The 70,927-nt window shown below is 48.7% G+C and overlaps 1 protein-coding gene across 1 annotated transcript; it reads left to right on the top strand.

Annotated features, from left to right (window-relative positions):
* The first annotated feature begins 16,766 nt into the window (after window positions 1-16,766).
* On the top strand, window positions 16,767-55,184 carry GLP1R (glucagon like peptide 1 receptor). The gene is made up of 13 exons (XM_025383596.1): window positions 16,767-16,898; window positions 24,453-24,549; window positions 25,531-25,638; window positions 33,440-33,558; window positions 33,922-34,028; window positions 40,241-40,394; window positions 40,997-41,156; window positions 45,733-45,793; window positions 46,362-46,431; window positions 46,516-46,604; window positions 46,969-47,107; window positions 48,150-48,191; window positions 53,373-55,184. The coding sequence occupies exons 1-13, from the start codon at window positions 16,821-16,823 to the stop codon at window positions 53,538-53,540; spliced, it is 1,392 nt and encodes a 463-aa protein (XP_025239381.1). The 5' UTR covers window positions 16,767-16,820; the 3' UTR covers window positions 53,541-55,184.
* The last annotated feature ends 15,743 nt before the right edge of the window (window positions 55,185-70,927 follow it).

Below are 70,927 nucleotides of genomic sequence, written 5' to 3' on the forward strand. Positions count from 1 at the left end.
CAGTTAAAGTCACACATGTGCTATTTCCTGGGAACTCTCTGCTGTTGCTGGTTACTTTGCACTATGTCAACATAGAAGAGAGAGATGGGCATTAAGGTCCAGCAAGGATGGGCACCAGGCACCCGGGCAGAGCCTCAAAATGGTCTTCTTTCTGGTCAATGCTTCTCAGCTATCCCTAGTTCTGCCAGGGTCTAGTTCTGCTTTCTTTCTCTAGGCCCAGTAAATGGTTTCCTTGGACATTTTAATTGACATTAATTGAAATTCCATAAGCACATAACCATTTTCTCTGCAAAATTGTTGCTCTTTCACTAATTACATAATTTGCCCCACTTGAGTCAGGGAGACCTGGTGCGCATAAAAGAGCAAAGGATAGAGGATGAAATGATTAAGCCAATGAAACTGGGAGAGAAGCAAAGTAATTGTTCTTCTTCCTTGGAATCAGTCCACATCTTCTCATTTTGCTCTTGGCAAAATGAGCAATGAGATTTATACCTTCCTTGATTCAAAATGTTCCTTTACTTTGGACTTTGCATAAAAATAAGACCAAAAGAAACGTGTAGAGAGATACATCTTCCTAAAGGGATTGGTTTTGTGGATGATGTTGCATGAACGAGCCACCATCTCTGCCACCAGAGACCTCAGATGAATAGGGGACTCACTGTAATTGGAGGCGCAAGGTGACTCAGGGCCATGGGTGAAGTTCGAAGGAATGGTGAAGGAAACTCAGGGTTGAGGATGAACTTGAAGACAAGGTAGCATTTCAATTGGGTCTTCAACTTTTCATAGATATTACCAACACAGTAGATGGGTATGTTCAAAGGAAGGGAGCAGCATGAGGGAGAGAACAGTCTAAAGGTGGGAAACCTCATGGAACGTCCAGAGACAGAAGATGGAGCCTTCGATGAGTTTCCATTGCCTGGAATGTGCTCTCTAAATACCCAAGCCCTCTAGGAGCTGGCCTCAAACAAAATTTCTGCTTTATCACCCATCCCATCTCTCAACCTGCTCAATTGCTTCTGCTACTCTGACTCTCTGATGTTCTTGATGTTCTCTGAAACATTTTCACCATCCTTTGATCACCTTATCAAAGAAAACCCTCTTGTGTGGAACAACTGGAAGTTTCATACATGGCTGTGGAGGCACTGTCAAATGGTACAACCATTTTGGAAAACAATGGTTGGGTAGTTTCTTAAGAGTAAAACATATGGTTACCATATGACCCAGACATTTCACTCTCAGGTATTACCCTAGAGAAATGAAAGTGTATGTCCATACAAAGACATACATACATTCCAGTGCTCATAGAAGCTTTATTGGAATAATCAACAATTGGAAACAATACAAATGCCCATCAACAGGTAAATGAATGAAAAAAATATGGTGTATACCTGCAATTGAATACTGCTCTGCAAGAAAAAGGAACAAACTATTGATGATGCACACTAAAGCTGGATGAATCTCAATTATGCTGAGTGAAAGAAGTCAGACCAAAAAAGGAGTACAACAGTGTATAATTTTGTTTATGTAAAATTCTAGAAAATGCAAATTAACCAACAGTGACAGAAAGCAGATTAGAGCTTGACTGGGAAGGAAGGGAGCAGGAGAAAGAGGTTACAAAGGGGCAGGAGAAAATGTTGGAAGGTGAGGGACAGATATGTTCATTTTCTTGATAGTGGTCATAGTTTCATGAGTGTCAAAACTTATCAACTTGTACACTTTAAATGTATGCAGTTTATTGTACTTCAATTGTACATCAATAAAGCTGTAAAGGAAAGCTCGTCCCATAGCACCTGATCCTTTCTTCACCTTCCTTGAGGATTTCCACGACCCCTCGCTCCTCTCCCAGGCAAGATTCATTGTGCTTTCTGCATTTTGGTTGCAACTGTGTTTAGTAATCTGGGTTGCAATCCTAGAATTTTAATGCAAGGAGTTAATTACGTGCGTCTACCTCCCCATTCTATCGTGAACTTTTGGAAAGCAGAATCTGGCTTTTGAACACCCTAGGAAGTGTTGACCGAATGACAGAATGAATGGACAGCAAGTAACCCCAATTTGACTGGTAAATGTAGGCAAATGATGGAGAAGGAGGGAACACCAGGTGCGAGCCATGTTGGGAGGGTCTAGAGTGCCACGAAGGACAGTAGGGAGTCACTGGTGGTTCTGGACTGCTAAATGAATGGAAGTGAGTAGGTCAGCAAGAAGGCTTCTAGACCAAAATCGAGAAAATGAGTGTTGGAACTACAGAGATGACAATTAGAATGGAAGCAAAGTAAGGCATTTGAAAGATGGTATGGAGGTAAAATTTGGGGACTCAGAAACTGAGCTGAGATGAAGAATAGTCAGAAAGGGTCTAAAGATAAGGCAGTTTACAGACTGGGGAGTCTAGCTGGATGTTTCCTGTATCATTAAAATTTGGGGAAAAGAGCTATTTTGCTAGCCCTGTGCTTATAAATAGCTGCCAGGGTCTCTGAAGAGAGACTTAAATATCTGTGTGCTCACCGTTGCTTCCAGTGAGGTCCGGGAGTTAGTAATAATGTAGTGTACCTGTTTGCCAGGCATTGGTCTAGGCACTTGATAGGAATTAATTTATGTAATCCTTGCACCAACCCCATGAAATTAATACTGATATTATTATCTCCGTTTCACAGATTAGGAAACTGAGGCACAGAGAAGCTAGACAACTTGCCCAAGTTTTCACAGCTAGTGAGTGACAGAGCTGGGATGAACATAGGCTTAGGGCTTCTGATGTACTTTGTAAGACAATACTGGGTTTTTAAAAAGCCACAGTCCAAAGGCATGAACCACTAAAATTCATAATTGTGTATAGAAAATAATATTATCTATGTTTCTCTGACTAGTTAATTTGAACAGCTTTCATTAACTAAATGGACAGAAAAAATGTGCATAGAAGAGAGATTATAGGCAAATATCAGCATTCGTGTGATATGCAAATAAATATATTTAAAATTCATGGATTTTGAAGAGAATTGGTTGGTTCATTTTAACATGCTTTTTCTGGGCTTTCTTGAAGATTCTATACCAGTAGCTCCATTGCATGGTAACCAGAAGGAGCATGGCTGGAGAATTTTTCCCTGAACTCCAAGTGAGAAGACATGGGGTTTAGTCCTGAGACACAGGGCCCGTGCAGGGCTGCTACCTTGTCCACATGAAAAGGAAGAAAAAATAACTAAAATGTTAATTTCAAGAACACAATTCAGCAAGGGATAAATGGGAGCAAAAGTGTAAAACATAATTCACTATCCTAAATGAAGAAAAAAACTTAAGGAACTATGGAGATTGTTTCCACTTAAAATGCCAAAAAAAAAAAAAAAAAATCATAGTTAAAGTAACTCAGTGACTTAATCCAGGGTATCTAATAGAATCTCCAATGCTGTCTTTTTTTAAGGTTTTAGAAAAATAATCCTACTTTAGATATAAAAAGATACCACATGACAACACTCTAGGTCTAGTTGGGATATATAGCATAAATCCAGAAATATGCACTAATATTGAATGAATGAAGATACCAAGGGTTTTCCAGGGCTGTGACAAACACTTTGGCTTATATGCCTTTTCTGTATTTGACAAAAAATTATCTATTCATTAAAAACACTAAAAGCTTTGTCCCCTCCCTCCTCCCTCTCTGTCTTAGGTGAGGTTCTCTGGAAAAAGCCTCTGAGATGGAGATCTATGTAGAAGAGGTTTCCTGGAAACGATTTTTAGCAACATTACTCTCGGGGGAGTGAAGGAGGCAGGACAGGGCAGAGGGAGAGGTTGGGCTGCGATGCAATCACAGCAAAGGCCTCGGCCAGCCCTGGAGTTATGGAGCAGGCATCTGCCCCATGGCGTGAGGGGGCACGGGGGCCGGGCCGAGGCGGCCAGGCAGCTGTGAGCCAGCACTTCCAGCAGCTGGGGAGGACAGCCTGGGACCTGAAGGCGTCTGTGTCCTGCCTTTCTTCCTCCACACTCTTCTCATCTTCTTTCCCCACCTCCTTTAATTTAAAAACAAATCATGAACATACTTTTCCTTGCTTCCTCTTTATGCTCTCCTCAGAGGATCTTAACAACTTAAATCAAGAGTGTTTTTGACACGTGCACACAGACTCCATATCCCTGAAATGTAGAGAGCTTTCCAGAATATCTGAAATAGTGGGCAAGACACCAGAGGGACATGTGGTTTCTGTCCTGTCTGAGAGGCTGGGAAAGAGGGGGTCCCTGGCTGAGGGAGTCCCCAGGCTGAGCACAGTGACCAGATATATTTTGAAGAGACTTCCAAGTGCAAAGACAACTGAAACCTGAAAGTCTCCTTTTACTTAACCACCGTTTTTCTCAGAGTCATGAACTTCCTCACAACTTTTGAGGGATAGAGCTGTATTTTGCCTTTGAAAAATTACTTTTGTGTCTTGAGCAGGTGGAAGAAAAGCTAGTCAACTCTGTTGTTTCTATCTTCCAGCATCTGGCTTTGACTGCAGATAGGAACCAAGGTTTTGAACACTCAAGTCTTGATTTATATCCAACCTTCTAAGATGAACATAAATACTTTGGAGTAATGCTTAAGAAATGAAGCTGTTCTGCCTACCCTGAATCAATACGAATTCCTTACAGAAGCTGTTGGCTTATAGATTACCCTAACCCATTCCATTCTCCCCAAAAACAAAGTGGAGAGGAGAGGCTCACAGTTAATTCCAGTCCTCCGGGGCTTGCAAGATCACCCTTCTTGGGAATGTGGGGTGTGACAGGGTGACAGTGTTACCGTTGTTTCTTTATAAGCTGCTTTGATCGAACAGGTGTCCTCAGGGAGGGTGGAAATTCCTCTTCACACATGTGCTGTGCCAGCAGCTCCCTGTTTCTCCTGACAGAGCCGCCTCTCATTCTCACCCAGGACGAGACCGGTTCGTTAAAGCACCTCCTCTCTATTTCCAGGCAGAATCCCCACCTGACCTGGTGCAGGGATTTGATGCTTGAGCCTCTAATTCCCCCGCATCTTCACAGCTGCTTCAAGATGGGGGGCTATGAATGCGAGGGCTCTGTCCCCATCTCCTAGATGACAAATCCATGGGCATTTCTGTCACTGGAACCTCAGCCTCCTCAGACATGTGAGTGGGGATGTCGACCTGTGTCTGGGGGATAAGGACACCCATCTGTCATTTGTGGTTTCCGTGTGGTCCTTCCTGATTATGCAAACCCTTTCCTTTCCATTGTTCCTCCTCTATTGTCCCCCTAAAGGACATCCGGTGTCCCTTCACGATAAGAACCTGAACGAGACAAATAGAAAATGCTCTTCGCCCTCCTCCTCCCTCTCCCCCTCTCCCTCTGTCTCTTTCTGTCTCTGTGTGTCTCCTGTGTGAGTGTGTGTGTCTGTCCCTCTCTCCCCAACCCCACTCCCTTCAGAGCTGATAACTAGCTCTTTGGCTTTTAGCTAGACTACGTCAGAAGCTTTGTCTATTATGTGTCATCCCCTCTCTTGGGGAAAGCAGTCACTTTTAGTTTTTTTCCATGTTTATGGAATTTTTTAGAGTAGACTTGCCCTTTCTGCCTGGTCTGCTTTCTCTGGAAGCCCACACAGCAGTCCTTGGCCACCAGCAGCCCACTGTGGAGTTCCCTGGTGGGCCCTGGATCCTGCATTCCCCTCAGGGCCCTCCTCTGCCCATGGAACACTTGGCTGTGGGACAGCTGGCCCAGAGGTTGACTTCTCGTCAGGCCCTGTCCCGCCCCTCATGCCCACCTTTCCACTCTGCCCTAGGGCTCCTGGGACTGATACCTGCAGGAGGGAGGAGGGAGGTTGTGCTCACGCTTCATTTGCTCACATCACTCACTCTGGGAGCCATGCCAGGCGAGAGCAGGGGGGCCCCACCAGCCCCAGAGGGCACCTCTCTCAGGGCCAATCTGTGATGTTTCTCCATTCTCTTCCTCCTGTCCTGGAGGAGGGACGTGCTCACTGGGGGAAGCAGAGGGCACACGTGGGAAAGGGCCAGGGGGCTGCCATGCCTTCTTCTCATGACATCCTTCTAACAGCCCTGGAAAGGCAAGATGGCACCAGCATTGCATGCCGTACCACATGTCCCCCTAAATGACGTGTGTGAGCGTTGCCCTTCTTCTCGAGGAATAGTCTGGGTTCTTCTAACACTCAGAGTTGCCTTTGCTTCCAACATCTTTTTGGGAAACTCTGACTTGACTGACACATAATGGGCAGCATCTGCCACAGCCAGCCACGCGGAGTTCAGCCCACTCCTCACTCCATTCTCATCAGGGCACCATTCGGTGGTGTATATGTCTCTGGTCAATTTATGTATTAACTTGCCACTTGGTGCATAATATTCAGCACTGAGATAAAAATGAATAAGCCATTCCTATGAGGAATTGATTTTCCCTTCCACATCTGTTCATGAAGATATAAATCTAAAGTTTTGGTACTTTAAAAGCCTCCAAATGCAAATATAATCTAAAATTACTAGGCTTTGAAATTGGGCCTCTATGTCAAAAAATGTTTATAGACATGGTCCCTGGAGCCTGACTGCTCATCTTCTGCCTCCAGGCCCCGAAGGCATTGGTCACCTCTCGAGGTCCTTTCCGATTCATTGCAACAAAATGGAATGGTGCTGCTTGCCTCCTGTGCACTGTCAGCTCTGTATGCACCCTTAGGAGAGATGCAAAAACCACCATGGCATGGACCCTGCCCCCAGACAGGCAAGACAGCAGAGAACATAAACTACACATGAACAGCCATCATGTAAGGCAGAAGGTGGTCACTGCCCTAAAGACGAAGTGACATGGCAACACAGAGGAGAGAGACTTGACTTTCTTTTGAAGGATCAAGAAAGGCCTTTGGAGAAAGTACAATTCAGGTGGAGCCATGAAGGATGGATGGGATTTGACCAAAGGAAATAAGGGAGCAGAGCATTCTAGGAGAGACAGCAGGAGCTGAGGCCAGAGGTGCGCAAAGGCAGGCAGAGCTTAAACCAGGAGAAAGTGTTTGGTGTGGCTGCAGCACAGGACACATATCACCGTGGAGGTGCATGAATGTTGTGGGCATGACCCTGATTTCCTTCTATCTAGATGGCATTTTGCAATTTCCTATGTTCTTTTATGCACATTATCACATTTGATTTTCACAACAATTGTGTAAGTAGGCACTAGATGGGATGATCATACAGATGAGAAAACTGAGACCCAGAAAGTTAAGGTGCTCTGCCTTAGGGGACAAAGGAGAATAGCAGAAGACCAGGATGAGAACTCAGGTTTTCCAACACCCTGACCAGGGCCTTTCCCCTAAACCAGGCAGTGGCAGGGAGCCTGCAAGAGAGCCTGCCCCACAGTTATTTCCCTTACTGTGTGTTTGTGGGTTTTTGTTTGTTGGCTTGCTTTCAGGTTTATTCACTGATTGTTCCCATGTAAAGGCACCATGTGGTGGCCATTCCTGGATGCTATGATGTAGGTCATTGTATTCACAATAGGGAGACTTGGGGAACAGTCTCTTTCCCAAAGTTAGCTCTGTAAGTCTTGGATGTGGCATCAAAGGCACAGAGCTGGCAGCACTGTGTCACCATGCAGAGCACTGTGTGGGGTTTGCTGATCTTGTCCCCTGGTAGTCACCCTACACCAGGCTGATGGAGAGCATGGCAGGATGATGGTCCTGCAGACAGCAATGAGTAACTCCTTGGGCCACTCAACTCCCAGACTGACATTATTGTTGCAGTACCTTATGGTGACAATCACTTTGAACCTGATCCACCGGCCAGCCTCGGGCTGCTTTTTCACAAACATGAGCTTCAGAACCTTGTCCTTGAGGGGCATCCCCAGGAGAAAGTCAGTGACCTCAAACTCCTTGATGGGCAGAGAGAAGAGATAGACCTTCAGGGATTTGATCTTCATGTCCTTGACCTGGCAAGGTGACTTGGTGATGGAGCCCCACTCCTTGTCCTAGACTTGCATCCACAAGATCTGGAGTCTCAGTCTTGATGTTGACCATAGCCAAGACCCCAGCCACAGCTGAGCTGCCAGAGTCTCCCCATTCCAGGGCCCCAGGGTTCTCTGGCATCATCAAAAAACTGTGCATTTTTGTATCACAAAACTGCCATGCTTGGAATTAATTCTGTGAGCCCACTTCCCTTAGGAGCCCCCCTCAGAGTGCCTGAAAGGTGGGGGATTAGACATCTGAGCTATTAGGTACTGGGTAGGCTCATCAGCTTTGTTTGCTATCCCGTTTGGCAAATGAGCCAGAAACCAGAGCGTCACCGAGTGCATTGGAGGCGAGGGCTTTCAGAACGGAGAAGGAAGTAACTCAAGCTGGTTTTGCAACTGGTTCCTTGGAAAATGACACCTGCTGGGCAAAGCTGCAAGTCCACCTGAGGCCAGGTCTAGAGGTCAGACCAGAACAACAGAGGGAAATTCCGAGCTTCCCTTAACCATAGGCCAGTTTTAAATTCTGATGTGTTGCCACATCACAAGTCCAAGGGACTGAGAGAAATGACCTGGGGCGGGAATGAAATCTTTTGGGCTGTGAGCCTATGGAGGGGTAGGAGACATCTGCAGGCTCAGTCCTAGGTGGCTGCACCTCCAGCTGGATCCTGGCTGTGACTCGTAAGGTCCAAGGTGGCTGGAGATGACCACTGAGCCCACACTCAGAAAACAAAGGCATGGTGCTGCTGGCTGCTAAGAGGAGTTGACCCAGAAACATTCAGATTTTCCATTTTCTGTTTGTTTTCTTTTATTTGGGAGAGGGGAATGAGTGGGTTATCAAATTCCCTTTATGTGGAACCAGGGGAGGTAATTTTGTCTAGCCTGAGTGTGGTGAGTGAAAGGGAGACCCAGAAGGCTCAGAAACAAGGGTGGGCCTGTTGCCTGGGAACCTGCCTGCCCTAGAGCTCCTCCTTCCTTGCCTGGGGGACTCTGAGGCAGCTTTACAGTGATCTTTACTCAGCGCTGGTGCTAATCCTTGTCCCTGAAAGCCAGCAGCAGCTTCCCCACTCCTGGCTCCAGGGCCATTCTTTTCAGAGAAAATTCGGGTGCCTGGCTGGCCTCTTTTCCTTCCTCCCCATGAAGGTCTGAGGGGGCAATGAGGGGAACAGCTGGGACAGTTTCTGGGAAGGAGGCTGCTTGGGCCAGTCAACATGTTAGTCTGAGGAAACCTTTTATTTCAGACAAGGGTTAACATTGGTTTAATTTCTCATTTTGGTCTCAGTGGGTTTCTCAGTCGTGCCAGAGGTGCTGAAAGGCGACAGTGAGAAGGCCTCGTGTGACACTTCTTTTTCATTTGATTTCCAAATGTGTGAAATTTGGTACTTTTCCTCCTTACCCACAAGAGCTTTAATTCTGTGAAGGGGCAGTGTGGGCTCTGTCATAACACCTCCTCCCCAGCTCCCCACCTTTCCTCCAGAGAAAAAGGCAGACAAGAGGGGGAAAGCTGGGGCCAGATGGACAAGAACAAATGAATCTACTCCCCTGGCCCAGAAGCCACGGCCACATGGACCCAGAATCCTTTTTCTGACCCTGTGATCCATTGAGTAAGGTGAAGGGAGTAGGAAAGGAGGAGATGGGCCCAGAGTGAGGAACCTCATTTACTTAATTGCCCCTACTTAGAGGGAACCTTCGGCAGCCCCTCTGCCTGGACTAACTGGCCCTGCCCCCAGATAAGCTCAGGGATACATGCCACTGGGCTTGTCTGGGTGGGCTGACTGCAATGACAAACAGCCCCAAATCTTGATGGCCTAACAAACTACAATCCAACATGAGTTGGCAGGAGGCTGTGCTCCACACAGTCATTCATGGATCCAGGCCCCTTCTGTCTTGAGGTTCCATCATCCCTTGGGGCTTTGGCATTCTCCACTGACTATGTGTGTCCAACATGGTAGATGCAGGAAGAGAGGGTGTGAAAGGTCTTACGGGCCCAGCCTGGAGGTGGCCTGTGTCACTTTTCTCCACATTACCTTGGCCACCCTAAACATCAAGGGAACCTGGGAATGTGGTCTTGATGTCTTATAGGTTGAGTTGTCACTCACCAGCAAAAGATATCTTGAAATTCTAACTTCCAGTACCTCAGAATATGACCTTATTTGGAAATATGGTCTTTACAGAACAATCAAGTTAAAATGAGATCATTAGATGGTCCCTAATCTGACTGGCATTTTTACACAAAAGAGAAATGTGGGCACAGAGGGATGACCATGTGAAGACAGGGAGAAGGCCACCCACAAGTCCAGGGATGTCTGAGGCTACCAGAAGCAGGGAGAGAGGCAGGCAGAGTCTCCCTCATGGTTCTCAGATGGAACCAACTTTGCCAACACTTTGATTCCAGACTTCTGGCCTTCAGAACGACGAGACAACAAATTTCTGTTGCTTAAGCCACGCAGTTTGTGAAACTTTGTTATGGTTGTCCCCAGGAAACTAAAATACACTGTATGGTAAGATTTGGGGAGCATCCAGCCAGCTGTGCTGTGCAATCTCCTTGTCTGAAAAAAAGAGAGCAGGTAGCTATTAGCACAATAGCCACCATCTTCGCTGATAGGTACTTTCTGGTTCTATGACTGTTGCCAAGCTTCTCCACCCATGACTCCCTCCCTCCCCTGGGTTTTCTCTCACCTTCTCCCCACTTCTGATACTAATCCTTCCCAGAAGAGAGCAAGGGAGCCCAGTCATTTCTGTCTAGAGTTCCCATGTGGAGAAGAGAGAGGAACTTTGCCATTCTCATCTCATTTTTTTTCTCTTCTTTGGTCCAGAGTTGTACAAACCCTTCCAGCACCTTCCTAAATGACCTTGAGTAAAACCCCGACTCTTGTGAGACTCAGTTTCCCTCCCAGTAAAGTAGGTGTGATCCCACTGAGTTCTTTTGCAACAGAAAAGTCAGTTATAAAAATGATACTGTAATGCTTCAGAAAAACAGCGTGCTGCATCCACCCACAAGAGCAGTAATCACTGTAGCTCAAGAGGTTGTAAATTCTCCACAGCTGACTGTTGGGAGCTGGACAGGACCCAGCACCTGGTGACCTTGGCTGACTTGGTAAATGGGGGGCAATGATGGTGCACCACAGAGGAAGGGACCCTTTGCCCTGGCAGACCTCCTCCCCATCTAGACTTGCGGTGGGGATCTGACTGTAGCCACCTGAGCCAGGAAGTGATGTTCTGCACCAGAGCCCCTGGGCATTAGCAGCTGTACTTGCTGCCTGGATGAGACCTGGCACAGCTGGTGCACCACAGCAAGGAAGACAGAGGGCTGTGGGGAATAACAGTGGTGTTAACACTGCCATTTACTAGGACTTATTTGTGCCAGGTTCTGGGCAAGTGTTGCTTCTGATAGTCAAACTATCCTGCAAGGTGATAAATGTGGGATGTGGAGTTAGTGTGTGGGTCTGTGGGGGTTTGCATCCAGGCTCTCCTGTGCTGTCTGAAGCCATCTCACGCTAGTTACCTAAGTGCACTGGGGATCAGCTTCCTTATTTGTAAAATAGGGGTAAAAATGATCCAGGCGCGGTGGCTCACCCCTGTAATTCTAGCACTTTGGGAGGCCGAGGTAGGCGAATCACGAGGTCAGGAGTTCGAGACCAGCCTGGCCAAAATGATGAAACCCCATCCCTACTAAAAACACAAAAATTATCCGGGCGTGGGGGCAGGCGCCTATAATCCCAGCTACTCGGGAGGCTGAGGCAGGAGAATCGCCTGAACCCAGGAGGTGGAGGTTGTAGTGAGCCGAGATCATGCCCTTGCACTTCGGCCTGGGCAACAAGAGCAAAACTCCATCAAAAAAAGAAAATCCCACTCTACAACTCAGGGTTGCTCCCAGGGCAGAGTCTGAGAAGAGAAGCAGGAGGTGGAGGGGTGGAGCCCTTACCTAAAGAGGCATCCTCTCATGACACCCTCCTTTGCCCCCAGGACTTGCTGGCAGCCAGGTTCTCCCGGCAGAAGGTGGATTCCTGGCCCACAGCTGAGTTCTCTGCCTTGTCTCAGCAGCAGATCTTCAGACTGTCTGGCAAGGGCCAGCCTGAGGGCGATGGTGAGCATTAGATGAAATAACACATATAACGCTCCTAAAACAGTGCCTGGCTCAAGGCAAGTGCTCGGTGAATATTGGTTCTTATTATTGGACCCATTTTATACCAAGGCTTAGTGCTACTAAGAATACACAGTAAGTGACTGAGATGGATTTGACTGTTAGACTCTAAAATCTGTGTTTAGGTATGTGTGTGCATGTGTGTTTATATCAGGCTGAAAAAATGCTGGCTCTTTCCTCCTCTCATCACTCAGAAGATGAATGTGGTCTTGAACTTTGGGAAGTAAATGAGTTTCTTAGGGACATGGAGCTTGGAAAGAAACATGAACTATGTGTGCAAGAGATGCCTGTCCTGGCAGGGCTCAGTGACTCATACCTGTAATCCCAGCACTTTGGGAGGCTGAGGTGGGCGGATCACTTGAGGCCAGGAGTTTGAGATCAGCCTGGCCAACATGGTGAAACCCTGTCTCTACTAAAAAATACAAACATTAGCTGGGCATGGTGGCATAAGCTTGTAATTCCAGCTTGGGAAGCTGAGGCACGAAAATCGCTTGAACCCGGGAGGCGGAGGTTGCAATGAGCTGAGATTGCGCCACTGCACTCCAGACTGGGCGACAGAGCAAGACTATGTCTAAAAAAAAAAAAAAAAAAGAGACACCTGTCTTTTCTAGCAATTCCCTCTCCTTCCCTGTCCTTCTCTCCACTCTACGACCTCCCTCTCTCTCTTTTCCTTCTCTCCCTCCTGTCTCCTCTCAAGTGAAAGATCTGTCCTGGGCCGGGCACGGTGGCTCACGCCTGTGATCCCAGCACTTTGGGAGGCCGAGGCGGGAGGATCACAAGGTCAGGAGTTCGAGACCAGCCTGGCCAACATGGCAAAATCCCATCTCTACTAAAAATACAAGAATTAGCCAGGCGTGGTGGCAGGTGCCTGTAATCCCAGCTATTCGGGGGGCTGAGGCAGGAGAATTGCTTGAACCTGGGAGGCGGAGGTTGCAGTGAGCCAAGATTGTGCCACTGCACTCCAGCCCCAGTGACAATGCAAGACTCTGTCTCAAAAAAAAAAAAAAAGGATCTGTCCTGCCTACTGGCCTGGTCTTCCTGCTACGGACAAGGCTTTCCTGTTGAAGACAAAAGAGGGTCGGATGGCCTGCTCTCAGGTCTGCCTCCTTGGTGAATGGGCCTTACAGCATCTTTTCCTTGGGAGCACACATCAGTTGCTCCCATTCCTATTTCTGAGGACAATCTCAACACCATGTTTTCTTAGTGGAAGCTGAGGGCACCCCACGCTAGGGTCACTGGAGAAGCCTTGGGCCTAAGGGTAAGGAGCAGGACCCAGAGCTCTGGGTTGTAGAGGGAGGTGCTCCCGGACAGGCTGGCTGAGCTGCAGCCTGCATCCTCTGTGCTGCCACAAATTCAGCTGCCTATCGGCAGCTTTGGCACCAGCTCTGGGGGCAGGTGGACCTGGGATGAATGCCCTGTTTGCTCTTATGGGCAACTCACTTTTCATCCCTGAGCCTCGGTCTCCTCATCCATAAAATGGGCACAATAACACTTGTGCATAATACTGGATGAGATCAGGGTACACCAAGCATTCAGCAGCTCCTGGCTCAGTAAGTAGTAGCTATTATCTTTGTTTTCAAGGGTTTTCGTTTGTTTGTTTGTTTGATATGCAGTCTTGCTCTGTCACCCAGGCTGGAGAGCAGTGGCATGACCTCTGCTCACTGCAGCCTCTGCCTCCTGGGTTCAAGCGATTCTTCTGTCTCAGCCTCCCGAGTAGCTGGGATTACAGGTGCTGACAGTTTAGCAAACAGTATGCCATCCATTCAAATATCTGCTCTTACGGAGCTCATCCTTTCCTCTGCTCTAAGGAGTCTGAGTGAGAGGCCCTGGTAACAGCAAGGAGAAAGAAGGAAACTATTCCCGAGTCCATACTCTGTCCTAGCATCACAGCAAACTCTGAGGTTTTTGGACCCCCAGATGTTAAGAGGAGGGACTGGCCCTAAGCTTCCCAAATACCCTCATATGCCCAGTGTCTTCAGCTGGGCTCTCCCAGAAGCAGATCCTGAGATGAGGATTTAAGGACAAATCATTTATTTATTTTTTATTTATTTTATTTTTTGAGACGGAGTTTCACTCTTGTTGCCCAGGCTGGAGTGCAATGGCGCGATCCTGGCTCACTGCAACCTCCACCTCCTAGGGTCAAGTGATTCTCCTACCTCAGCCTCCCGAGTAGCTGGGATTACAGGCATGTGCCACCACACCTGACTAATTTTGTATTTTTAGTAGAGACGGGGTTTCTCCGTGTTGGTCAGCCTGGTCTTGAACTCCTGACCTCAGGTGATCCACCCGCCTCAGCCTCCCAAAGTGCTGAGCTTACAGGCGGTGAGCCACCGCACCCAGCCAAATTGTTTATTTTTATGTGAGGTGTGACCCCAGAAGCACTGGCACCCTACTGTGGGAAAGTGGGACAAGTGAGGAAATGAAGCCAACACAGGGTGCATTCCTGAGCAGGTAACTGCAGTGGGAAGCTGGGCTCCATCACACAGGGGACCTCTGGGAGACTGTGGTACACACCTCTGGATGGGGTATTTATCCATCCACTCCTGTCCATCCATGGTTGACAGCTGCTCCTAGGGGTACCTACCCTGCACTGGCTGAATGCAAAAATGTTCCTGCATGTCAGAGAAAGCCCGCTGGCAGAGAAAACATGGCCTTATAAGTGCTGGGGGCATTTGCTTATCATTATAGTGCTTATCACAATTATAAATGACTCCAATAATTATTTGTTTAATGTTTCCCTCCTGTATTAGAATATAATCTCTCTGAAGATAGGGACGGCATCACCAGTTGTATCCCCAGGACCTAGAATGGTGTCTGGCACGTGGTAGGTTTTCAATAGATACTTGCTGAATCAGTGTAATCTGGAGGTTGATAAATTCATGATAAAGACCCCAGTTCTGTCTGAATAGCTTCTCTATCTCTTCCTTTCTCCTCTCTCCACCCCAAACCTGACATAGTAGTGCCTAAAACTCACTTCCAGTACCTTTTTCAAAATTTGACTTCTTCTAGAGTATAAAAGCCCAATATTTAACCTTGCCCGTGGTTGCCTGGAATAAAGGGTGCTTTTTCCAGCCTCCTTTGCAGCTAGGAGTGCCTACGTGACTAAGTTCTGACCAAGGGGTGTAGAATTGATGGCTGCCACTTTCAAGACATGTCTTTATGGGTGGAGGTGCACCCATCTCCTTCCCATTCCTCCTTCCTGCTGGTTGGAATTTGGATATCATGGCTGGAGTAGCCACCTTGGATCATTAGGTGGAAACCTTGGAGCAGAGGATGGTGGAAGCTAGAAGATCCAGGCACCCTGATGATCAGGGAGCCACCACTCCAACCTTGGGCTGAACCTCTGGCCTTGCTTTACATGAGAGAGCCCTTGGTTATGCCATTGTTATTTGGGGTGGGATTTTCTGTCACTCCCAGCTGAACAACCTAATCCTAAGTGATAGGTAGAAGGTCCCTGCTAGACCGACCTCTTGGGAGGGGAGGGAATAAATGAGTCTCAGGTGGTGGAACCAGAGCTTGCTGGAGAGGAGGGTCTCTCCTGCTGAATGGAAGCCAGGGGCCCCTCCCACAGGCTGTCTCCCTCCCTGGGCTCAGACAGGTCCAGCCTTCCTCAGGACTTTGAGAAGTTCAGTTCTCTCCCCAGGACTAGCTATTCTCACAAACTTCCTGTCCCTTTAGTCGACATGCCCCACGGCAGGTCCAAGGCTGGGCACCGCCACAACTCACCTTTCCTAAGAGTGGCATCAAGGTTCTTTGGTGGGGGATCCTCTTTTCCCATCCCCACTTCTCAAGAGCATTAGGGAAGATACAGTCAGTGCCCTCTTAGTGTTCTCTTTCCACTTGTTGGGTGTAAGAAGGGAACCTGAGGGCCCTGCAGTGTTTAGGGGTGGGAGTGGAAACAGAGGCAGGAAAAATCCAGAGTCCCCAAAAAGCGAAGCAGGGAGACAGATAAAGAAGGCAGGAACAACCATGGGCACACGTTATCACACATACACAGGTTACAAGAGCAGGAGGCTGGAGCGGCAAGAGGTGGCAGGGAAGCTTCCAGAAAGGCAGATTCCAGCCTCATACCTCCCTGCCCTGCAATGCTGAAGTTCCCAGGTAGAGGGGAACCTCTAGACCCTTCCGACTGTCAGGGCTCTGTGGTTCCATTTGTCCCCGTCTCCCCACCCCCAACCTTGACTATCCCGGGCCTGCCTTCAGGACAGAGCCTGAGAATGAGGAGAGGACCTGGGAAGGGGTAACCCTGGGGAAAAAAAGTTCTTATTAGTCACCCCTGGCTCTGGGGATACTTTCCAGGAGTGGCCTGCCAAGCCGTGTGACCTTGGACAAGTCCCGTCCACTCTTCGGGCCTCAGTTTCCTTTGACGGACCTTGAATGGGCGGGGGTTGCTGTGGCTTTCTTCAGCTGGGAGACCAGGGAGGAGGTCCGGGGTGCCAGGGTGGGAGGCGGGCCCGGCTTGTCGCTGAAAGCCGGCCAGGCGCACTGTCGGCGCTCAGAGCTGGTGGCCGCCTCCTGCGCTTCCTGATCCCCAGCCGCGCTCGCTTGGAGCGCAGTGCCCACTATCTCCTGGCCCGGGACCGGCCAAGGGGTGCGGCGGGGCGGGCCCAGGGGTCTCTGGCGGCCGGGACGGAAGAACCAGGACCCTACCAGGCCCCTCCCGCGGGCAGGGCGGCCCCTCGCCGGCTCCTCCCCCGCCGCCCGCCACCCGCCCGGAATCAGTCGCCGCACGCGGTTCCGCAGGTGGCAGCGATGGCCCAGTCCTGAACTCCCCGCCATGGCCGGCACCCCCGGCCCGCTGCGCCTCGCGCTCCTGCTGCTCGGAGTGGTGGGCAGGGCCGGCCCCCGCCCCCAGGTGAGACCCAGGGACCCCGACGACACCCGGGGAGGGGGTGGCGCTGCGGGCTGCAGGCGCAGTGTCCTGGCGGGGGGCCCCGGGACTTGAATGAAACTCCGAGACCGCTGGCGGGGGCATCCGAAAGCCTCGGGGGGAGTAGGGACTGGAGAGTTTGTGCCCTTGGGCTGGAAGGCCCAGGTGAGGGCTTGGACCACAGAGGATTCCCCCAACCCCAGCGAGACGCCCTCTTCCTGGCCGCCAGGGTCCCTCTGCCAGGGCACCCGCTGCCCCGCGGCCGCCCTGCGCTGACTTCTACCCCGCTTCCCCTTCCTCCCCGCCACTTTCCCAACTCCTTCTAAACCGTGTCAGCGGCCCTGGCACAGCCTGGCATCCTCCTAGACTCCCTCCGCCCCACAGTCTGCCCCAGGCCCCTCTCCCGCAGTGCCTCCCCAGGCAATCCACCTGCTCAAAGACCCTGAGAAGGCCCTATGAAGGCTGAGAGCGCCAGGGTGCGGAGACCGGGCTCCTCTCCCTTTCTCGTCAGCCCCCAGCACAGTCTTTGATTCATGGCCCCTGGGACCCTGCGGTGGCAGCTTGTCCTTCCCAGTGACCTCCCAGATGGAACCTACCCCCGTCCCCTTCCAGCCTCTGTAGCAAACAGGCAGAAGGCTCAGTGCCCCCTCTGGAAGCAGCTAACCCACCCCCCCACCCCACCCACTCTGCTGACCTCCCATTCTGACCCTACACTGACAACAGGCACCAAGAGAACGCATGCTGGGACACGCAGGAACACCTGGGCTCCTTGGTGCCACCAGAGAGCAGGCCACAGGTGGACATCTGTAGCCCCTCTCTCCTGTCTTTGCTGCCTTTCCTGCCCCAGGCTCCTGGGCTGGGGGCAGTGGTCAGCTGCTTTTGAAGAGGGGAGCTGTCCAAAGATGCTGGGACATGCTTGAACAGAGAGGAGACATAGACTTGGGTGGCCTGTCCTGGGTCAGGAAACAGGTTCTTCCCATCACCTCCCACTGCTACCGCCAGACCTAAAGAACTGAGATCCGTGGGGAGTGGACCTAGACGAACCTTGAAGTTTGTCCCAGAACCATTGCCTTGGTGAGGGCAGACTCCACCCCAGCTGAAACCCCAGATGTGGACAGAGGTGCCTCTCAGCTGAGGGGCCAGCACATTTTCAGCCCCCAGATTCTTTTCCAGATGCATCCTCTCCTTGCCCCTGTTCCCCAGCCCAGCTGCTGCCCTGAGCCCCAGGAGACACCCACTCCCTTCCAAGGCACCTTCCCCACAGCGCCCCCAGCCAGGCCTTGGTTTTCCTGGTGTGGTTGGGATCTTTCAGGGGCCAGGGCTGCAGACCCAAGACGTGGTTCTTGCCCATCGTTCCCTCCTCTTATGGACTGGGTTGGGGTAGGGGGGAGGCTCTGCTTCCTGGTCCCATCCTGCTCTAGGCCAGGTTTACAGATCTGGTTTGAATGAAGGGAAGAAAGCATAGGGAAGAGGAAAGTTTCTGTGAGCTGTCTGTCTTCCCAGAGGCCTTATTCCCAGAAGTGTCAGGCTCCTGAACCCGCACTTTCCTCTGATCCAATTTTACTCCTTAGCCCCAGGCCTAGGGCAAAAGCTGGGCATCCTGGGGGCATAACACGATTGGGGTGGTAGAGAAGAATAGGAGGGGACAGGTCCTAGCTGGGACGGGAGCCTTGAGGGGGTGCTCTTGTCATGGGAAACTGAGCTGCCACGGAGATCTGAGTTACAGGGGGTGTTAAGGATAGATGCAATAATTATGACACAACATCATGCATGCTTATAGGACTAAAAAATAGTGTATTTTGCATTTTGTTTTCTGTCTATGAAGTCAGCAGGGTTAGAGTTTCTCCCCTCGTGTTGCTGATGGGGGGATGAAAGCTCCGAAAAGAGGGTCCCTGTATAAAGTAGTCCGGCAGTTCAGGAGCAGGGAGGAGAAAGGGGTGAGGGGCTGGGCTCTTGATCTAACACCTCCTACTCAGATGGGACTGAAGGGAGAACTCGGAGAGTGAGCTGCTCACTGTCGGGTCTGCTGAGGCTGGAAGCAGCATCCCTGCAGGTAGGGGGATGTCTGAGTTGACTTCTGAAAAAGGTGCCCTAGGCCACTCTTTCATTGTTGCTGGGAAACCTCACTCCCCTACCCTGTCCAAGACCCCAGAGAGGGAGTGGGCCTACTGAGGAGACAGGCAAGCCTTTGGCACTCAAAGTTAAAATCAGAACTGGATTCAAATATAGAGACTGCTATTAGCTGGTGATCTTAAGTTGCATATTTGATTATCCCCAATCTGTGTCCTCATCTGTAAATAGGGATCATAAACTCTATCACACAGGGTTATGGAGGGGATGGACACTGGCACCCTGAAATGGCAGCTTTAGTCACTTTAGTCAAATGGGGGAACTGACCCATTTGTCCTTGGGGATCTGGAAGTGTTTTCCAGGGCTGCAGGATAGGACGGAGAGGGGCTCTTGGAGACCCTGGGTCTCTGTACTCTAGTGAATGGTGAATGGAGTCCAGGGCTGAGCGTTGGTCAGAGTGGACATTGTTCTAATCTGGGCTTCCTTCTGGACAGAACCCAGGCTGGGGGCTGGGGCAGGAGCAACCAAGAAACCACATCCTGCCCTCGAATGCCCTGCACCAAGGCAAAACAGGCTTCCTCGGCGGCAGCCTGCCCCTAGGAAAATTCCTGTGTGTGTGTTGGTGGTAGTGGTGGTGGGGACAGAGATAGAGACAGGTAGACTGAGACAGATCAGGGGGAGAAAGGAGTGGGCTATATGAGCCCCCATTTCCCAGGTATATGTGAGTGACCGTGTGTGTAACAGTCTGTGTGGGAATGAGTCCCTGTGTGTGCAACATCTCAGCATGCAGTTGTGCATCTGACGGTGTCTATGTGTTTGTGACCCTGCATGTCATACTGTGTCTGTGGGAGGGTCTGTGTGTGTCTGTGTGTGTGTGTGGCATCTTGGTGTGTGAATGGGTGTCAACTAGTGTGTGTCTATATGTGCAGGGGAGATAGTGTGCTTGCAAGAGTGTCTGTGCGTTCCTCTGTGTGTGTGTGTTGGGGACAGTGTCTCAGCATGTGAGTGTGTACCTGGCAGTCTGTGAGTGATTGTGTGTGGTGGGAGAGAATCTGTGTTAGTGTCTCAGCATTGGGAATGTGCATGGGGGCGTGTGTGCTGATGCGTGTGACAGTGTCCATGTGGGGGTTTTTGTGACTGTGAGAACATGTGTGTAGTATTCCTTTTCCTGTCCTTTCGTTCAGATATCTAAAGCCCTTAGGGAAAAAAATGGATTGTAAGCTCTGAGCTTTAAAAAAAAAAAAAAAAAAGAAGAAAGAAAGAAAAACAAGGGGCAGTCAAAGAGACAGGAGTCTGTTGATGGAAGGGATGATTTGACTTCTGGGAGGTAACATAGAGGAAGGAGGTTGGGGTCCTGGGAGGAGATGCCAGGGAACCTGAAGGGCTGGACCTGGTTGGGGGCCTCCAGAAATTTGAATTGGAATCCCTTCTTCCTCCTTCTGAGAGGCCCTCCTGCGCGTCTCCCACCTCATGGCACAGAGAGGCCAAGATCTCTGTCCTCCTTCCCGTCAAGCAAAATGGTCCCCAGAGAAGGAAAGAATCTGATACACTTACCCACGCTGAGAAATAGGAGGCGCCTTTCAGGTTGGCAGCCAGTGTTGGGAGAGGGAGCCCCCTCCCAGGGTGTTGGAAGGCCTGCCACCCCGGGGGCTTCCGCTCCACCTGCTTCCTTCTCTGCTATCTTTCCTTCCAACGCTGCCTGCTCATACAGGGCTTGAGAAGTCACAAAGATGTTCGCCTGCTTTATCTTGTTGGATCTGTACAGTCTCTGAGAAGAATGATATGCCCATTTTACAGGTGGCGGAACTGGCAACTGATGAGTAAACTGAGGTCCAAAAAGATAAAGTGTGTCCCACCGTCCTGCATGAACAGAGCTGGGATTTAGACCAAGGACTTGTAAATCGCTGACCAGAGCTCCTTCCTGTAGATCACACCGCTCCCTCCTGGTGTCCTCTCTCCTGTCTCCTGCTTCCTCCTGAAACTCCTGAATCTGAGGGATGCCCCTTCCTTCTTGTAACCTCCAACCAGGCGTCATCCCCATGTGCCTTCATCCACCTCAGAGAGATCCCATGAAGCCTGTCAAGTCTTGATTCTAGAAACTGCCATCCTGCCCTTACCATGGCCCCTTAGACCCCCACTGACCCCTGCCCTGCTCTCCTCATCAGCTCTGCTGCCTTGTGAGGGACAGGGACATCGGGATTGCATCCTGCCCGCTCCCCAGCACCCACAGCCCCACCACAGGCTTGCGGCAGGGACTTATGTTGTGGGAGGATGAAATGGAGGAGTGGGGGACCCTGCTGGGCAGGGCCTTGCCCGTCCTCACAGGGCATGGGGTCCCAAGCCTCCTCCCTGCTTCACTTTGCCATTGGCTGTGGTTACTGCTGGAAGATCTCACAAATTAAGCAGAATGATTGGTCATTGGATGTGAAAATATATTAATTTCCTCTTTCTGGGAATGTGTTGATCCTAGAAGTGAGGAAGGGGTGGGGCCCCAGTCCCCAGGAAGCCTGGTCACTCCCTCCCACTCTGCCCTTTCCTCTAAACAGCAGAAATCATGGGGATTGCTGCCATTGACTGAGCCTTCTCCATGTGCCCACCATCCTAAGCATTAACTCAGTCCTCACAGCCGTCTCATGGGGGAGGGGCTGCTGTTGCCATTTGCACAAGTTTAAGCTGTGGCTAAAACATACAACTCTTGCACTCAGTTGCAAACCTAATGTCTGGGTGAGCCAGGTCCAGGCCCAGATCTGAGCCCAAGCCCAGGGTTGTTCAGCCTCCACTATGTTACCTGGGCACCCAGGCAGGCCCCATGGCACTGGGTGACCCTAGCCTCATTTACCCAGCCTTTCTCCAGACCAGAACCTCCCATCTGTCCCAGGGCCTGCCACCACTCTCTCCCTGCCCCCCAAAATCCTCCTGATAACAGTCCACAGCTTTCCTCTGCTCTCCAGAGCACTGATGTCCCCACCTCTGTGCCTTTTCCCTGCTGTGCCCTCCTGCTGAAATGCCTACCCTCCTCCTTGCTAGCCCAGTCTACCCCCAACCCCCTTCACCCCAGCCCCACCTCACAGTCCCCAGTCCCTCAGCCTCTTGAATGTACACTGAGCCCTGCCCCAACCACTCCCTGAACACTTTCACCCACTGGCTTCCCTGTTATATCACTTGTCCTGTAAAGCATTGACCCCCACCCCCAAGTAGCCTGAGGACTCTCTCAAGCAGGACTCCTGCAGTCACCTTTATACTCCCTGCATTCCCCTCCACCCACAACCACCCAGAACCTGGCACCGTTACGGTTTCTGTAAATACGAGGTGTGGGAGAGGCCAGAAGTCTGGGTAGTTCATACTGTGTGTGTGCCTGCAGGGTTGGGATGGCTCCAGGGTATTTAGAAACCCTGAACTGGTGCAGGGAGAGGACAAGATATTCCTACTGTCAGGAATCCCTTACCTAAGGGGGAGCCACAGCCCCGTCCTCAGGGAGCCCCAGTCTGAGGGGGACACAGCCCTGACTCAGGGAGCCCCAGTCTGAGGAGACACAGCCCCGTCCTCAGGGAGCCCCAGTCTGAGGGAGACGCAGCCCCGTCCTCAGGGAGCCCCAGTCTGAAGATAGTTTTATGTCCACAGCTCTGCTCAGAGCAGGTGACAGCGCTGCCCTGGGGTGCCTGAGGCCAGATTGGCCTTCATGGCGTGGTCGTTAACCCCTCCCCCGCCTCTGGGGAGAACTGGCTTCCACAGCCTCTCTGCCTGCCCCAGACACACCTTCTGCCCCAGTTCCCAGCAGTGACCTTGTGCGTTGTCTGCTTTCATTCTAGAAACAGAAACCAAGGGGGATTTCTCTGTCTCTCTGCCCTCCACCCCCAGCAGCTGCTGCATTTTGGGGCCGCGTGGAAGAGCCCTTTACCGGGAGAAGAGGGAAGAAGGGAGAAGGGAAAGGGGTTAGGGCGGCGGGGTTGATCCACCAGGACTTGCTCTGATGAAAACTGTGCCACCTCCTCAGCTGTGGCTAATATCATGGACAACACCTTTGCAGCTGTTATGTTTGATTTCTTCTTCTTTTTTTCCCTAAGCAAATACAGTTGACCTTTGCCCTCAGACGAGCTCTGTCCTTCAGGGTAGCCCCTGCGGCCTTGGCACATTTATGCCAAGGACGCTGCTGGGGCTCAAAGTGAGCTGGGCCCTTCCGAGGGGCCTGCGAGGCAGCAGGGGGTGAGCAAGGCAACCCAAGTCTCTCAGGGAGGTGCGAGATAAGCCAGCTAGAATCCGAGACCAGATCCAGCGTGTGCCCAGCACGCTACAAGGCAAGGGGGCAAGCTTCTATAAAGAAGCTATTTTAATTTCAGCACACGTGGACATTTTTGTGATTTCAAAAAACAAAATGTTGTTTTAAATTATGTATAGGTCCTACATTTTATACATGGGGCTCTTGGGTCATTTCAGCATCTGCAGCCTCTAAAGGACGAATATTTATAATTTTTAAGGCTGTGCAGGAAAAAACTAAACAGAACCACAATCCCAAGACATAGCCAAAGGAAGTGCACAAAAACGCTGAGAAGGAACGGTGGATTCTCAGTGGGATGGGTCTGTTTGGGTCTGTGTGCTAAAAAGCCATTTCGGTGACCTTACTGGAAGTGGAGGCTCAGCTCTCCCTACTCACAGGTGAGGGAGATCCCTCCCATTGCAGGCGTGACTTCAGTGGTCTGCAACCTCCCTGACCCATTCACCTCATGTCCTCAGGACTCTTCCTTTGGGTGGATAGAGCTGGGTTGAATGTTAGATTTGGTGGTTGTGTCAGAGGGGAACACGGGGGCGCTGTGTTGAGTGCATTTGTAAGTGAGTGCATTTTGGAGGAGGAATGCTAATGGCAGACATCCGGGTTCTCTGTAGCCCTGAACGCTGCCCCGCTTGCCCCCGGACACCTTCCAATCTTCCACCATGGTCACTGATCTGAAGGACTCCAGATTCTAGCCTTAACTCTGCTTCCTGGGGGGGCCTGTGCACCCTTGATTCAGTTCCTCTCCCACTCTGGCCTGTGTGTCTCCTTCTAGAATGGTTGAAAGTGAAAGAAGCCCTCAGGCAGGCTGACTAGGCACCAGAAGGAGCTTAGAGTCCTGGGCCCTCAGAAAGTCTCTCTCCTAAGTGAGATCAGAGACCAGGAATGAGGCACACACTCTCCTTTCCTCCTTCATCCACCCACCTCCCCAAAAGCATCAATTTAGCAGACATTTGCTGGGTACTTGTGACACATCAAGCTGTGCACCAGTCCCCTGGGAGGAATGAAGATGTCGAACCATCCACCTGGAGCCCCTGGGTGGCAGTGACTTATTCCCACTCTCTTTCAGAGGTGGCTGATGCCTGGCAGAGTTTGGGGCTTTGAGGTTTCATGGAGATCGAGAAACCAAGTGTGTTAGGGGGTGAGGGGGCAGGAGAGGGGTGGGCTGAACCCACAGGCCTCCCATGTATGCCTCCCCTCAGGGTGCCACTGTGTCCCTCTGGGAGACGGTGCAGAAATGGCGAGAATACCGACGCCAGTGCCAGCGCTCCCTGACTGAGGACCCACCTCCCGCCACAGGTGAGTCCAGGTGAGCTCCCCACCTTTAGTGCTCCCCACCCAGTGAACTCCTGGAGGAATTTAATGAACCCAATGTCTGTGACTGGGACTCATTTGCCTCTGTAGGATGCCACCACCCCTGCCCTCTGCCTTCATCTCATTGTCCAAGCTACTCCTTTACCTGGATACCTTCCTTTCTATTGACCAAAACCTTCCTGTTCTTCAAAGTCCGCGGAAGCACTGCCTCCTCCAGAAAATCTTCCCCAGGACTTCTGCCATCATTTGGCTCTTACTTGTTTGCTGTAGTCTGCTTTGGGGTTGCTGTCTTACTTCTGTCTTAGCTGTCTTATCTGTGTGGCTTCCCTCATGCCCCCGGCCAGCCCCCCAGCTAGAGCCTCTCAGAGCAGACACCTGGCCTTTCCTTTTTTGTCCTCAGCACCCCCCAGCCTGTGCATGGACTGAGGGCTCCACAAACATATTTACAGGAAGAAATGTTTCAGGGAGTTCACCAGGTGGTTTAAAGAGCACAGGATTGGAGCCCGCTGGGCCTAGGTTGAAATCCTGACTGTAATTATAACACATGACCTAAAGAAGGTTATCTTAGGTGAGATCAGAGGGAAGGTGAGCTAACATTTCCCTCTGATCTGTGAAGTGCAATTTAAGAATAGGCCTGTAGTGATTGTTCGTTGAGCACGTACTATGTTTCATTATCTATGTAGCATACAGTCTCGATCCCACAAAGCCCTATGGGGCTGGAAATACTCCTGTTTTACAGATCAGGAAACAGACATTCAGTTACTTGCTCAAGATCCTGCCACTGATAAGTGGCAAGTGCCCCTGCTTGGCTCTTGCTGGGTGGGGAAAGTGCTTGGCATACAGTAAGTGTTCAGCAGAGGTTAGTGGCATGCAGCCTCTGAGGAGGGGAGGGGTCTTGGGGAAGGAAAGGAAAGTACCATGGCCAGTCACAAGCAGGGACTCAGAGACTGTTCTCTCTGCTCCCAGACTTGTTCTGCAACCGGACCTTCGATGAATATGCCTGCTGGCCAGATGGGGAGCCAGGCTCCTTCGTGAATGTCAGCTGCCCCTGGTACCTGCCCTGGGCCAGCAGTGGTGAGCCCCCTCCCCCACCTGGTACCTGCCCTGGGTCAGCAGTGGTGAGCCCCTCCCCCACCTTCCCCTATATCCAGGAGGCTGGGGTCGAGGCACTGCTTCCTTTCCTCTGAGACACAGCCCTCCCCACCCAGAATGTCTTTAGGCCTCCTAGTGAGTGGTCTGCCTGCCTTTCCTGGGGTGAGGGGAGTGGCCAGCAGTGATAAGTTTCACGATGGCCTGAGATGCCACCTGAGTCTGGGCGCGAGGCCAGTGCTGGCAGGTGTGTGGGGAAGGGAAAGTAAGTGTCTGAAGAAAAACGCGACCCCATCCAATCCAGTAGTCAGGAAAGGAGCTAGGTGGGGACAGACCCCTGCGGAGAGGGAAGCTATCCAAGGTGTCTGCTGTGTGTATACATGTATGTATGATATGTGTCTGCAGGTGGCCCATAGCTGTTAGGGACATTTAGCTATCTCCTCACTCTCTAGGGGTTCACTGGGAGGAGTGATCAGGGCATTGGTGGGGTAACCAACTCCATCAGACTCAGCCCTCCTCAGCTCACTCTTGCCTGCGAGGGGGACCCTGTACTGGGAAAGGTGTGACTGGGTAGGTGGGAAGGTCATTGGGGGTACAGAGATTTGCAGAGGCTGCAAGAGGATCCTTGACCGGAGGGTTAGTTAATGTGCCTCCCTATCTATCCCAGCCTCCCTTACTGAGCCCAGTTTCATCCAGGCACCATGGGAGATAACAGGAGACAAGCACCCTCGTGGCAAGGAGCTCCCAGTCTCCAAAAGGGGAGAAAAGATATTTCCCTGTCATCATCATCATCACCATCATCATCATCATCATCATCCTCGCCAATATTTATTGAGTACATACTGTGTGCCAAGTCCTGCCCTAAAAGCAGGGCTTTATAACTACCCTGTGGTTCTGCCTGCTGTACAGATGAAACTGAAGCACAAAAAGTTTAAGTGACTTGTTCCAAATGACATGGTCAATGGTAGAGCCAGGATTTGAATCCAATTCATGCTCTTATCATCACACCTTGAAGGGGCCGGAGCCCAAGCAGCAACAGAAGCAAGTGCGGGCATGAGGTTATGCTGTGGGGAAGCCAGGAGTCTTCCTGGAGGAGGTGGCCTGGTGGGGCCCAATGTAAACTTCACCTTGGCACGTAGGACTGAAGTCAGATGAGGCCCAGGCAGGTCTCCTAAAAGTGCTGTCTCCTTGTCCACCCTCACCTCTCCCCAAGGGGCAGGGAGAGCCTGGGCCTAGAAGGAGGCGGGAGCCTGGGCCCATCAGTGGCCTGCCTTCTCCAATACTGCCTGTTGGAAGCACTTTCCACGCTACACTCTTTCCATCCTCACAACCCTCTGAGGCAAGTACTCTGATTATCCTCCCATTTTCAGATGAGGAAACTAAGGCACAGAGGTGCTCAGTGACTTTTGCAAGCTCACACAGCCATTAGTGGGTGACCCAGAAGCTTGGTTTAGAGTCAGTGTGGCTAACTGCTGCACCAAAGGCTTCCCTGGTGGAGGGTTGGGGGGTGCCCTTGCATGTGGCTCTGGCCTGGAGACAGGTGAGTGGTCTGGATGCCCTCTGCTGTCTGGGCACACCTCTAGGGACAGGGATGAGCTGCCTGCCCTCTCCTATGAACTCTGCAATCTGGTGGTTCTGCTGACTAGCTGTGTGAGCAGGAGCAAGTTGCCAGACCTCTCTGTGCCTTGCTTGACTCATCTGGGAGATGGGATAGAGCCAAGTGGCATGGGTGTGGGGAGGACCACAGGGCCTTGAGAAATGGTAGCTGTTAATTTTTCCCACCTCCCTACATACCTCCCTGACTTCCTGCAATACACACGCTTTCTCTGCCTCCCATAGATTTGAGACTGGCAGCTTGGCCAGCGTCTGCCGGGCTTCTAGACCCCAGGGAGCCAGGCGTAGGACAGGGCCCATCACTCAGCACTAAGCCACCCCCAGCTCTGCCTGCCGCTTGCAGCTCCATCCATCACCTTTAATTTTATTTGAGCAGGAAATAGGTCCTGGTGGTGCCCATTTATGAGTGTACATGGTTTTATTGCTTTCTCCATGAAGATAACGGCCACGGCACAGGCCCCCTGCCAGCCTTTCCCCCACCCCCTCCCCCCGCCACTCGCCAGGCTAATTTACTCCCTTTTTTGACACTCGGAATCACTGACTCTGCCTCCCTCTCCCCACTCCCTGAGTTAGGGACGCACAGAGACACCTGCCACAGGCTCAAGCTGCATAATTGCTGTCTGTGGCCTCTCCTGGAGCTTTCCTTGGCAAAGGTTGGCAGCGGGGGCTTCCCTGACCCCCACCCAGGTGTGTGGGAGCAGTTCTGAAGAAGGGGACAGTTCTGGAGCTTTCTTGGGCTGATCAAGGGAGTAGCCTGTGGAGAAACGTCACAGTGTGCCCTGGTGTCAGGGAGAAGGAAGGGGGTCCTGGCAGAAAACATGCTCAGTTGGCAATTTGGAGAGAATTTAATGTGGGACAGGGTCCTTTTCAGAGGCTGGGCAAGGTAAAGGGACCAATAAGGCATATAAAGCACCAGGGACTACAACAATGGAAAGCTTGAGCACCCCTAGACCTGAGAAGTAAGGGACAAGAATGGGGCTGGGGGTCCCCATGACAGCTGGGCTACAATGGAGAAGCCACCAGCAGGGCTGTGGCCACAGAGGGGCAAAGTCACTGGCAGACCTCAAATCAAGGCAGGGAGGGAGCAGGGGAGAACACCCAGCATCTCTCTCCCCCCCACTGCCCTTCCATCTTCTGCCAATGCCTCCCACCGGCCCAACCCAGCAGAGGCCAGGGAAGCCGAGGGGTGCTGTCCCATGGCTCAGGCTTCTAGAGTTCAGAAGGGAGCAGAGCAGTGGGTGATCTGAGAAGAAGCAAAAGTCAAAACAATCACCAGATCCTTGAGCTGGGTCATGTTAGGAGCTAGGGATGCCACTGAGACCTTAGAGGTGTGTGAGTGTGTGCGCTGGGGAGAAGGGGTAACCCCCCTCCGTGGAGCTGAAGGTGGGCTCAGCAGCCCAAGCAGTGGTACTGAGGGAGGCCAGAGCCACCCCTTCTGCCAAGAGTGTGGCGGCATTAGGAAGTCTTCCGGGGACAGGTGGGACTGGGGCCAGACCTGAAAGAACAGGCAGATGCGGAAGGGAAAAGGAAGCTCCTCCAAGGAGCAAGGGTTCCAGGCAGCACCTCGGACATGGGGCCAGGCTACTGGCCTCGGAACTACACGGTGTCCTGGAGAAGCCAGCCAAGCCCTTGAATTCTGACCCCTCTAATTGAGAACTTGGGACTCAGGATCGTGCAGAGAGAGCAGGAGCAGATGAGTCAAAGACAGAAGATGTTCAAAGGAAATGACTGGCGCAAACGAGACCTGGAGGAGAAAGCTGAAGTGGCTTCAGAGAGCCTGTTGGCCGCCCGAGGACCCTTCAGCAGCCTCGCTTGCCCATAAATAGCTGATCTGCTGGTTACAAATCATTCCGGCCTCATTAGCTACACCCCCTCCTGATCCCTACCTGTTTGTTAGCTTAGTTCTAATTATATGAGAGTCATAAAATGCTTTAAAAATAACCTGTAACTCACAGTTCTTGGAAACTCTGGCAGGTGCCTCCCCTGAGTAATGTCGAGCCTGGGGGCTTTTACAACAGCCTGGGGTTGCCAAGCGGAGACTGGGCCCAAGCTTGTCCCCAGAGGAGTTCTGGCTGAAGTGGTGCCACAAGCTCCATCTCCAGTCTTAGTGAAGAAGTGCCCCCTTCAAGAAACCGGCGTCGGGGAGGATGTTTCAAAGGTCTACTATGTACTGGGCACTTCACATGTTTTATCTTCTGGGAAGTCATAATGCTTCCCATTTTACAGATAAAGAAACTGAGGCCTGAGGCTGTGAAGGGACATGCCCAACGTCCCACAGCTGGTTGAAGGCAGAACCAGGATTTGAACTTGGGTCTGTGTTGTTCAGAACCTGAGCTCCTTCTCCTAAGCCCTGATGCTCTACAGTACCCTTCACCCTGGCCCCGAGCTGATGCCTTCATTTCGAGCCTGGCCTTTGACCCTCATCTCACTCCCTTGGGGAGGCCCTGTGCCTGGCCTCTCTGAGTCTCAGCTTCTGCATCTGTAAAATGGGGCCCAGTAGTCCTTGCTGGCCACGTCGTTGCCAGGGTGCAGGAGCTAATGGATTCATGAGCAGCTCTCCATGGCCCTGAGTGCCAGCACCCACGTGGAAGGGCGGCTGTTAGCTTGATTACAGGCGCCGCATCAGCTTCCGGGAGGAGAAGTGTTTAATTGGGGGTTTTATTTCCAGCAGCAGGGTCTGGCTTAATGAAATATCCCTGGGCCTCCTGGCATGTGGCTGCCGGGCTGCCTCCCTGTGTTGACAAGCCTTGAGCCAAATCCCTGGCTGTGTTTTACCAGCTCCTCCCAAGCCAGATAAAGCCGGGCTGATAAGTAGGGCTATGCCCTGACCCACCCCACCTCCAGCCAAGATGGGCGTCTGGGGATCATGGGCCCAGCCAGGAACCAGCCTGGCTTTTAATATTTGATGCTAATGAAGGGTAATTGACAGATGCACTTGCACAGGCTTGCTGAGCGAGGGACACAGCGATCCTTTGACTCTGTGCCGGTAATGCACACATCTGTGCACACACCACCTCCCCACCCTCCCACCTGGCTCTGAACAGAGGGCACAGGAATGGTGCAGCTGCCGGGGGTCTGCACTGGCAAGAGGGCCTGCTGGCAGGAGACTGAATGTTGAGAAATCTGAGCCCAGAGGAAGGGCAGAGGAGAATGGCACATGCCACGTTCTTTCCTATTAACAGCAAGTTTGGCCGCTAACTTTAGGCCTCTGGAGGCAAAGAGCTGGGGGGTTTTAGTCTTGACTCTGCTACTTTCTAGTTGATGATCTTAGGAAAGTCACATGGCTACTCAGAGGCTCGGTTTCTTCATCTGTAAAATGGGACTAACCATTCCTACCTTGAAAGGTGGTTATAATGTCCAAAGGTGTCAGGTGTACAGTAGGTGTTCAAAAACTGGTTCTGTGAAGGCACAGCCTACGGAAAGAGCGTATAAGGAGCATGTTGTGAGGGAACCTGCAACAAGGCAGTGCCTACTGTATGCCAGGTCCTGTGCCAGCTGTGGGAAGTGGTTCTTACTATCATCATATGGTTGCAGACTGAGTCCTGGGTATATGGGTCTTTAGATGTTTTGTGTGCCAGCGGTTCCATGGCTGTGTCTTCTTTTCCCTGGCCCCTCAGCCTTCTTCCTTTCTCCCCATTTCCTCCCACCAAAGCAGGGTGCTAGAGCAGGCTCTGACACCATCTCATTCTGCATGGAGTCAGCTCAGGTTCCCATCACTGCTTTTCGGGGTATTTACAGGAGAACACTGATTTTTCCTCATGTCGGAAGACTTGGCCCCAGTGAAGAATCTCAGGCATCCATGCAGCAGATAAGAGAGGCATCTGGGGGCTTGAGAGGGGCCCTTCACATTGCTAAAATCAGACCATGTGCCTCCCCTTCTCTGCCGTTGGGGATACAGCTGATTTTGTTCATAAATGCTTTTGAAGGGTATTGGAACGCCATCGTTCCCACTGCTGTCAGTTTCACCATTAGATTTTCAGGTTTTTGTTTTTCTCCCAGGTGAAGTGTCTTTTAAAATGCAGGTTCTTCCAGAAGGAGTCATGCCGCAAGCTGACTCGCCCCACTGGGTTACCAGATAATGTCTGTGTCTTGAAGAGGGACCTGGTTCAGGGTTTGTCTGGGAAAGGAGCTGGGAAGGAGGAGAAGAAAGAGCAGGGAGGCTGTCCTGGTGTCTGGCATCAGGGTTAGGGAAGGGCAAGGTCCATTGGCAGGCCTTGCTGACAGTGCTGTAAGAGGGCTGTCATCGGACTCTGCAGTAAAGTTGTCCCTGCCACATTTTTTGCTGGGGCGAAAAATAGAACCCCCAGACTAGATGGTTGCCCCTGTCCTGCACCCCTGAGGGTCAGGCCTGGGGCTGCCACAGTCCCTATCTCACACACACACACACACACACACACCCCACCACTCTTTAATAAAGCCTCTTCTCAGGAGACCCAGTTCTTTCAGTTCTTTTTTTTTTTTTTTTTTTTTTTTTTGAGACAGAGTCTCACTCTGTTGCCCAGGCTGGAGTGCAGTGGCTCGATCTTAACTCACTACAACCCTACAACCTCTGCCTCCCAAGTTCAAGTGATTTTTGTGCCTCGGCTTCCTGAGTATCTGGGACTACAGGAGTGCACCACCATACCCAGCTAATTTTTAGTATTTTTAGTAGAGATGGGGTTTCGCCGTGTTGCCCAGGCTGGTCTCGAACTCTAGAGCTCAGGCAATCCACCTGCCTCAGCCTCCCAAAGTGCTAGGATTACAGGCATGAGCCACCACGCCCAGCCAAGACCCAGTTTTGACTGCTGTCTCTCCACATGAACACTGACCAGTCACTACCCTCAGTGGGCCTCTGGTGTCTTCTCCCTTCTCTGTCCCTCATTCCCTCCTTCCTCCCACAGCTGGGAAAGCTGGTCTTTAAAAAATCTTCTAGACTTTTAGAATGTTGAACTCTTTTAAAGTTCGTCCCGCCTGCAGCTTCCCTTCTTGGTCCTCCTGTGCTCCCTACAGGTCAATGTCCCCCACACCCTCTCACTGTGCCCTTTGTCCCAAGTTCATTGGCCCTGGTGTCAAACTTAAGTTCCCCTGCAGGGAGGCTAGGAATGAGGCATTTCCTCCTGGATGCAAATAAGCAGTGGCCTCTATCAGCCTCACATCAAACCTGAGGCCACAGGTCAGCCATCTCCCTGGTAGGTGGACATGGGGCATGGCGGGGGACAGCCTCTGCTGCGATGTGAATGGGCACAGGCCATGCCCCACCTTGCTTCTGCAGGGCCTGTGTTTGATCTCTGTTAGTTTCCATCTATGCTGTTCCTTTCTGAGGTCTTTTTTGTTTTTTTTGTGTGTGAGTCTTGATTCTCTGAAGCCAGGGACGGTGCCACCATCCTCAGACAGGGGAGTTCCCTGAGGACAGGGGCTGGATCCTTCCCTCTCTCCAAGGGCTATCTCCATTTCCAACATATAATTAGAGTCTACATGAAGGTAGGAGCTGGGTCTTCCCCTTTTCTATGGGGGATCTCCAAAGGCCAAGGCTGCATATATCCATGAGGCTGTGTACTCCTTTTAGACCCGGAGGTCTAAAAGGTAGGTCTGTGTCTCCTCCATCAGATTAGGACTTCTTATGGGAAGTGCTGTGTCTCTCTCTCTCTCTCTCTCAGATTGGTGCTCTGCCTCCCTTCCCTTCTCTTGGGAACTCAGTGTTAACCTTGTTCCCAGGGTCTGCTCTCCCCAAGGAGTGTGGGCGGGAGGTGGGTGCTGAGTCCTGAAAATCAGAAATAGCGAGTGACTGCTGCTGGTTGGTGCCAGACCTTGTCAGTAGTGTGATTTGAGGCTGAAGGCAGGGACACGGATGTGAGCTAAACTCGTCTCATCTCAAAGGCATGAATTCATTAAACTGTGTCCTAGGGTGGCTGAGAGGCAGGGCTGAGGGTGGAGCTGAGGAGCCCCTACCATGGTGACCCCATCTTGTCCCTGGACCAACAGGGTATATGACAGGAGAGGAAGGTCCAGGTCTCTGTGTATGTGTGTGTGTGTGTGTCTGTGTAAAGAAGGGAAAAGGATGTCACTAACTCAGAGTGGTCCATTCTGGGGAAGCAGGGATAGCCCTCAGGTTTGGGGAGGAAGGGGGGCATCTAGCACTGGGCAGGCTGCCCTATTCTGGGCTGAGGCTCAGGGCCAGGTCTCCCCACCCCAGTGCCGCAGGGCCACGTGTACCGGTTCTGCACAGCTGAAGGCCTCTGGCTGCAGAAGGACAACTCCAGCCTGCCCTGGAGGGACTTGTCGGAGTGTGAGGAGTCCAAGCGAGGGGAGAGAGTGAGTTGAGGCGGGGTTCTGAGCCAGGGGGCGGGGAGCCGTGTCTTGGCTTCACTGGAGCAAAACCCCTTGGCTTTGGTGGGGGCATCTGCGGTCATTTCATCTATCCCCTTGCCTCTGGGGGCTTTGTACACCATGCTTTCTGGACAAAGATGGTGTGTATTCACCTCTCTGGTCTTGGAACGGGGCCTGAGATATCCAAGAACCATCGCCATAGGTTACGGTTATTCTCTTTCTTGGTCCCGGTATCCCTGGTGAGTCCTGACTTGGGGCTCCAACTCTGCCTCTGTCCCATGGGAAGGAAGGTTGTGGGAAGAGGGCCATGGGCTGCCCATGTACACGTATGTCCCCTGTGTGCCACAGAGCCCCCCGGAGGAGCAGCTCCTGTCCCTCTACATCATCTACACGGTGGGCTACGCACTCTCCTTCTCTGCTCTGGTTATCGCCTCTGCGATCCTCCTTGGCTTCAGGTAAGGTAGCCCGGACCCCAGGAGGGGGCCGCTTCATCCTAACTCCCCCAGATAGAGGAGTGAAGCAGCCCAACACCAAATCAAAGCAACAGCGCAGCACATTCTTCCTTCCCTTAAGAGCTCTCTAGAGAGCCCTGACCTTAGAATATGAGGTTGAAAACACAGGATATGATACTGTGTTCTTAGTCTAGTCTCCACTATGTAAATGTGTGCATATGTACTGCAAAAAAGAACAAAAATACCACACATGCACCACCAACCTCAAAACCTTAACCGTTGGTGATGGGATTACAGAAAATCCCAGGAGATCTTCTCCAATGAACATATGGAACTTTAATAATCCAGAAGTCAGTATGATTTTAGAAAAGATCTTGGGGACTAGAGATCCTCCTCCCTTTGGGGCTTTTCAGCCCCAGTGGAAAAGTTCCTCCTTAGGTCTAACCTAGATGAGACGTTCCTTCCAAACTAGGAACTGGGAACAGAGTATCAGGTTCTTCCCACTCCTCTGTACTTGGTGGAGGTGGGCCTGGGGGACTGGGTTCAAAGAAGGGAGGGATTCTGAGACAATGAGACCTCAGGACACCAGGCAGCAAGGGCAGGAGAGGTGGCATTCCCCCTCCCACCTTCAAGGCACCTGGCACAGTCCTGGGCACATGGTGCTCAATAAATGCATTCACTCAATGAATATTCTCCTCTTTATTACGAATTATTCCAGCGATTCAAAAATGCAATAACTGATATTATGATCACTCATGCATACACCATCCAGCCTAAGAAATAACATATCTCATAGTTACACTTCTCTGGGCAACCCTCTCTGATCACATCCCTCTCCCTGCCCTACGCCCCTCAGAGGTAAGCCCTGAATGTGCCTCTTTGAATTCCCAAACATTTCCTTGTACTTTTACACATTTGTGAGTAGCTATAGAAATACATAGCAAGGTTCTGTGTATTTTTAATGGTGTGTTGAGCATATTTGTCTTAGTCTTTTCCTGCTGCTATAGCAAAATACCTTAGACTGGGTAATTTCTAAATAACAGAAATATATTCCTCACGGTTCTGAAGGCTGTAAAGTCCAAGATCAAGGCACCAGCAGATTCCATGTCTAGTAAGTGCTTATCCTGTCTTTCCAAGATGACACCTTCTCACTGTGTCCTCACATGGCAGAAGGGCAAATGGGTGAAAAACTCTCATAAACACCCTCAAGTCTCTTTGATAAGGTACTAATCCCATTCGTGAGGGCAGAGCCTTCATCAACCGAATCACCTAAAGGCCTCACCTTTTCATACTATTGCCTTGGGGACTAAGTTTCAACATGAATTTTGGAGTGACACAACATTCAAACCATAGCATTCTGCCCCTGGCCCCCCAATTCCTGTCCTTCTCACATACAAAATGCATTCATTTAATCCCAATGGCCCCAAAGTCTTAATTCATCCCAGCATTAACTGTAAAGTCTAAGTCCAAAGTCTCATCTAAATATCATTTAAACCAGGTACGGGTGAGACTCAAGGGATGATTCCTCCTGAAGGAAATTTCTCTCTAGCTGTGAACTTATGAAATCACTGAAGTTATGTGCTTCCAAAATGAAATGGTGGGGCAGGCATTCTTATTTCATAGGATGGACATTCTCATTTCAAAAGGGAGCAATAAGGGTTGGGTGTGGTGGCTCATGCCTGTAATCCTAGCTAATTGAGAGGCTAAGGTGGAAAGCCTGCTTGAGGCTAGAGATTGGAGACCAGCCTGAGCAACGTAAGAGACCATTAAATAAATACAATTGTTTATTTTTTATCTGAAACAAAATAAAGAATTAAAATTAAAATCAAAAAAGGGAGAAATAGGAAGAAAGGGGTAACTGGTCCCAAGTAAATCCAGACTTAACAGGACAAACAAGATCAAATCTTAAAGCTTGAGAATAATCTTCTTTGATTCAGTGTCCTGCCTTCCTGATATAGAGGTGGGAGTTGAGTCCCCAAGTCTCCCCGAAGCCCCACTCCCACAGCTTTGCTGGATTCAGCTCATGTGGCAGCTCTCTCAGGCTGGAGTTGTGTGCTGGTGGCTCTACCAGTCTGGGGTCTTGGGAGAGAATCTTGTCCCCCATGACTCTGCTAGTCATTGCCCTAGTCAGGACTCTCTGTAGCGGCCCCGCCCCTGTGCCTTAACTACTATAGATTTATTAGAAATCTCCACTCTGCCCAGGCCCTGAGGCTCTCCAGGATATCCTTTGAAATCTAGGTCTTCCTGGATTTCAAAGAAGCAGCTATGTTCCCTATAGCTCTTGCACTCTGTGTGTGTAGAGTTAGCACCACATGGGCACTGCCAAGGTTTACTGCTATGTCCTCCAGAGGGATGGCCTGAGTTATACCTGGGCCCACTTGAGCCATAGCTAGGGTGGCCAAGGAGCACTGCACCCCAGTGTGGGGAGCAGAGACAGGAGGTGGCCCTGGGCAGTGAGTTCCAATGTCTCACATTGTCCAGGGCTCCTCCCCCAAAACTGTTCTGCTCTCAAGACCCTGACATCTGTGCCTAAAGATCTCTGAAATGCATTCAGGGTCATTCTTCCACTTTCTGGATGAATGGCACCTGCCTTTCCTCTATCCATACTAAGCTTATTAAATGTTCACTTGGCCACATCCTTGGCATTGTCTCCTGAACATGCTTTTGCATTCTTTACAACATGACCAGACTGAGAATTTTCCAAATCGTTAAGTTCTTCTTCTCTTTTGATTATAAATTTCATCTTTCATTTCTCTCCTCCCACATTTTGCTATAAGCAGTCAAGAGAAGCCATGCTGTACCCTCAACACTTTGCTTAGAGATTTCTTCCACCAAATATTCTCTTTCATTGCTCGAAAGTCTTTTCTCCCACAAAACACTTGGATATAGACACAGTTCAGCCAAATTCTTTACCACTTTATAACAAAGATGGCCTTTCCTCCAGTTTCTAATGCAATGCTCCTCATTTCTATCTCAGACCTCGTCAGAATGGCCTTTACTGTTCATATTTCTACCATTATTATGTTCACAACCACTTAGATAATCTCTACAAAGATAGAAATTTTCTACATAGCTCTCATCTTCTTCTGAGCTCTCACCAGAATCACCTTGTATGGCCCATTTGTGGAAATATAGACTTTTTTCCAGCCCACCACCCAATTCCACAGCTACTTCTACATTTTTAGGTATTTGTTTCACAGCTCCCCACTCTCGGTACCAATTTCTGTCTTAGTCTGTGTCTGCTATTATAACAAAATACCTTAGACTTGGTAATTTTTGAATAATAGAAATTTATCTCTCGCAATTTAGAGGGTGGGAAGCCCAAGATCAAGGCACCAGCAGTTTGATGTTTAGTAAGGGCCTGCTCTCTGCTTCTGAGACGGTGTCTTCTCACTGTGTCCTCACGTGGTGGGGAAGGAGTGAACACTATGCCCTCACATCACAGAAGGCAAAGGGCTCACAAACTCACATAGGCCTCTTTTACAAGGGCACTAATCCCATTCTTGAGAGCAGAGCCCTCATGATCTAATCATCTTCTGGAGGCTTCACCTCTTAATACTATTATTGCATTAAGGATTAAGTTTTATCATGAATTTTGGAGGAACACAACATTCAAATCATAGAAATATTTTTCTGTAATTTTTTGGTCCAACATTATGTTTGTATGAGATTCATTCACATTGACACAAGTAGTCCTGTTTTGTGGATTTTTAACCACCATTCCATATTCCATTGTATAATAGAGCACAGTTTATCTGTTAACCTTTTAATGGACATTTGAGTTGTTCTCTTTTTGTCTTTCTGAATTACAAATGTTGGTGCAATGTGCATTCTTACTTGTGTATTTCTCTGGGGCATATACCTAGGAGTAGAATTGCCAGGTCTGACTACCACCTGCTTTTACAATTTTACTAGGTATTGTTAAGTTGCTCTTCTCTTTGGTCACACCAGTTTACCCTCTCACCAGTAATAAAAGAGAGCTTCCTTTGTCTGGCCTTATCACCAATGTTTAGTGTTTTCAGACTTAATTGTTGCTAACCTGAAGTATCTGAAACTGCCTTATGATTTTAATTTGCATATTCCAGATTCCCAGAGAGATCAAGCATTTTTTTCATGATTTATTCTGTGAATTGCTTTTTCAGATCCCTTGTTTACTTTTCCATTGGCTTATTTGGATTTTTCTTTTCTATTTTACATATTCATTATATATTCTGGATACTAATCCAGAATTTACCCTCTCTTTAGTCTGTGGCTTATTTTTTCACTCATTTTATGGTGTTTTCCGCACAGTAGTTCTTCATTTTAATGGAATAAAGTTTATCAATTTAGTATTGATAAATAAAATTTATCAATAAAGATTTACCAATTGATAACAGTTAATTTTATTGATTGGTTTAAAATTATTCATTTTTTTCCGAAGAACAAATTGTGGACAGTCTTATTAAGAAGTCTTTCCTTGGCCGGGCACGGTGGTTCATGCCTGTAATCCCAGCACTTTGGGAGGCCAAGGCCGGCGGATCACGAGGTCAGGAGATCGAGACCATCCTGGCTAACATGGTGAAACCCCGTCTCCATTAAAAATACAAAAAAATTAGCTGGGCGTGGCGGCTGAGGCAGGAGAATGGCTTGAAACCGGGAGGTGGAGCTTGCAGTGAGGCAAGATCGCGTCACTGCACTCCAGCCTGGGCAACAGAGTGAGACTCTGTCTCCAAAAAAAAAAAGAAAGAAAGAAAAAAAAAGAAGTATTTCCTTACCCTAGTGTCATAAAGATGGCCACCTATATTTTCTGTAAGTTTCAGAGTTTTGCTCTTCCTTATGGTTCTTTGATCTGCTTGGAATTCATATTTGTGTACGATATAAATAAAGGATTTCATTTTTTTTTCTATATGTGGAATTAGCTGCCTGAGTACCATTTATTGATAGCCTTTCCTTCCCTGTTGATTTGCAATGACTGCCCTTCCATGTAGCAAGGCTCCATATACGAGTGGGTTGGTTTCAGTCACCTACAGTTTTTTTCTGTTAGGCTGTTTATCTTTCCCTATCCTGATACCACGGTGCCTTAACTACTGTAAATTTACTAGAAATCATATAGCAAAATCTCCTCCTCTGTGATTCTTTAGGAGTGTCTGGAATATTCTTAGCCCTGGCTCTTCTTTATAAGTTGTTAAAGTTCTACTTTAAAAATAAGTTAGAATTTTTATTAGTATGGAGAGACTTGACTCCTTTAAGATAGCGAGTCTTTCTATCTGTGAATGTGATGTGTCTGTCTCCCACTAATTTAAGTCTTCGCTAATGATTTTAAGCAAGGTTCATAAAATTCTCCATCGAGATCTTACCCATCTTCTGTTAGACTCATTTCAAGGCAGTTAATTTAAAATATTGCGAATAAATTATTTTCAAACATTTACTTTAAATTTTTTTAACACAGGCATATACAAACATGCTTATCAGCAACCTTGCTAAACTGTCTTATTAGTTCTAATAATTTGTAGATTTCTTCAATTTTCTATGAAGATAATCTGTCATCTACAAATAATAACCATTTTGTTTACTTCCAATTCTTGTACATTATTCCCTTGCCTTATTATCGTGGGCAGGATCTGTAGTTACAATGTTGACTAAAGCAATGATAACAGACATCCTTATTTTGTTCCTGATTTCAAAGGAAATGCTCCCACAATTTCTCAGTTAGGATTGATATTTGCTCCTGGTTAGGTAAATAGCCTTTATTAGGTTAATAAATGCCCCTGTACTTTCAATTTGCTACACATTTTCTCAGGAAAGGATGTTAAAACTATCCAATAGTTTCTGAATTCATACCAAGTGCCTAGTCCTGGTCTGCCTCTGTGAGGCATTTAAGATGTAGGCCCTGTCATGAAGAAGCAATGTTCCCGTTGGGGAAACTGATCCTCATGCATAAATCTCTTCGGTTATGCATGACTTTGTGTAAGAGAAGATGCTGCAGAGAGAAGGATAGAATGTGGATGGGAGGAGGGGGCAGTGACCACACAGCGGAAGCCTTCATGGAGAGGCAGGATTTGAGTTGGACAGAGGATTTTCACGATGATGGGGAATAAGGGTATTCACAGGAGAGGACACACGCACAGTCCCAGGGCCGGAAACATGCCTGATGTGTGTGTTAGCTTGAGAACCTGGGGTTGTAGAGCAGAACTGTTGGCTGCCTTGCCAGGGAAGGGCCCTGCTTTCTCCTTCAGACACCTGCACTGCACCCGGAACTACATCCACCTGAACCTGTTTGCATCCTTCATCCTGCGAGCATTGTCCGTCTTCATCAAGGACGCAGCCCTCAAGTGGATGTACAGCACGGCCGCCCAGCAGCACCAGTGGGATGGGCTCCTCTCCTACCAGGTGTGTGGTGCATCCGGGATCACCTTGGGAGCGATGGGTGGTTGGAGGATGCCTGCCTCTGCCACCCTAGCCAGACCTGGGACAGGGGAAGGCAAGAGCTGACCAGTCCTGGCCCTTTGGGAGCCCCTAGTCTGATGGGAGAGGCAATTCACCTTGGGACCCTCCAGTCTGCTGAGAGAGGCAGTCTACCTTGGGGAGCCCCCAGTTTAAGGGAGGAGACACTGCCCTAGGGAATTCTCAGTCTGACACAAATGAGTAGTCTTTGGAGACACACTTGGGTTTGAATCCCAGCTCTGTCACTTACTATCTGTACACTTTTAGGCAAGTCACTTACTTCTCTGAGGCTGAGAAATAAGTGAGAAGCCACTTACTTCTCTCACCTGCGGAGGGGGCGGATAATATCACTTTCTTCCAATCAGGATAATGAGGATTCGATGAGCTAAAGCAGATAAAGTCCCTAGCAGTATCCCTAGCCGGAGATGTGAGCTGTCTCCTCCTGCATTAACCATGGCAGGATAGTGGCTGGAGCAGGATGGGGAATGGTATCAAGAGAGGCAGAGGGCAGAGCTGCTGTCCCCACAACACCCTTCCTCTACCCCCAGGACTCTCTGGGCTGCCGCGTGGTGTTTCTGCTCATGCAATACTGTGTGGCGGCCAATTACTACTGGCTCTTGGTGGAGGGTGTGTACCTGTACACACTGCTGGCCTTCTCGGTCTTCTCTGAGCAACGAATCTTCAGGCTGTATGTGAGCGTAGGCTGGGGTAAGGCCCACCGTCACCCACCCCGAACCTGTGGTATGGGGGTGGGAGACTTTGGCCCCTCTTCTAACATGGTACTTGGAACGCACTGCTGAGCAAGGGGCAGGGCCCACTGGGTAGCCCCCTTCCTGGGCACAGGACCCGCTGCCCGTGGGCTGTTAAGATGCTGTAGGGGGTTATGGTCCTCCCCTCCTCTGCATAACTATCCTCCCTTAATGGAAGCCTCCACCCCATGTGGCCAAACACCACCCTCTACCACTATCATGCATACCATTGGAGGTATGCACTGTCCTCTTAAGACCACATGGGGACATAAGTTCACACCCAGTCCTGGGCAGCCCGAGGACCTGAGGGAAATGGTGAGTCCTGGGCCTCAAGGTGGGGAGGGGATCAAGAGGTCAGGGCGATGACTCGGGGGAGCCTGCTGGTGCTCTCTCGTGATGGTGGAGAGGAGGGCTCACAGGAGAGCCAGGTACGGTGGGGCAGGGGGACCAGAGGCCAGCCAAGGAGAGGGAGGACGGCGGATGTGCCTGGAGCCCAGCTGGAAATGTTCTAGCCAAAAAAGTTTGCCAAGAACCATTGTGTCTTTTTTTTTGCTGGAACATTTCTGGTTGTGCTTCTGCCTCTCACCACGTGGGATTGTAATGAGGGGCAGTGTTGGGGTTGGGCAGGGGGCTGGGATCCCCTTCACCCCTGGGAAAACATGCAACAGGCCCTTCTGGAGGGGGCCACGGTGCCCAGAGGATAGGCCCTGCCCTGTGCCCTCCCTAATCTGTCATTGAATCCATGGTAGTTTTCCTGTTCCACACCATCCCCCACCTTGCTTGCCACTCCTTCATTCACTCCTCCTTCCTCATGCGCCCACCTCATGCTGCTCTGACCATGGCTGCCACTGTCACTGACCTCCAGGGACTTTCCAGCTGAGACACATCCAGACTCCTCTTCCCTGACTGGTCCTGCCCCCGGGCCTTTGCAAGGCTGTTCTCCATGCAGGAAGTTCAGGGAGCAGCCTTCCCACACCAGGGGGTCCGCTGCCTCTTCAGGAAGGTGCCTCAGGCCACTGGCCCTCGTGGTTCTGTGCTCTCCACCCTCTCAAGCTCTCCATCCCCTGTCCTTGCACTTCATTTGTTGTTACTGGTGTTCCTCAGCCACTCTGCTCTATGCAGCCCCCCACCGGGAGAAGGGTAGCCTGAGATTTTAATGTGACCAGTGTCTTGAGGGCACCAAGGCCCAGAGCTGGCAGGGCCTTACAGGCAGAGCAGGCCCTGGAACCCAGGCCTCCTGACTCCCAGGTTCTGGGCCTGTGGCCATCATGCCCTGTTCTCTTGCCTGGACTGTGTCCCTTCAGTTCCCTGCAGCACCCCTGAGAAGGCTCGGGCCTCTGCACAGGTGGGCAGGTAGGCCTGGCTCCTGCTCACAGATCCCTGCTCTCACCTTCCTCCTCCTCCCCCAGGACCCAGTCCCTTCCTTGGCCTTTTCTCCCCAAGGCTTCTTCCTCCTGCTAGAGCAGGTAGAGAGCCCTGCAGCTCACTAGGGGTTGGGGAGGAGGGAGGCCATTGAGGTCAGCTCAGGGAAGGCTGTCTTCAGGGTGGGGGACGGTGTCTGTCCATTCTAGGAAATAGCATCAGCGCTGTTAGTGCCTGTCACCATGGCGACCCGAGGGCAGGAACAATCAAGGGACGTGTGTGTTGTGTGCAGAGGAGCGGGGGTGGCTGGTTGGAGTTTGGTGGGGACACACTGCCCTAGAGGTCTCTGAGTGGGAGATGGGGGAGGGAGTGCCAAGTCCTTTTCCTAGCACCTCACACCCCAGCTCAGGGCTCGGGATCTGTGGGAGCACAAGGGCAAGACCCAGAGGATACCCTGCTCCAATCAGAATACCTTTTTCTTGAGGAATTGTGGTGGGGGGAGACGGAGAGAGATTCACAGGTTACTAGGAGCTTGGACATGATGCCAGGAGGCCTTGCCCAAGCTGGGATACTTGGGAAACAACTTTTAGCTTCGTCTGTAAGTAGAAGAATTGAAATTAGGACTCTGACACAGTTGGAGAGGTCCCCCAAAGGGCATGGCAGCTTCTGCTGCAGTCCCCAGGTAGTTGGGGGCCTGTAGAAATCCACACGGAGGCTGTGCAGGAGGGAGGCCGGTGATGGATGAGGGAATCATTACTTCCTGGAGCCAGTTCTGTGTGTCTTAATTTGAGCTTTTTTCTCCAACCTGTCTTGCTCGTTTTCTAAATGGGAGAAAGATGAAGCCAGCAGGGAGTGCGTAATGTTTGCATGCGGCAGGGCTTTCGTGGCTGTGTTTTTTGAAAAGGCCTTGTTAAGGAAATGCTGACGATGAGTGAAACTTGCCAGGTCTGGCTGATGACATGGGTGAGTGCCCTGATCCTGGAAGGAGGTCTCAGAGAGAAGGGACAGCAGGGGGCGGGGGATGGCCAGAAGGAAGCTTCTGCAAGTGTACATGGTTCAGGAAATCGGCATGCTCTTGCCTAGAGAAGTTTCCTTCCCTCATTGGTGTATTGACTCACCCATCATTCATTCCATTCTCACTGCTCATCTTCTATGTGGCAGTCCCGTGCCATGTGCTGGGGCCTTTGGAGATCATCCCGTTCCTTGTCCAGTCTCATAAAGGCCTGTTACTAAAGCACCTTGGATGCTGAGAGGTCTGATTTGTGTAGAAATAAATGGGCCAGGAGAGAGAGAGCTGACGAAGAATGCTGGTCAGCTTGGGGCTCCTTTGCTTCCTCCATCTCTCCCTGCATCATCAAGCACAGTAGATCTGGGCACACAAACTGCTTAGTAGCTGCTGTTGAGTGGACACTGATGTGCTAAAGATATAGACAATCGTGACAGGAAAGGCTCTGAAGTGGTTCTGTCCTGGAAATGTGCTCCTGGCAGAGATTCCCCAAAGCCACACGTGCACACTCATGGTCCACCCACCACACCCTCACACACACGTGTCTACATGCCTTAATATGTACACGCTTACCTATCTCAGACACATCAACACTGAGGGAGCCACCAGTGGAGACAAGCATGGAGACAGCCAGTGCAGAAGGCCACTGAGGGCAGTGGGAGTGGACATGGGATTGCAGCCCTGCATTCGAGCCCCACCTGTGCCCTTCTGAGCCCCTGATCCATCTCCTCATCTGTCATGTGAGGAAGGACAATCCAATTTTAAATCAACCAACACAGATTGAGCTCTCAGGGTGAGCTGGGCATTGAGGCTCTGAAGGTGAGTGAGGCCTGGGCTCTACCCTCAAGGAACTGGGAACCAGTTGTATTAATTTTCTGTTGCTACAGAACGATTAACCCTGAAACTTAGCTGCTTAAAACAACTAACCATTGTTATGTCACAGTTCTTGTGGCCTAGAATCTCGATTCAGTTTAGTTGGGTACCTTGTGGCTCAGGATCTCAGAGAGAAAACTCTCTAGGCAAGAGCATGTGGATTTCCTGAGCCACATACACATACAGTAGCTTCCTTCTGGCCATCCCCCACCGCCTGCTGTCCCTTCTCTCTGAGACCTTCTTCCAGGATCAGAGCACTCACAGAGAAGCAGCCAGCTGTCACCAGGGTTGCTGTCATCTCAAAGCTTAACTGGGGATGGAGAATCTACTTCCAAGCTCACTCACGAGGCGGTTGGCCGGAAGACCCAGTTCCTTGCTGGCCGAGGCTGGAGGTCTCCATTTCTTGCTGCAGAGACCTCTATCTAGGCCTTCTGAGTTCTCTCAGCACAGGGCACCTGGTTTCCCCCAGAGCAAGTGATCAGAGAAAGAGAGAGAGCTTGCAAAACAACCCACAGTGTCTTTTATAACAATCAGAAGTGACATGCCATCACTTCTGCCAGATGTCATGGGTCACATGAAACAGTACTGATACAATGTGGATTAACTGCACAAGAGTAAGAGCACAGGAGGTGGGGATCCCTAGGGGTCATCTTAGAGGCCGTCTACCACACAAATCATGTCTCAGCTGAGTGGAGAGTAGTATTGTTGTAGCTGTTGTTATCGTAGGCCACTGCGGACAGTTAGTTGGTCAGTTGGCATCAAGGACTGGGCTCCTGTCTCCATTCCAGGATTCTGCTGAGCCCTCTTGCAGGTGTACAGGGGTAGGGAACAGATGACTGAAAGGACATCCAGTGCCTGAAGGAGATGACTAAGATCGGCAATGTGGGCTGAAGCAAGAGAGAAAAAGGACATCAGAGGGTTCACCTGCGCCTCGCCTCATCCAGCATGCTGTCTCCACCGCACAGCCCAGTCCCATTACTACTTGGGTGTCTGTGACCTGGTGACTCAGGCGGTACTCTCAGGGCAAGTCCCGACAGTGTGCCTGGCACATAGGAGGTGGGGGACTGACGACTGATGAGGACCTCTCTGTAAGGAAGAGTCTGGAAGTCTGCATGGGGCTCCTGCTGCCTCTGTTCTCCCAAGTGCCCAGACAAAACTAGAAAGCATAGTTTGAGGCCAGGCAAAGAGAGAGGCTGGAAGTGTGAGGGGCCTGGGGCAGGGAGAGGCCTCGGCATGTGGACTGTGGCTCTGGCCTGCCAGCCCCTCTCCCCTTCTGTCTTTCCCTCTCTCTTAGGTGTTCCCCTGCTGTTTGTTGTCCCCTGGGGCATTGTCAAGTACCTCTATGAGGACGAGGGGTGAGTGTCCTGCTCCAAGGGGGTGGATGTGTTCAGGTCCCCATCCTCAAGGTCCATGGGATTCCTTGGTACCTGGGGAACCCATCTGTTGGGAGGATAAAGGTGGGGACCAGGAGATTAGAATGTGGATTTTGTTCTCTAATCCCTCCCTGCCCCTGCCTGGTCCTAGGATTGTTTGATGACTAATGGTACTGGGTCTATAGGGTACATGGTGCCCTCCTGCAGGTTCTTCTGTAATATCCGTTTATGTGAAACAGTGAAATGTGTGTGTCATTTTGTATATGATTCTGCGAACACACATGACTGTGTTGGTAGGTCCTTGAAAGCTTGTTTGGGGGCTGTGTACATCTCCGTGTATGACTGTGTATTTGGACTGTACGTGTGTATTGTGGGACTGTGCACTGGCAGGGCTCTGTGGGTCCATGGGACTGGTTGTTGGGTGGCTCCTGGGAGCTGTGTGTGTGGCACTCGACATGGCCATGTGCATCGGTGGCCCCTGTGCCCGCACCTGAGCTGGGGATCCTATGAGTCCTGCTGGATGCATGCACGCATCTCTCTCCCTCCCCAGCTGCTGGACCAGGAACTCCAACATGAACTACTGGCTCATTATCCGGCTGCCCATTCTCTTTGCCATTGGGGTGAGTGATGGTGTCAGGGATGGGAGTGGCAGCTATGATAGGATTAGGCTGGTGCCCCCTGCCAATCCCGGCCCCACCCCGCAGGTGAACTTCCTCATCTTTGTTCGGGTCATCTGCATCGTGGTATCCAAACTGAAGGCCAATCTCATGTGCAAGACAGACATCAAATGCAGGTGATGTAACTGAGCTGAATTTACTGAGGACCCTCAGCAGGTGCCCCTTTCCTTCTAGCAGAGAGAAAGAGAGATCCTGGGATGCTTAGCTTAGAGCCCTACACTACCCTCTTCTTCCACCCAGGCCTGGCCTGGGACCCCAAACCCTTGCTTTTGCCCTGTCTCTTGGCAGCCCCTGGTCTTCTTGGGGTCTTGACCTCTATTCTTTCCCTCCAGGCAGACTGTTTTCCCAGGGTATTTGGGGTGGGAGAACATCCATGACCCAGATGTCAGGACTTGGTAGGAAGTGGAGAGGGTAGAGAAAGGGGAAAAGAGTCCATGGGAGAGGTCCAGAATGACTCGAGATCTCCGCCTTGCCCCTCAGACTTGCCAAGTCCACGCTGACACTCATCCCCCTGCTGGGGACTCATGAGGTCATCTTTGCCTTTGTGATGGACGAGCATGCCCGGGGCACCCTGCGCTTCATCAAGCTGTTCACGGAGCTCTCCTTTACCTCCTTCCAGGTGACTTCATGGTTGGGGACACTTGCTTGTAAAGTCCTAGAGTGGGGGTGGGACAGACACCAGCCTGCCTCATGCAGATGGAAAAGGTGGGAAGACTGAGACCCGGAGAAGTGATCCCTACCCAAAGTCACCTAGTTGGAGCAGAGCCAGAACTAGTATCCCCAGGTGTCCCAATACCCCAGCCAGTCTTCTCTGTAAGCACATGGGACAAGAAACCTTCTTGGATGTAGCTCTGGGTACCCAGCCTGGCATTGCAGGTGCCATCTACTGGGTGGCAAGCACCCTGCCAGGTGCTTTACATGCATTTTTGCATGTAAAATGTAAAGGAGTGAATTGCGCCCTATAAGGAGTGAATTGCACATTCACTCTTCACAGAACCCAGGAGGTGTGCAGGGTTAGCCTCGCTTTGCAGAGGAGCCTCAGAGGTGTTAAAACCAGAGTTACGGTGTCACAGTTTCAAAGAGAAGAACTGATCCTCTCCACTAGCATTAGATGATGCTAAGGGGGTGTAAAAATACAAAAAACTGGTCCCTGCCCCTCACGAATGTCATGAGATGCCTGCACACATGTGGGCTCATGTGTGTGTATTTACATACATGTGCAGACATACAGAACACAATTCTGGAGCCCTGGGTCTCCTGCGTGAACAGATGGGGCTGGGGTGGGGAATGTTCTCCACGATCAGAGTCATTGTACTTCACTGGATCAGACCTCCTCAAGGAGAGGTTGGATGTAGGATCTCTACAGCTTCTGGGCAGCTTCTGAGCAGGGTCTCCTGGACCCCATGGCATATGCCTGGGAGATCCATGGGGAGAGGCTAGCTGGGGCCTGTAGCCAGGCCTAGTCAGAGAGGTGCAACTCTGGTGTTCCTTCAGAAAGGAAATAAGAGGGAAGCCACTGCCCCATTCCTGGATCTGCCTGGGCTACTGGATTTGGGGAGGGGGATATTGAGGATGGAGTCCCAAGGTGCTTCTGACCAGGGGCCAGTCTTCAGGTCACCTCCCTCTTGCTTCCTCCCTCCTGATGTGACTCTTGTCTCCAGGGGCTGATGGTGGCCATCTTGTACTGCTTTGTCAACAATGAGGTAAGCTCTGAGGAGGGATGGTGGGGACCCTGGTGGGTGGGTACCATCGGCCAGTCTGGAGTTGTACAATGGGGACTCCCATCAATCTTGTCAGCTGAAACCCCCTACTCACCCCACTGAGGCACTAGGGTTGAGAAGGCATCTTGTTCACAGATTTGGTTTTCTGTGCATGGATCTCTCTCACACATGAACACACACGCACACACACGCACACACGTAAATGTACAGGCATACCCTAATGGCATGTGACCCTAGGGAAGACCCAGCCTCAGGTTAAGGGAATCCTGAATGACCCTCTTTGCTTGGTGGTGGTGACTGTCACTTACAAAGTGATTCAACACACACATACCCAAGCCACATGGTTGGGGCTTTAATAATCACTATCTCATTTAATTAGGACCCCCACACCCTACTAAAATTCTTATTTCATATTCCCATTTTTTTTATATATACATGAGAACACTGAAGATCAGAGAGAGTCAGAAACGTGACCTAGGTTTGGAAATAGTGGCACACATCGCCTCTTAGCTTTTTGGCTAAGATGAAGTATGGGAATAGTGGCATGGCAGAGCCAGGATTCAAATTAATTCTGCATTAAAGCAGAAAGCACCCCATTCTTCATACACACAGGCAAGAGCCCTGGCTCACTGTGGGGGAGGGGGTGGCTTTCTGGTGCTAGGATGGGAGAAGGGGGTTCTTGCTGGCCCCACACCCTCTCCTGCAAATGGCTGCAGGACAGCAGGCCTCCCTCCCATCCCTGAGATGGTCAGCTCCTGGGAGGAGGACATGGCTGTGTTGTGAGCACCTGGAAAAGGCCCCTTCCTCCAAGGTACTCAGCTATGGAATCCCAGAGCTCAGGGATCTTGGAGTCAGCGCATTAATAGACTTGTCTTTTTCTATGGGTGAGGGGGATGCAGAAAGGACAGTGGGTGGGGACCTGGGTGTTTCAGGGAGCTATGAGATGGCTAGAAGAAGCAATGTGATGTAGCAGAAAAGATGCAAGGATGCAGGCTTTGGCATCTTACTTGGTCTGATCTAGGCCCCATCACTTAATGAGCTGTGTGACTTTGCCTAAGTTACTTGCCCACTCTGAAACTTAGTTTGCTCATTTACAAAGTGGGGGTAATAATGCCTACCTTTGAGATTCCTGTGAGGATTAAGAAAGTCTGAAAAAGGAGGGAAAGGGGAACAGAGAACAGATCTGCTTGGCACGAAGAAACACACACCATTATCTCCAGATGCTCAGTAAGCAATCGCTATTAGATATCAGTATTCAGTGATTCCCAGAGACAGGGGCCCAGGGAATTTCAGAGGATGCCATGCAGAGAAAATGAGGCTGGGTGAAAAGGAACGGAGAGGAATGTTCCCCTGTCCCTGAGCCTCCCCCTGCCTCTGCTGAACTGGCTACCCATGGGAAGCATGGCCCTCAGACCTCCAAATGGGAGGGAAACCAAGGTTTCTTAAGTGCTTACTGCATATAAGTTGCTCAAAGTGTCTCATTACATCCAATGCTGTGCAGCAGATGGTATCCCCAATTCACAGCTAAGAACGTTAAGGCTCAGCAAAATGAAATGAGTAGCCCTAATTCAATAGCTAGAAGGCAGTAGAGCTGGTGGGCTGTGGTGGGGGCGAGATTCCACTGGGCTGTGGTGGGGGTGAGATCCCGCTTAATGCCTCAGGGCAGCAGGTGCTGGGGAGGTGAAGGCAGCGCCTGGCAAACGGTGGCCCATAAATGGGATTCTGGCTGCTCCTGGGGCAGGTCTCAGAGGATCCAGCAGGCTCAGTTTGGAAGGTAGGGCAGGGAAGGAGGGAAGGGCCTCACCCAACAGGCTCTTGACCCACAGGAGGCAGCAAGACACCGCAGCCCTGGTCCTCCTCCACTGCCATATCCTCAAAATGAATTTCTTTAAAACTGATGCAAAGGAGGAAGTGCAAAACCTAAACTCTGTGGATGGCCTTCCCTCCAGGAATGCTCTCAGCCAGCTGGGTGATGTGCTACCCAGCCCTGAGCTCTGCTGCTTTCCATTCCAGCCCAGTGGTGATGGGGACAAGACAGGGTGGCAGGAATCCCTGTGTGGGGATGAGGAGCAGAGGCCCGTGGGGAGAGACTGAGGCTTCCTGCTGCCACCTTGTCATCTCAGCCCCCCACGTGCCTGTTTCCCACTTCTCTCTCCTCTGACACACTCACCGCAGCCCCACCAGCAGACACGTGTGCTTGGTTTCCCTGCCACCATTGCCAAGAGTCTCCCCTGACCCCTGACTCAGCTGCTTCTCCAGATTCCATCCTTCCAAGCCCAGTCATCTCATCACTTCCCTCCTCATGCACCACCTATGACTGGCCCACCTTTGTAAGGGGATAGTACTTCTTTGCCCTTGGAAAAGAACTTGACCCTAAATCACCAGAGTTGCACCTCTCTGACCAGGCCTGGCTACAGACCCCATGGATCTTCCAGGCTTGTGCCATGGGGTCCAGGAGACCCTGCTCAGAGAACAGGAGAACCTGTCTCCTTTCAGAGCACCGCCCAGTTCCTTTAAACCCACCCTGAGACTCCTCATGCCCTGGCTGCTCCAGGCACAAGGACAGATACATCATTGTCACTAGGCCACAAAAGACACATGTGGCTCTGGGGCTGAGGCCTCTGTCCACAAGAGCCGTTCTGCAGACCCAGGGTTGCCATGGCAGTGCCAGATACTTGTGACCTGAGGAGAAAAGATGGCTTGAATATTGGTTCTGTGTGGCTGCCAAGGCCTGCACCAGCTGCTAGTGAGCGGGAGTGGGGACAGGGTGGGGGAGGCCTGAAGGTGCTTTTGCTGTAGCTTGTGCCTGAGAGCCACAGTGAGGTGACTCAGAGCCCTGAGTGCTGGTCCCAGCCCTGCCACTGCTGAGCTGTGTGACCTGGGGCAAGTTGTTTTGCCTCCCTTGCCTCTGTCTCCCCAGCTCTAAGTGAAGGTGAATGCACTTCCCAATTCACTCCAAATCCTGAGGCTGGCGTGGTGCCTGCTGGAAAGGGAGGTCAGGAGGGGTGTGCTGCACTGCAGAGGTCGAGGGCAGGGATGAGGTAAATCCGATGGTGGAGGAGGAAGTGTGGTGGCCTAAGTGCCAGCCCAGGTGCTCGGGATCAGTGGTGGTGTCTTTGTGTGTTCATTTTCATAGCTGAGGAACAGAAGCAACCTGATGTGAGATGCTCATCTACTTATGTGTTCATTCATTTGGCTCATTTAAAACACATGTATTGAGCACCTGCTGTATGCTGGGCACTGTGCTAGGTTCACGGACGCTGAGATGAGGAAGATGTGGCCCCAGCCCTCGAGGTGCTCCCAGGTGAGGGGGGAGGAGATGGACCAGGGACAAGCAGGACCGCAAAAGCCATGCAGTGGGATGCCGGAGGTTAGGAGCCGGGCATTGGAATCAGGCCAGATCTAGGTTCAAATCCTGGCTAAGCGACCTGGGGAAATAAACACTCTGCACCTCGGTTTCCTCATCTTTAAATGTAGAGCTGCTTTGCAGGGTCGACGTGAAAGTTAACTGAGATAATCAATGGAAAATGCCGTGCATACAGTAAGTGCCCAATAAATATGGTGATTTTCAAGGACAATTGTGATTACAGGGGTCACAGCAGAGGTTCAGGAAAAGTGCTCAGGGAGATGGGGGCAGAAGGAGACACCGTGTGTCAGCACCTTGAGAAGTCCCACAGGTGTCCCTGAAACCTCTTTGGTCTCTGAGGTGGTTTCCCGGGGGTGTGCCTCAGTTTACCATCTTTCCCCCCTTCTCCAGTGGAAAGGCTATGAAACAAGCCTGACTTCCTGGCAACTGCACAAGTAGGGTCCACCACTGGACTCAGGGCCCCCATCCCAGCTGTCAGCATATGCTCCCTTCACAAAGGCTCAGCCGGGCAGGGAGCTGGAATACAACAGGGTGGCTGTAGGTGGTGTCTGCTCAGCCTCCTTCCCTCCCCTACTCAGGCTTGGGTTCCTGACGCTGCATGGGACACTGGCGTCATCCTGGCAGGCAGCCTCTGGGCCATCTCAACTCTACTCAGTGCAGAAAATGTTCTTTTAAGGGATGGCATGCAGCCATACCAGGCGTCTTGCTGGGCGTAGCTGGATGGATGACAAAGGAGGAGGAGAGGAGGGTTGTTTGCACAGGGGCTGGTGGGGCGATTGGCCCCTTATCCACAGCCGCTGGCAGCAGGCCATCTTGGTGACTTGGCCTAAAGGGAAGGGCCCAGACCCCAGACACTCCGGTGTGGGAAGGCTGGGGACTTCAAAGAAGCTCTGGAAAGCAAATTTATGGGACCATCACCCAGAAGAGCAGTCTAGACCTCCCAGGACTAGCTTTTCAGGTTCCAGCTAGGCCTCTCCAGGGACCAGAATCACTGGCCACCACAGGGAGCCACAGCATTGTCACAAACCCTCAAGGGATGGGGGCTCCACAGCATTACTTGGATTTGTCTCTTTCTGCCCCAACAATCTGGTCCCCAAGCATCTGCCCTCCTGAGAGGCTTTTCCTGGTGAGGAGGCCAGAGCCCAGCACAACAGGGATCCTGGCTGACTGACCTCCCCGGGCTGCACCCAGGTCACTGCAGAGTCTCTCTGGATGGCATCAGTTGAGAAGCCCTCATTGGCTGCCCCTTCCTCCCTGCTGTTGCTCGTCTCAGCCGCATTCCTTCCTTCCCTCCCTCCTCCCCTGTGAGGTGCTGGGGCCTGGAGAGAAGCCCTCAGGGAGTTTAGAAGGGTCTGCTGTAGACACCAGGAAGGCTGGGGGTTGCTGTCCCCCTTCCCAATCATCCAAGCTGAAATAGGGATGTGTACTGTAAAGACAGAGTCTCTCTTCTCTCTCCCATCTCCTGTCTCCCTGCGTTTCACCCTCCCTCTCATTCTCTTCCGTTAAATAATACTGTGATGGATTGTAAAAGGTACTTAGCTGAATCACAGAGTTTAGAGATGGAAAAGACCAATTAGGTCATCAAGCCAATCTCTCTCCCGAGGAGATGCAGAAAATAGGAGGCAACAATAAACAATTTTATTGGGATATTAATTTAGGCGCCCGAAGGCCTTGACTTGTGTCTCTTAATATAATGCAGTGGATTTCTTCCCTTCCCCGCTAATGTAATAGTGGGGCCATTTTGTGAGCAGTTGGTTTGCAGGATGGTTTTTGTTTCCCTCCTTTTCTCATGGAAGGTCCAGCTGGAGTTTCGGAAGAGCTGGGAACGCTGGCGGCTTGAGCACTTGCACATCCAGAGGGACAGCAGCATGAAGCCCCTCAAGTGTCCCACCAGCAGCCTGAGCAGTGGGGCCACGGCAGGCAGCAGCATGTACACAGCCACTTGCCAGGCCTCCTGCAGCTGAGACTCCAGCGCCTGCTCTCCCTGGGGTCCTTGCTGCAGGCCGGGTGGCCAATCCAGGTGGGAGAGACACTCCCAGGGACAGGGGAAGGAAGGGACACACACACACATACATCCTGCTTTCCCTCCCCAAACCCATCAGACAGGTAAATGGGCAGTGCCTCCTGGGACCATGGACACATTTTCTCCTAGGAGAAGCAGCCTCCTAATTTGATCACAGTGGCGAGAGGAGAGGAAAAATGATCGCTGTGAAAATGAGGAGGATTTCTTCTCATGAAGCCACAGGCCCTTGGGGTTCCCCCAGACAGAGCCGCAAATCAACCCCAGACTCAAACTCAAGGTCAATGGCTTATTAGTGAAACTGGGGCTTGCAAGAGGAGGTGGTTCTGAAAGTGGCTCTTCTGACTTCAGCCAAACACAGAGCAGGAGTGACGGGAGCCTCCTCTGCTTGCACCACTTGGGGTCACCACCCTCCCCTGTCTTCTCTCAAAGGGAAGCTGTTTGTATGTCTGGGTTGCTTATTTCCCTCATCTTGCCCCCTCATCTTACTGCCCAGTTTCTTTTTGAGGGGCTTTGTTTGGGCCACTGCCAGCAGCCATTTCTGGAAACGGCTGTAGGTGGTGTTGAGAATGAGCATTGAGAAGGTGCCCGCTTCTCCTCCAGGTATTTGTTTTGGTGCCTGCCTCTGCCATGCCCAGAGAATCAGGGCAGCCTTGCCACCAGGGAGCCCAGCCCTGGGGTATGAGCTCCCAAGTCTGTTTTAAAGACGCTCAAGAATCCTCTGGGTTTCATCTAGGGACACGTTAGGAATGTCCAGACTGTGGGTGCAGATTACCTGCCACTTCCAGGAGCCCAGAGGGCCAAGAGAGATGTTGCCTCCACCTCTCCTTGGAAATACATTTTCTGTGACCACACGCTGTCTCTTGAGTGGGAATTTGGATACACTCTCTAGCTTTAGGGGATGTGACCATGAAGAGACTCTCTTAGAGAAACCAATAGTCCCCATGATCACCATGGAGGCAGGCTCCCCCTGTCTTTGAAATTCCCCCACTTGGGAGCTTGTATATACTTCATTCACTTTTCTTCATTGCTGTGAACAGTCTGTGTGCATAAATGGACAATTCCGATTCCTCCCATCTAGTGGAAATGAGCGGAATCATGGTGGTTGTGGTGGTGGTCGGGAGAGTGCAGTAGTAATTGATTTGACCCACTCACACTTGGAGCTAATTAAAGTTTGCCCTGCCTGCAGCCTCCCCCACAAACAATGAACAGCAGAAAGGCTGGGTGGGGAAACCACCAATTCTGTCCCCAGCCACGGTGAGGAAGCCCCAAGCCATGGTGACACACAGCAGCACTGCAGATACCCAGACAGCCAGCCATCCTAGAGAGGCTGGCAAGGAGTTCGTGGCTGCAAAGGAAGCTTTTAGAGCAAGAGAGAGCTCGCTCTTGGGCGTCAGGACCTCCGGGGAGAGCAGAGGGTTCCGACGGATTCCTTTATGAGTCGGTCTCTCTCTCCCTTTTAAATGGTGGGAACCCTCCCCCAAACCTTACCCCAGACACATTCTCCTGTGCCCCTCAGAGAGGCATGTGATATGCAAGGAAAATACTAGGATATTAAACACATCAAGCAGAAAATTTCTTATACTTCAGCTTCAGTGAAGTGTTGTCTATGTTAATAGGGAAGTTGAACCTCGGGCTAAAGAAAGGAATTGTGTGGATGGCTGCCTTGACTGAGACAATATGGGCAGGGGGGCATTCCTGCTTCCCAGAACAAGGGCAGGCTTCCCAGTGGCACCCCTTATTTGCTGTCTCTTCATGAGGGTGGGCACCAGTGGGTTGATGTGGGGCACAGCTCTGGTGCAAGTGTTTAAGTTTTGGATAAACTGAGGATTTTGAGAATGATTATTACATTACATAGCAACAAAGAAACAGATTGATATAATCTGTGTGAAATAAATTGCTGAGAAGAGGGATTGTAGGGAAGAAATTGCTTAGTTAGGCACCTGGGAAGCTCAAATCATTTAGTTTAAACTGTAAGTAGAGTTGTCTTCCCAACTGGAACTGGTGATTCCTGATTTCAGAAGGCTCGTCAGACCCCCACACCCAAGCCTTTTAACATGGAGGAAGTTTGTCCTTCATGAATACATACAAGATATCGAACTGAAGAAATCTTTGCTTTGCTCTAACCCCCGCTCCCCACGCCCCCCGAAGCTATTAATAGTCATTCAAATGGCACTGCACTCTTTCCAAGCTCTCCTAAGCTAAATATGGCTCCAACAGGTCTGGGAACTATCGAATGCAATGTACTCTGAAATTCCACCAGCTGTTTACATGCCTGATGCCTAATGCCACATGCCTGGAGCTTGCTGAGAACTCTCTGGGCTGCCTCTGTCCCGGGGTACTATTGCTGACCAACAGGGTATAGGTGCTGCTTTTGTTTGAGCTTTGCAGCCACAAGGTCTGATGGCTGTTGTGAACAGCAGTTGACTTCAGCACTCTGGCCAGCTTCCTCAAACTTGTTTGGGGCTTGCATTTTGTCAACTTTTCTTTGCCATTTCAGTCTTTCAAGCAGCCGAATCACAGAACTGAAACAAACCACTTACATTGCAAAGTTCCTTCCCTTTAAAATGAGTTTCTGGATTGCAGGGATGATTTCTGATGGTCTTAGTATGCCTCATGCTGTAGACCACATCGTTGGAGCTCTGGGAGACTCTGAGCAGAGAAAGACCTTGGTGATCTCCCCTGGCCCGATCTATAGGATTGAGGAATGAGGCTTGCAGAGGTGGCTTGCCCAAGGTCACAACACCAGAGGGTGGTTGAGCTGGGCCAGGACCCAGACAAGCCCTTGTCTCTCAGTCTAGTGAGGTCTCTGGGAAGGATAGGTGAAAACTATAAATAGCTGTTCAAGATACTCTAAGTAAAAGTCAGTGGTGTTATCTGGAATTTCTGCTGAAGAGGAAACACAGCAGCAAAGGTAGACTCATCAGATGGTGAAAGTGTCATCTCCTTTGTAATTTATACCGGTGAGAGGAGGGGAAGGATGTGCTTTCCTGTTTTTACTCTGGTACTTCATTCATCCTTGTCTTAAACTTTAGAAATGAAATGCATCAGGGCACACATACACATAGAAACAGCACGTGAGTCATGTTGGACAGCAATTCCAGCACTCTTTTAATGGATTGGCTTAATTTTTTTTTTCTGATGCCTCTGTATGTGTTTGAAAAGTTGTATTGATAGCCACACAGAGTGTACTAAAATAGCCTAAAAGGTCTAGAACCTCCCCCTTTACCTCTTTAGCACTCTCTGAATTTGGAGACAGCAAATGGCAACTGTAGCCTAGCAAAGATGGCACAGCAGCACAAAGGGCAAATAGAGTCAACTCCCATCCATGCTCTGAAGGTCTTGGCCACTCTCATCAGGGTTGGCTGTGTTCTATCCAGCAGCTCACAGTCAGGAGACCTCCGCTCCTCAGTCCCTCCCATTTCTTTCTTCCGCAAGGAAAGAACATTGTGTGTGGGTGTGTGTGGGTGTATGTGTGTGCATGTGTGTGTGCATGCTTCTGTGCATAACAGCATAAAGTTAGGAGATGATGACTCCAGAATCATCACACCCGCTGTGCAGGTCACAGGACCGCACACCCGAGGCTAGGAGTCTAAGTGGTAGATGCTTCCTCTCCATGCGCAGACAGGGCTCCCATTATTTGCTAATGCCTGCGACGTGCTCAGGGAAGGCAAAATCTATTCCAAAGGTTTATTTTCCCTCTGTTGAACTGATTCTCATCTACAGTGCTGATCCTACTTTTGGCTCCTATGAGGCAAACTATAAAAATTCTCAAGTAAAATACAGAGGCTTAGTCTGCTAAGACACCTGTGTGAATGACGTGCTAAACATTCAGCAGAAACCAGTTAGGATCAACTCTAACATTTTCCCCTCTTTTGTGGCTGGAGTGAGCTCCCCCGGGAAAGAAAATAGCCCAAGTGAGAAATTTATGGCAACCACATTACCATGCCCCTACACTGTTACCTGCTGGCCCAAATCAGCTCTCTGGGTCTGCAGAGGGCCGAGACAGGAAGCGTTATTAAGCAGTATAATTTTAAACACTTTATTTAGTGCCACAGTGTGTCTGCAATATCTATAACTACTTCTGCTCTGTCAATGAATACAGACTGGCAGGAAGCAGATAAGCATAATTGTTTTCCAATAACTCCCCAAGCCTCTTGGACGCGCTCTCTCTCTCTCTCTCTCTCTCTCTATATATATATATATGTGTGTGTGTGTGTGTGCGCGCGTGTGTGTATATATCTGAATCCCTCAGAGGAGAGAGTTTTCTCTCTTCTTTGGCCATTTTAGTCTGTTTTCCAGGACCTTGTCTAGCAGTGGCTCCATTTTTCCCCTGATGCATCCAACTTCCCTCCCTGCACTCCTCCTCCCCGACTGCTGCCTCAGGAAGAGGCGACCCTGCTGGCCATACTGTGAATGCTGTTCTTTTGTGAATGCTGTTCCTTCAGCTGTGACCAATTTGGGGGTGCAACTGAGAGTGAGGGGCTGTCAGGGTTGAAAAGGATGCACCTCGTTCTACATTTGGATGCAATGAGGAGTGGGGCAGCCACCGGCTTGGATCCTAACTTACATCGGGTGATGCAACCTTTCCGATGGGGCCTGCCAAGCTCTCAGTAATTAGCCAGCCTAGACAATGTAGCATGACTAATTATTGCTGTGTCAAAGCAATTCAGGACAAGAAAAACATATCTAAATGAGAATGTTTAGATGTAGTAAGAAAAGACCTCTCAGTACAGTTTGGAACGTATAAAAAGTTGAGTTCTTTGCAGGGGAGCCAATGGGAGCATTGAGGGAAGGGCAGAATTCACCCCAGCCAGCCAGTGCTTGGTCTTGCCAAACAGTTCACACTTTACCTCCAAACCTGCAGTTCTAAGTTCCTCCCACTAAAATAATCATCACATCCTCAAAGCAGACAAACTCCAGCATCCCATCAGTTCTGGAGGGATTCGATGCAGACCTTTAAATGCACCAACAGAGAGGTAAGCCAGGCTCTCAGGAGGGACAAAGCTAGATTTCTATCTTCAGTGCTCTTGGGGGATGTTTGTTCTTCATGAATGTTTAAACAAGATCATTTCCATGTGATTTCCTAATGTATAAATTCCTGCAAAATATGACCAGCTTCTATAGGTAGCGAATGTGTAGGTCATATAATTCCTTGTATAGATGTGAATGGATGCAGGCTCTTTCCTAATTTGCCTTGTAAGTCAAATAAAAGTCTGTCCCTACTGTCTCTCTTGCTCTTCCTTTGTGAGAGGAGGCTTTCTGCAATGTCAATCCAGGTGACTCACGGTGCAGTGGGAAAACACAAAAGATGCCGTTTCCAGCCCAAGGGAAAAAAAACCCTGCTCATTACTCATACTGTGATTTTCATCTTCAAAGCACTCACCAAGTACTAATTTATCCATCACAGCCTTTATGCAGGGACTGCAATGTCATTTAATTAGAAAAGTTGGGTGGTCGAGTGGCTTAAACAATGACTGACGGCCAAATGGATGTGTATTTTAATTCCGCTCATTCATTCGATCTCTCCTGTCTAAATGAACTCAGTCCATTAAATCCATGTTTTAAAAAGTCATAAAAGCATAAGCTTTGTTTGCAAAGCAGCCACAGAATTTGAATGGAACTGCTGTTTAGAAATTCATCTTCAGAAAAATGAACTTTTCTCCAATTTAAATAATTACTCACTCTCCAGATTTGCAACTCACTCTTACAGAAAGGCAGAAGCATTGCAGATTCCCCTAATTCCCCCATCATTTCAGTTACACCTATTTGAAGGTCAGTGTACTTACCTGAAAGGATCTTTAAACATCCGCTTTTTAGACAAGCTGTGGTAATTGTCCCTTTCAAACATAAGAATAATTCTTACTCTAAGAGCAAGTTACACCTATAACCAACTCCTGATAGTGGCAGGTGGAACGTCTGCGTTTGTTTCTCTACACCCATCCTGCTTTTGACTTAATTCCCACCCCTACTGATATTCTCGCATTTCTGTGCTCTTCCCCTTCCACTTAGCAGGACCAAAATAGAGGTTTTTATCCCCTCCCCACCTTCCAGGAAAACATCCACCCAAACCAATTAATAACCACCACATTTCTAGGTAGCTATTACGAATAATATAAATCAGGTAGAAGTGCACCTTCTTTCTCTGAGGTTGCACTGTGGCTTAATAAGGGCTTGACCTCAGCCTAAAGAAAGGGGGTTGGGGAGCTGTTCTGAGGCCTAGCCACTGGGGAGACAAATCAGAATTCTTGGCCTCCAGACTCATTCATGTTCACATGCAATATAAAGCCATATTCTAGTGACTACTGCCCCCAGATAGGGAGGACTGAGTTCCACATAGAGTTTGTGAAGGATCTCACTCACATGCCGTTGCATATCAGCATTTTCAAGGTTTGAGAACTCCTGTCCCCTTCCCTCATTATCCTCTCAAAACCCTGTGCCATGAACATATGGCAGTTCAGTCTCTTTCAATCTCTGTCTCTGTCTCTTCCTCCGTCTTTCCTTTCTTCCTTTCTCCCTCCTTCCCTACCCATCCTCCCAACACATACACACAAAGAGAAAGACTGAAAACAGTGAGGTTTTCCCCATCAGAAGTAGAGAAATAGTTGGTGGGGCAGAGAGGGAGGGCTGGAAACCAGCAGCACAAGCTGGACTAGATGACAAATGTAGCCAGATGGTTGGAGAAGATGGGAACAGAGATCCCATATTGTGTGACTACAAGGAAGGAGTCAAACTGAGTATCCCCAAGGTGGGAAGGGTAGGTGAGGAAGAGAAGATGAAGGGGCCAGAACATAAGTAGATAAAGAAAAAAGAAAAATAGTAGACTGTTTAAATGTGAAAAAGAGCTGTAGTGAAAGAGGGGAGGAAATTGCAGAGGAGGAAAAAAGAATGAGAATTACAAGTGGCAAGTGACAAGGAACTAGGTTAGGAACCCTATCTCCAGTCAGCGTTATTAACTCCATCTTCCATAAATCTGAGCTCCTTGCCTGTAGCGTTCTCTAATCCTAAGCAGTGATAGAGTATTTTCTTTTGTACAAAAGCTCATTTTAACTAACACAATGATTTTGGAAAGAGAAAAAGACCCGTGGCCTAGAGTGAATCCAAGAAGACTTTTATTTTTTTCGCACTGACACTGGGCACTAATGTGAGAATGAATTACTATGGCTCCCCCTCATGTAGAACGAATAGACCTTAGAATTTATTTGTGGTACAACCTCCAACTACAAACAAAATCAATAGCTGAGAATTACAAACACTGGGTAGTCCCATGCCGAGAGATGGATGGCCTTAGAGCTAATGCAGGCTGGTAACACCCAGACGCGATTAGCAGGTTTTTGTTTTGTTTTGTTTTGTTTTGTTTTAACTTTCCAAATCTTTAGGGTGACAGAGCAAGGACTCGAGGCAGTAAATGATATTTACACAAAACTTTTTTTAATGCCGATGACCTAAGGTGGCATTAGAAACACACTTGGCAACTACACAAACTAAATAGTGACAACAAAAAGGCCATGGTTACTTTACTCTTTAGCTCCAATCTTTGACCATCTGTAACCGTTATGTACATTTCTGGCTGAAAAAAAAAAGGTGTTTTACCACCATATTTTTGCCCTCCAGAACCCTTCTGAACCTTCAAAATTCCTAGGAAATTGAATTTACAGCTTTAATAAACCCCACTGCTACCCATCAATTAGATGCTACTTGACAATAAAATCATCCTCAAGCTCTTTCATCTTTCAAATCCTGGTGTTAAAAGTAAAGACTAGAGAACCCAAACCAGAGACACACACCAAAGCAAAGACATTTCCCCCTAGTTAAGTTAAATCAATGTCTTCCAATGGCATCCTTTGGAAAGGTACAGTTAAAAACACAGGCAAAGGCTGGACACAGTGGCTCATTCCTGTAATCCCAGCACTTTGGAAGGCTGAGGCAGGTGGATCATGAGGTCAAGAGATCAAGACCATCCTGGCGAACATAGCGAAAACCCGTCTCTGCTAAAAATACAAAAATTAGCTGGGCATAGTGGCGCCTGCCTGTAGTTCCAGCTACTCAGGAGGCTGAGGCAGGAGAATTACTTGAACCCGGAGGCAGAGGTTGCAGAGAGCTGAGATTGTGCTACTGCACTCCAGTCTGAAGACAGAGCAAGACTCTGTCTCAAAAAAAAAAAAAAAAAAAAGATGAAAAGATTTCTCGTGTACACTCATCATATGAAAGAACCATGTTACATTAAGAATTATACTGTGTTGAAATATTCTCAGCTATCAAGAAAAACATCTATAACACCCCAGCTACATGAAGTATTTACAAAAACACCTAGAAATTGGTAAAGATTGTGAAGCCTGCCAAACAAGGTGTAGTGGTGCCACAAGTCCAAAAAGAATGCCACCCATGGGGTCTCAGAATCAGCTGTAATGGCAATGCTCTCACTCACTCTCCTAGCCTTGAACAACACCTGCTTCTCAAACACAGACCTTCCTTCTGGCAGGAAGGGGCCCTTACCTCTCAGGCTCCATGACTGAGTTAGTCTTGCTGTCACTTCTTACATGAGAGGTGCAATAGCTCTTGAGACATTCTGTATCCACAGTGCAGATCTCCTGAGAGCATGCCAAGCTACCCAAACCCCAGTAATACCCCCAAGTTACAGTCATCTCCATAATGAAGTGTGGGGCTCATGCACCTTCTGCATTGGCCGCCCACATGAAGAACAGCTTTCTTCAGCTGCACTAAGAATGATGCATAGATGTAGATTTCCAAAGGCTATAGCAGCAAGATCACAGAAACCTTACATGAACTTCAGAATCTGACTTCTCTCTCTTCCCTGGGGCTGGATCCTCCGAAGTGATCAGATCCTAACATGAATTTCCAAAATGATCATGTTTCTTCAGGAAATGTCTCTTCCAGGGCCCTTACTTGCCCTGCATTGCCCAGCCTTTCATTAGGCCATGAGGATTCTGGGAAAAATGCAAATTGCCTAGGAAATGCTCCTTTTTACAGAAATAGATTTTTTAAAATTATATATGGGGCAGAACCTGATATAATCTATGAGAAGAGCCAGAATAGCCAAAGACATTATTTTTTTTATTGATGAGGATCTAGAACAAGGCAATTGTTTCATACCAACCAGGTGCCATTTCACAATATGTTTGGCACTGCCAAACTCTGTCTAAATCTCAGAGGAAAAGTCATTAGAAGAAAAATGTTTAAAACAAGCTCTACAAAACAAAGCTATTTCTGTCCCTAGAGATGGTCCACTGTAAATGAACTGCCATGTATATAAAGAATACTCTGCCTGTCAACACATATGCTTTTCTCTAACAGTTATTAAAATAAGATCAATATTATTAGTGAAGCAATAAATGAAATATTTACCAAGAGAGAAAGGGAGTAAAGGACATGGAGATATGGGGGTAGGGTGCTATTTTAGGCTGGATGGTCAGGGAAGGCCTCTCTGATGAAGTGACATCTGAGAGACCCCAGTGGAATAAGGGAGCAGGACCTAGGATCATCTAGGGGAGTGAGTTCCCAGAAAAGGCAACAGTCAAATCCCTAAAGCAGAAAGAAGCATATTTAGTTTGTTAGATCAGTAAACTATGGTTTACCACCTGATTTTATAAATAAAGTTTTATTGGCACATTCATTTACTTATATATTGTCTATGGATGCTTTTGCTCTACAATGGCAAAGTTGAGTACTTGCAACAGAGACAGTTTGGTCAACAAAGCCTATTTACCAACTGGCCCTTTACAGAAAGTCTGCCAAACCACAATGTAAGATGAACACCAAGGAGGTGAATGTAACCTGGAAAGAGAGGCAGGGGCCAGATCACTTTGGGCCTCGTAGGATAAAACCACCTAAACAACCACCTACCTACTAAACAACAAACACATCCCCAAGAGATTAAGAGTGCAGATATTATTTACAAATTTGGGTTCAAAGGTTTCTTTTCACTGCCTCATTCTAGGGTACCCATCTGACCTCTGCTTTATTTCTGGTCCCCAGGGTTCTCAGCCTTTTTTTCCATGCGACAGGGACGTACACATCTGAGAGGGTTCCAGGGACATATCCACAATAAGCCCAAACAAATGAGATTTAAGAAAATTGTCAAATGATCGTTCACAAATAATAATTATATGCTACAAGTTATTTTGATACAAATGTGATATTTTAAACTATATCATAAGACACAATGAAACTACTGCTACAGGCTATATTTTCCAGCATTTTTTTTATTCAAGTAGAATTCCCCAGAAATGAAATGTATTCAAAGACCTTGCTAAGCAAAGTGTGGTCCAAAGACCAGTGGCATCAGCACCTAAAAGGTGGTTAGAAATGCAGAATCTCAGGCCTTGACCCAGACCTATTTAATCAGAATCCACAGTTTCATGAGATCCCCAGGGGATTTGGTGATTAAAGGTTGAGATCCGGTTTTAATAGGGATTGGCTTCTAATTACTCTTTTCTAAGAGATGGAAATATAAAATTTTAAATTTCAAAGAGGTGAGCCTGGTTTGTACTATTCATGCTAGTGACAACCGAATACAACTGAAGTGTTTAATAATATGGGATTGGCTAAATAAAGGCTGGTACATTTATCCATACAGAAATATTACGCAGCTGTCTGTATAATGTAGGAGAATAACATGAGAATATATTCAGAGTTAATCATTAAGTGAAAAAAATCAATTGTAGATAGGCCTAAGACTAAAAAAATGTAAAGATAGGACTAAAGAACAGAATATAAATGTTTTTTTCTTTTTTTTTTGAGACGGAGTCTCGCGCTGTGTCACCCAGGCTGGAGTGCAGTGGCGCGATCTCGGCTCACTGCAAGCTCCGCCTCCCAGGTTCACGCCATTCTCCTGCCTCAGCCTCCGAGTAGCTGGGACTACAGGCGCCCGCCACCACGCCGGGCTAGTTTTTTGTATTTTTAGTAGAGACGGGGTTTCACCATGTTAGCCCGGATGGTCTCGATCTCCTGACCTCGTGATCCACCCGCCTCGGCCTCCCAAAGTGCTGGGATTACAGGCTTGAGCCACCGCGCCCGGCCAATATAAATGTTATAAACCTTAATGATATGATATAACTAATAAAATGAGGGAAGGAAGAGAGGAGGCATAAAAGGCAGTGTTGGCATGTGGATTTCATTATCCTGTAAAAATGTATCAGTTAAGGCTGATAAGTAGTAGGTTGTAATTATATTTAAAGATATAAGTCAATCAATTAGTCAATAAATCAGTAGAACTGGGGTTTGAAAGATGGAGAAAAGTAGGAAGAAGATGGAAATATAAATTTATTACACTTATTTTTATAGGATATTAATAAACACTGCCTAAAAATATCAATTTTTAAGTAATCAATATAAAGTTAAAAATATAAACTTGAAATAGAAATTTAAACTTTCTAGATTATTGAAAGAAACACACATACACACAAACAAAACAAGCAAACGAAAAACCCAGAGACCATATGGTAAAAGAAGCTACCTAAACAGAATAATATAAAATGTGATGAGATAAGCAAGACTTTCATAAACATAAATAAGTTAAACTCACCTATTAAAAGAAAATATTCTCATAATAGATTATAAAAGAAAACACAACTAGTCTTTATATACAAGCAGCATACCTAATAAAAATAATTCAAGCTGTAAACAAAACTATGGGCAGAGGCACATGAGGCAAATGCAAACAAAAAGTAAGCAGGGCTTCCAGCCTTAATATCAGACAAAAATAAATTCAGGGAAAAATGCAATAAAGAAAACAAAGAGGGCTTTGCATAATGATAAAGGGGACAATCTATAATGAAGACCTAAAAATATGCTTTTTATACATTTCAAAATCTAAAAGTGTTAAAAAATAATATAATCTCATGAAAATCACCGATAAAAACCATAAATAAAACTATTAACAAACAGAATCTATCAGCACATTAAAAAATAGTACGTCACAATCAAGGGTGGATTCCAGGAATAAAAGGATGGTTCAATAAATACATCTGTAATATTAATTGATTATATTAATTGATCAAAAAGAAAAACCATAAGATTAATGTTCACTACATTGAAAGGAGATTTTGTGAAATTCTACATCCATTCTTAAGAAAAACCTTTTAATAACATAAGTACAGAGAAGTAATTTCTTTTTTGTTTGTTTTTTGTTTTTTTGAGACAGAGTCTCGTTCTGTTGCTCAGGCTGGAGTGCAGTGGTGTAATCTTGGCTCACTGCAACCTCCACCTCCCAGGTTCAAATGATTCCCATGCCTCAGCCTCTCAATAGCTGGGATTACAGGGACCTGCCACCACACCTAGCTAATTTTTGTATTTTTAGTAGAGACGGGTTTTCTCCATGTTGGCCAGGCTAGTCTCGAACTACTGGACTTAAGTGATCTGCCTGCCTTGGCCTCCCAAAGTGCTGAGATTACAGGTGTGAGCCATTGCACCCAGCCCAGATGAGTACTTTCTTAAGATTTCTATTTGTCTATCTATCTATTCACCTACCCCAAAGCCAGGATCATGCTTAGTGGGAAATACTGGCACATGCTTATTAAAGTCAAGAGCAAAACAAAGATATCATTGATTACTATTCTGATTTAACATTTTTCCAGGTGCTTTAGCCAATGTAATGAACAAAGAGAAAAAAATAAGAGGCATAAAAATTGGGAAAAGAGGCTGGGCACAGTGACTCACGCCTGTAATTCCAGCATTTTGGGAGGCCAAGAGGGGAGGATCACTTGAGGCCACAAGTTCAAGATTAGCCTGGCCAACAAGGCAAAGCCCCGTCTTTACTAAAAATACAAAAAATTAGCCAGGCATGGCGGCGCACACTTGTAGTCCCAGCTACTCGGGAGGCTGAGGTGAGAGAGCTGCTTGAACCCAGGAGGCAGAAGTTGCAGTGAGCCAAGATTGCTCCACCGTACTCCAGCCTGGGTGACAAGAGTAACACCCTGTCTAAAAAAAAAAAAACACAAAAAACAAAAACAGGGAAAATAGGAACTAAATTTTACATTATTTGAAAAGGAAATAATTACCTACATGGCAAATCCAGGCAGATCAACTGAAAAACCATTATAATTAGTAAGAGAATTTGGTAAAGGACTGGTACAAAATTAATATACCAAAATCAATAGTTCTCATGCACACACACACACAACGACGACAAGTTGGAGGAAATAATAGAAGAAAAGATCTACTGACCTTAATAGCAAAAGATAAAATAACCAGGAGTAAACAGGGAATAGGAAGATCAATATAAAGCAAACTTGAAAGTACAACTGAGGGGCAGTAAAAGAGGCTTAAACAAATGGTAGCATACTGTATTCTTGAAGAGTAAAACAGTAACTTACAGATGTGTCTTCTCCTTAAGTTATCTGTATAATGTGAGACCAATAAAAATATCAAGAGAAATTTTGGGGACCTGGTCAAGTTAATTCTAAAGAACACAGGGAGAAAATAAACATGTTAAGTATAAGTTTTAAAGAAGAAAGCAAAAATAAGAGTAATAAAGAGGTGTCTAGCCCATTCAGATATTAAAACACACCAAAGAGCTTCAATAATAAAAAGTGAAGTACTAGAATATGGAAAAGCTGTCAGATCAAAATAACAGATCAGAAAGCCCAAAATAGATACAAATACACAAGAAATGTGGTATATGATACAGATGGGTTTAAAATTAGCCTGAAAGAGTTGGGTTATTTAATAAATGAACCTGAGGGAACTAGTTAGATACCTGAACAAATAGATGCCTGAATAAATAAAATTGGATCCTTATCTGTAACCCCACTCCAAAATAAATACTAGGTAGATAAAGAACTTAAATATAGAAAATGAAAGCAGTGGGTAAACATGGAAATTTTTTTGCCATATGACAAAAACCCAGGTCATAAAATAAAATACATAAATTTGACAACAAAAAATTTCTACACAGAAACAAAAACAGCAACAAGTTTGAACAAATTGAGCAAAAATATTTGAAATGCATAATTCAAAGAGCCAATTTTCTTCATTTACGAAGAGTTCCTAAATGAAATTTTAAAATTCCCAATAATTCAACAGAAATCATGCAAAGGCTAAAACAGTTCACAGGTAAATACAAATGACTCATAAATTTATAGAAAGATGTTCACCCATAATAAGAAATTTAAATTAAAACTATGAGGTGCCATTTCACCTCTCAGATATTGGCAAAGTACAGAAGACAGTTGGAAAACACCCTGTGTTGGTAAGGATATGAGGAAATTGGCATTTTCATACATTGCTGGTAGGAATGTAAATGAGAATCACTTCTATGCAGGGCAACATCTATCAAACATTTTCAGTCAAATATCCTTTTGCCAGCAAATCTAATTCTAACAAATTATCCCAGAGAAGTATTCCCATATGTTGAAATGACATATGTACAAGGATATTCGTTGTACATTGTTTGCAACAAAAGATTAGAAACGACCTAAATATACATTAATGGAAACTTGTTGAGTTACAATCTATCCATACAACGGTATACTCTGTAGCTGTGAAAAAGGAGGAAGCAGCTCTATTTGTGCTGATGTAATTACTAAGAAATATTGTTTGCTCAAAAAGCAAGAGGCACCCAATATTCCTTTCTGGAATTGCCTCTCATCAATTCCTTTTATTCGTTCCTTAACATCCAAGTCCTCAGAATGCATCCAAGCTTGTTATTCTCCTTCATGATTATCACCTTTCTCCCAGGTGGTTTTCTCTGACCAAAATGCTTTTTGCCCCCACCTTCTCTTTTGGGGGAGTACCTAGTCCTCCCTTAAACTCAGCACTGCACCACTGCCTCCAGGAAGCCCTTCCTGACCCGTGATTTAAGATCCTCTTTTGAGGCTGGGGTCCTCGTTCAGATGACATACTCTCAGTGTGGCTTACCACACTGCACTGTAACTGTCTGGTTACTGGCTACCTCCCCCATTTGACTGTGAGGTCCTTGAGAAAAGGAACCTTGTCTCCCTTATATCTGTATGAGCCAAGTCCAGCACCAGGACTGGCAAAGTTTAGATGCTCTGTAAATGGATAGATGGATGGATGAATGAATGACATAGAGAATCTACTCCCCACCGTAGCATGGATGATCTTTTAGAAATGAAAATTGGGGGCCGGCTGCAGTGGCTTACACCTGTAAACCCAGCACTTTGAAAAGCCAGGGTGGACAGATTACCTGAAGTCAGGAGTTTGAGACCAGGCAGGCCAGCATACAGTGAAACCCCTTCTCTACTAAAAGTAGAAAATTTAGCTGGGTGTGGTGGCACATGCCTGTAGTCCCAGCTACTTGGGAAGTTGAGGCAGGAGAATTGCTTGAACCTGGGAGGCAGATCGTGTTACTGCACTCCACCCTGGGGACAGAGTGAGACTCTGTCTCTCAAAAAAAAAAAAAAAAGAGAGAGAGAAAAAAAAAGAAAATTGGATCATGTCACTCCCTTACATAAAAACTTCAAATGCACATAAATAAAATTCAAACTCCTAAAAAAGAAAAAAGCAAGCAAGCAAAAGAATAGCGTGTTTAGGATGGTGTCATTTGCAGGCTTGAGAAAGAACAAACATGGCAGGGTGGAGGGAGATGTTCTCCCTATACACCCTACGTACCTCTTGACTTCTAAAATATATTCATAGAAGTACAACAATATTTTATTCCTTCCTGTATTTCTAAAATGGTCTAAAATGAGCATGTACTTCTTGTTGTAATCATTTAAAGAAAACCTCAAAAATAAAGGACGTTTAATTTCTGCGTAGTCTTTGGAGTTAGTTCCTCATTGTTTCAAAGCTATGTTTCTTCTTCTCTCGCTTTGGTGTTCCAAATGAACAGTTTGAAAAATAGCAAACCTCATTGCTCCCTTTAAAAATGCACAACCATTTTCTTTGCTTGGATCTAATAATCACTAAATTTTCTTCCTATTTTAACATTTATGGTTTATGTCAGCGGCTCTTAATCTTTATTATACCAGAGATCACATCAGGGAGGCTGTTACAATGCAGATTCTCAGGATTCTACCCCCAGACATTCTGAGTCAGTGGGCGCCCTGGAATCTGCATTTTACCATTACTACAGGAGATTCCTATGTAGGTGGGTGGTCTATAGACCATACTTTTCAAAACGTTCATCCATGACTTGTTCAGGAAAGAGTATTTTTCACGTAGAAGTGAAAATCCTATATAGTATTTAGGATTGCAAGTGATCTCTCCCTTGAAAAAACACATGCACACACACACACACACACACCTTACACCTTTATAAGCATTCACATTGTGTCCTATACTTCATAATACAGTTTTGTGTGCACTCATCTTGTCTTCTCTCTCAGCTTTTTGAAAATGGGATGCAAGTCTTTATGTATCCTAGTGCTCCAAAGTTGTGAAATAAAAGTATGTGTGATAGAAACCAAAGCATATGGTTCAAAAGTTACTTTCTTTGGCTTCGGGAGTTGGTTTTCTCTGCCACCTATGTAAATTCTTAGTCATTCCCCTTCTCCTTCCCGCAAAGCTCAGCTATGTGCAAGCAACTGTAACACTGCCTGCTAAGTCTAGAGAGGAGCTGCTGTTTTATTTTAAAATACATATATAAATCACTTCTGGTAGCTTTCTATGCCTTTCCCAGGACCTCTGATGAGCCCTTTCCTCTGTAAATTTTAAACTGGAAAAAAAAAATCTGAAAAAGCAGCACAAGTGGTTGAGATAAACATCCCAGAGGGTTTTCTACATTACGTAAATTTTCAAGTGTGAGGTGAAGGGACCCGTGAGGTATAGTGGCAGCTCTACGCCACCGCCTGGTGGCAATATGCTCCATGACATCCCAACCCCACCCCTGCATCCCTGGGCTCTTAGGGACGCTCATCCTATGCAGGAGCTCCTGTGTGTGTGTTCCCAGCAGCGCCAAATCCAGGGCATCTACAACTATTTGCTGGTATGAGTAGCAGGAACTAAAAACACATAGCTCGAATTTTGATGTCTTCTGCCCAACTGAGGGTCACTGGTTCTTTCAATTGTGTAACTTTCTAAGATTTTGCAGCACAGAGCTTTTTGAATGACACACAGGTTAGTCAAAAGACAAATGTGGAAGACTGCCTATACTCAAAGCATAACTCTAATAGCACAAAATACACATGCCTGTCATCACTGGAAAAGCTCCAAAGCTTTTGAGAAAGGTCATTACACCCATCCACAGGGACATTCACCCTCACTCAAACCTGAAAAACTTAGGTCAGGGCTAGCATGAAAGTGACTGAGTCCCAGAAGTACAGCTCAATGACTTGGCCTAAAGAGCAGAGAGAAAAGAGAACTGAGTGAGGGTTTACCAGTCTGAAGGATGCTCACATAGGCCTCCAGGGA

This window comes from Theropithecus gelada, chromosome 4, assembly GCF_003255815.1.
Source record: "Theropithecus gelada isolate Dixy chromosome 4, Tgel_1.0, whole genome shotgun sequence".
Classification (NCBI taxonomy): domain Eukaryota; kingdom Metazoa; phylum Chordata; class Mammalia; order Primates; family Cercopithecidae; genus Theropithecus; species Theropithecus gelada.

Bases quoted from the DNA above. Each gene is read 5' to 3' on its own strand.
- GLP1R (XM_025383596.1), top strand. From the start codon at position 16,821: ATGGCCGGCACCCCCGGCCCGCTGCGCCTCGCGCTCCTGCTGCTCGGA. The intron at 25,639-33,439 runs GTGAGCCCCCTC...TCCCCACCCCAG, and splicing joins CCTGCCCTGGGCCAGCAGTG to TGCCGCAGGGCCACGTGTAC. The intron at 40,395-40,996 runs GTGTGTGGTGCA...CTCTACCCCCAG, and splicing joins ATGGGCTCCTCTCCTACCAG to GACTCTCTGGGCTGCCGCGT.